The sequence below is a fragment of the Microtus oregoni genome, unplaced genomic scaffold (genome assembly GCF_018167655.1).
Source record: "Microtus oregoni isolate MIOR12 unplaced genomic scaffold, Mior012 000033F_ref0000390, whole genome shotgun sequence".
Taxonomy (NCBI): Eukaryota; Metazoa; Chordata; class Mammalia; order Rodentia; family Cricetidae; genus Microtus; species Microtus oregoni.
Window position 1 is genome coordinate 24,217,832 of NW_024543092.1, and position 72,089 is coordinate 24,289,920.

Sequence of the window (72,089 nt, forward strand, 5' to 3'; positions counted from 1 at the left end):
AGGACAGAATAGATGAGCTAAGCCATGACCACTGCTTCCAGGCCCCAGCTCCAAACCAAGTGTCTGCAGAGGAACTGAAGCAGGAATGCCTCTCTCCTTTTCTGACTCATATTGTGGTAGCACTAATAGGAATGAAGGTAGTCTAAAGAGATGCTTGTGCTCTCCCTATGGCTGTCAGATTACTGACACAAGGGACCTAAGAAATTAGACTTTCCTCGGGAATCTCTGACTGGGAGAAGGGTAGTCAGAGAAGCCTGGGGTCAGCGCAGACAGAGCTTTCCTGCCAGGAAAGATTTCACACTCTTCTGATAACCTGTCAGGCTATGCTGCAAGCAGAAGCAAACCATGATAGGTGGGACCACACCTTCAGGGCTGCTTAGCTGTGCAGGGCTCTTCTGTTTAAACCCAGAGCCTCTGAATTCTCCAGATAGGATTTTGAAGTTATACATTGTAGTCTGAATCTTCACATCAAATATAGCTCCTGTAACCCATGATTACTTCTTTTTTTAATTGTCCAATGGAGAATAGAATCTAAGCCTGGCTTGTCTATACCCAGGCTTTGATTCCAACATCTTTCTTGTTTCTTTTGCTTCTCCTCAAGAAGTTAAGGGCCAAGGTGGAGAATCTGGATGACAGTGAGAGGCCTGTTCCAGGCTCCTTCCTTCAGAGAACAGTGCTGTCCTGATTCTTAGGTCAGTCTAGGGGTTCACCTGCTCACATTGGGGGCCCACTAAGTGGCATGCACACACCTCAGTTCCTCTATCATTCTACAGCTCCTGGGGTCACTTCCACACCAAGCAGGGTAGCCCATGCCTACATCAACGCTCTGCTCCAAGCAAAGGCAGGGCCCAGTCACAAAGCTGCCTTGGAAAATGGAGAATTGCACATTATGGTTATGTGGTTATAATAGTTCTAGCTATAAGATCTCTACTCATGGATATGGACAAACATGAGGTCATACTTGTCCAGCCACCAGAATGTGACCCTCTTGGGGCATTCTCAGCTCAGCAGCAGCCCCCAGGTCCAGGCCTCACTATCTTCTCCCCATCAGCACAGCTATTTTCTAAAGTACATTAACTCTCAGGGGAACTCATTTGAGCTTTAAAATAGAATTCCTTCGGAAACATACACCCAAGATGTTTTGATTAGAATCTGGGTGTTTGTTAAACTCTTCAGCATCCCGTGCAGAGGCTTTCATGGGGAGTTTGCCTTGTGCAGCAGCAACCTTATGGCCCATGCTCTGTGGCTCACAGTTACCTCATTTTCATGGTCCCTTGGATGCTATTACTTAGAGGTTTTTCATAGCTGTGGGTGAGTCTCTCACCACCTCAAGGTGGTGCCCAGTGTCTGCCCCGTCCCAGGTGATGCCCAGCGTGTGCCCCGTCCCAGGTCTATAATGGTCACTCTCTCTTCTTTCATACTCTCATGTCCTTGCCACCTACTACTTTAAAACATCTAAATAAAGAGTTTATCTTATTACTGTTGGTTTCAGTCAGTCCTCACAGAACTCCCTGTCTTACTTTGGTTTCTATTGCTGTGGTGAGACAAAATGTGAGTTAGGGAGAAAAGGGAATATTTGACTTAGACTTACACAATGTAATCTTTCATCAAAGAAAGTCAGGACACAAACTCAAACAGGGCAGGAACTGCTGCAGAGGCCATAGAGGAGCTCTGCCTACTGGCTTGCTTCCCGTGGCTTGCTCAGCTTGCTTTCTTGTATAAACCAAAGTCACCAGTCCAGGAATGCCACCACCCACAATGGGCTGAACCCTCCTGCACAAATAACTACTAAAGAAAATGCCCTACAAGCTTCCCTATTCCCCCATTTTGTGGAGGCAATTTCTTTTCATTTTTAATTGATTTTTTTATAGAGCTCTAGATTTTTTTCTCTGCTCCCCTCCTGCCTCTCCCTTCCCCTTCAACCTTCTCCCATGGCCCCTATGCTCCCAATTTACTCAGGAGATCTTGTCTTTCTTCTCCTTCCTGTATATATTAGATCCATGTATGCCTCTCTTGGGGTCCTCATTGTTGTCTAGGTTTTCTGTGATTGTGATTTGTAGGCTGGTTTTCCTTGCTTTGTGTTTAAAAACCACCTATGAGCAAGTATATGTGATAATTGTCTTTCTGTGTCTGGGTTACCTCACTCAAAATAATGTCTTCTAGCTCCATCCATTTTCCTGAAAATTTCAAGATGTCATTATTTTTTTTCTGCTGTATAGGTAGTACTCTATTGTGTAAATGTCCCACATTTTCCTTATCTATTCTTTAGTCGAGGGGCATTTAGGTTGTTTCCAGGTTCTGGCTATGACAAACAAAGCTGCTATGAACATAGTTGAGCACATGTCCTTGTGGCACAATTGAGCATCCTTTGGATATATACCCAAAAGTGGTATGACTGGGTCTTGAGGAAGGTCGTTTCCTAAATTTCTGAGAAATCTCCACATTGACATCCAAAGGGGCTGTACCAGCTTGAATTCCTACCAGAAGTGTTCCCTTTACCCCACAACCTGTCCAGCATAAGTTGTCATCAGTGTTTTTGATCGTGGCCATTCTTACAGGTGTAAGATGTGATGTGGGAGTGATTTCTTTCTAATCTGTTGCTTTCATTGGTTAATTAATAAAGAAACTGCCTAGGCCCATTTGATAGGCCAACCCTTAGGTGGGTGGAGTAAACAGAACAGAATGCTGGGAGAAAGAAGCTGAGTCAGGGAGTCGCCATGATTCTCCCACCCAACACAGCCGCAGGTTAAGATCTTCCCTGGTAAGCCACCTCGTGGGCTACACAGATTATTAGAAATGGGTTAGATCAATATGTAAGAGCTAGCCAATAAGAGGCTGGAACTAATGGGCCAAGCAGTGTTTAAAAGAATACAGTTTCCATGTAATTATTTCTGGGCATAAGGAAGCCATGCGGGCGGCTGCGTGCCGGGGATGCAGCCCCACCACTCCTATCACTACAAAGATGGAATCTCAGAGTTGTTTTGACTTGCATTTCTCTGATGACTAAGAATGTTGAGCATTTCCTTAAGTGTCTTTTAGCCATTTTATATTTCTCTGTTGAGAGTTCTCTGTTTAGGTCTGTACTCCATTTTTTTTATTGGATTATGTGTTCTTTGGTGACCAATTTCTTGAGTTCTTTGCATATTTTAGAGATCAGTCCTCTGATGTGGGGTTGGTGAAGATCTTTTCCCATTCTGTAGGCTGTCGTTTTGTCTTGCTGACTGTGTCCTTTGCTTTATAGAAGCTTTTCAGTTTCAGGAGGTCCCATTTATTAATTGTTTCTCTCAGTGTCTGTGCTACTGGGGTTGTATTTAAGAAGTGGTCTCCTGTGCCAATGTGTTCGAGTATACTTCCCACTTTCTCTTTTATAAGGTTCAGTGTGGCTGGCTTTATGTTGAGGTCTTTGATCCATTTGGACTTGAGTTTTGTGCATAGTGATAGATAGGAATCTATTTTCGTTCTTCTACATGTTGATATCCAGGTATGCTAGCACCATTTGTTAAATATGCTTCCTTTTTTCCATTTGATATTTTTTGCTTCTTTGTCAAAAATCAGGTCTTCAAAGTTGTGTGGATTAATATCTGGGTCATTGGTCTGCTCCTTTCACTCAATGACTCTTGCTTATATCAAATTAACATAAAACTAGCCAGTGCACCCCTACTAAACAAAAGGTTATTCTTTTTCTGTAATAGATAAGGATATAGCACTCATGATATGTGAGTATCTTCACTGGGAATACACAGCCAGACTAGGCCAAGGCAGTCTTGTGAATGTGGGCAGAATGCCTGTGCAGCTTCCCTGACCAAGAAGTCTGTAGTTTCCTCAAAGGTATGATCAATAGCACACTTCCATGCAAGGGACAATAATTGAAAACTAATGTTTGCTATCAGCTTATATACCAGAGCATTTCAGACTGCTCCAGTTAAACCGTACAGCTTAAACAGCAAAGTCCTTGTGAGTATGCTGAGCCTCAGTCCTCACTTCACAAGAGAAGGCTAAATGATATAGCTAAATAGGTGACTTGTCCGAACACATGCCTTCCCCAAAGGTCAGGAGCCTACACACACGTCATACCTACACACCCACTCATGGCACTGCACTGCATACCCTACACTCCCACTCACTGCGCTGCACTGCATACCCTACACACCCACTCACTGCGCTGCATACCCTACACACCCACTCACTGCGCTGCACTGCATACCCTACACACCCACTCACTGCGCTGCAATGCATACCCTACACACCCACTCACTGTGCTGCACTGCATACCATACACACCCACACAGCACACTGCCCTGACACCTGTCTAATGGTGGCCCATTCCTACTCCAGCTCATTTGTGTGTACAGTGAGAACATCAGAACCCACAGAAATGATTTGAACTGTGCATGTATATATAGCATCAATCCCAATAGTGAGCACAAGCTGATTCATTAAATCCAGATCTATATACCTGTTCCGCACGTAGAAAGTGCACAAAGATGTGCGCTTTTCCTGAGCGCAGACTGCACATACCACGCCCTGTGGATTCTTAGAAGAATCTGCTCCAGAACTGTAGTCTTTTCACATCGCAAGGAGCTGCCTTCTCCTCCACCTCCACAGTTTCTACCTGCTCCTGTCAGCAAATTCCAATACCTGTTCATAGAGCATGGAGTTTAGATCCGATCCTCTGGCTTTCTGAGCCAAGGCATGTTGAAAGTGTCTCTTCATTGGAATCCCAGTGCTAAAATAATTCTTCTCATAACACACCATGTGTCTGGAGTAAAGAGGCCATCATATGACTCAAAGGACATCTAAACATGGAAACCTGAGCTCAGCCTGTACCTGGTGGGGTCCTGACACTGCTACCAGCGACACACGGTGCTTCTGAGGAGCAAGGTGAGGATGGCTACCTAATCTCGGTGCCAACCTGTGCTCCAAGGCCTCTCAGAACATTGTCTGGAATGAGAAGGGTCAGAGGCGAGCCTCTCTACACCTGTGTTGGACAGCTGCAGCAGAAGGTAAGAGGTGTCTGAGGTAGGCACTTGTGGGCTGGCAGCATAGGCATCTTGGCAAAAATACCAGAAGGAGTTTCCCGGCTACTGTCCTCACAACTTTGGCAGCAAGTTCTCTTCTCAGAACAGTATGCTTTGCCAGGAATATTTCCTGGGAGCAGCGCAGCACCCAGTCTTAGGGAGGCAGCTGGCATGGCCTACAGTACTCCCAGTTCTTTCAGCTACCTCACTGGCACTGGGATGTTAGCTCTGAAAAACATGGGTGAGGAGCATGGGCCATACACATGTCTCATGTGCGCTTTCATTTCTCAACTCCCAATGTCTGGGTCACCAGGTCCATTTCACTGTTGATTACTGAGCCATTGATTCAGAACTAGCAAAGTAACCCTGACGGCCCTAAATGGGTGCTTGCAAACCCAGTGACCATCCTCCTCATGGGACTGGAAAGACTAGAAACCCAGAGCAAACAGGAAAAGGCAGTCTGAGGTTCCAAAACCTCCCATAGCCATGGAAGGTTCCAAAATCTCCCATCTCCACAGAAGAGTTTCCTCCATCCCTGGTAGTCACATACTTGGGGAACAAGATGTCTGTTACAACACAGAGTCCTTCATTGCACCTAGAGTTAACACTGTGGGGTCCCAGTCACTTAACAACCACAGCTGACAGTTTTAGTTTCTAGAATTATGGCATTCACCCTTAGGCTGTGCAGCCTGTAGACACGGCAGCATGTGGGAGAAGCAGAAGAGAGATTTGTAGGTTATTCTCTCATATAAACGACCAGATCCCAGGGACCCTCATCATACCTGGTCACGTCCTAGACACACAAGCGTCAGTCCTGAGGACAGTGGCTTTGATGTGCCTGGGGCCACAGGGGAGGGGAGAATGCTGTCAGAAAGCTTGTATTTGTCCATAGCTGATCAAACAGAGTAACAAAATGTACAAATGAGCAACTGAACAATGTTTCATATTCAGGCTGGCTTCTCATCACGGTTTAATCCTTCTCTGTACCTTCTCTGTTTTTTGAATCAAACATTCATTAAGCATCCTTCCATATTACCCAAATGACCAGCCAAGATCAAATCCCACCCCTTACCGCTGTGGTTCTGAGCTTTTCAAAGTCTTGTTTATGGATGTATGCGTGTCCAACATTTCTCTCTATACTTATGGGTGCAAGTCCACCAGCTCTATTTGATCAATCCAGGGGCTTCACTCCGATCATGTCACCACAGAGAGTGTGAACCCTCATCACTCACGGTCAGACCCACTACTACAGGCAAAGACACCCACTCTGTCTGTTTCTGACCCCCACCTATTTCTCTTCTACCTCTGTTTGTCTCTTGTGTCTCCATTTGCGTAATGCTACCATCATGTCCATAAACCTTGCCAAATCTCCCATGCTGCAGGGCTGTGGTCTCCCCTTCCCTGTACCAGACCATGCTTTGCCATGTGCTGTCTGCTCTTTGCTCCTTCTTCTGCATGGAATCAGTAGGGTAAGGGGAGCCTAGCTTTTCACTGAGAGGTTCTGTTCCTGTCTGACAAGGGGAACCAGCAGCCAGGGTCATGTGCATACCAGGGCCTTCAGCGGAAAGAGGACCTGTGTCAAAGACAACTGCTTTGAGCCTTGAACCTTCGTGCATACTAGGAAATCTTGCAGCCAGAAGACACCACTTCTTCCAGTTCCAAGGAACAAAATGCCAGTCGTTCTCCCTAGGTAAAATGCCCAGACCCTTTCCAGAAGGAATCCCGCTAATTCTTTTTAAAGAAGGGAAAGAGATTCACTGATAGAAACCTTTTTATAATTTATTTGCTGTTGTTAATCTTCAGTAGAAAAACGAAGCTCTAGCTAAACGTAGGGTTTCAGTGGTGAAAATTTGACCCAATAAACAAATAAATAAATATTTACAGTCTTTGGCAAAAACAATGTTTCATTAACGTATATGAGAAGCTTTTGTTCTTTTTAAACTACATAAATAATTTACAAAAATAATATGGCACACTGAACGTATTCACATCTTCCCCACCACCTTGTACCATTCAACCAAATGCCCAAGGGAAAGCCTAAATGTTCTCCACACCCTCACAGTTAGAAGTCTCGTGTTGGCCTTGGAAATACAGTTCCACAGAAAGCAAAGAGTGCAGGGTAACAAAACACAGAGGAAACTCACCCTCAAAGACACCAGCACAAATAACTGTGTTAAGATGAACTGTGGAAGCTCAGAATCTAAGCATGGATTCTTTCTATCTGACTTAGAAATGTGACTGCCTTTCCCAAAAAAGGGATCATACTCTACCCACCCCAAAGAGAAACAAGATGTACCTCCACTGAACTCATGTGGAGTGAGAGAGACCATACTTCCTGCTGGGAGATCATGCAACTTAAAGCAAGACAATAAAACCATCCTAGCATGTCTGTTGTGTTGTGACTGATTAATGGGTGTGTCTGCGGGGAGGAGAATGTTTTCTTCAGTATTAAGATAAAAAGAACCTATATACAACCAATAGATAACAGTAAAATGAATTGAATTAAAATCATTGGTAACTGTGTGTATTAGGGTTCTATTTTATCATGACATGGAGCTTTGTATTTCAACCAGCAGATATTTTGGTAAGTGGATCGTTATATCATTATATCCTTGTCATATGCTTATTTCTAGAAATTACACTACATATTTGTTGCTTTGCATATTTAAAATAAGTTATTGATGAATGGAGCTACATTCCAAATTCATTTAATAAATATTAACACAACAGTTGTACCTGGAACCTTAATGAAATATCTTACCAAATTAGACAAAAGCAACTTTTGTATCATTCCAAAGTCTAGACTAGGAGTAGGGTACCAAAATGCATTTGCAAATTTATCTCCTAGTCTGTTTCCTAGTAGTAGGAACAGGAAAGGATGCCCAGTCAGAGATCCTAGCAGTCAGTGAGCAGAGAGAGCTCCATGACTTCCAGCCAAGGAGGCTCTCCACAAAGCCCAGGAGGTGCTTGCCTCTGAAAGCTCTGAGTAATCCTGAAAGATTCCTTTTTGTAGTAATACACCTTTTTTTGTCTTCATCAAGTCAGTTGTTATCTGTGAACCAAGAGGAATAAAAGGGGATTTTCATCTAATTTTCCAATCAGTGTCTACGTTCTGATTAGTCAGTGTTTAATATCACTGGACAAGGGGCCACAGTCATGTGACTGTCTTCTGACCTTTTCCTTACTGCAGCCACACTCACCTGATCTTTCTTTAGAATTGCCCTTACAGGATTGGTGTGTTGCTGAACAGCACAAATCCAAGAACAGTGACAACATTAAGCACTGAAAGTAGGTGAGCAATAGTTTTCATGCTTAATTTATGAGAATGACTTATACACAATATTCCCTTCAACTCCATATACACATAAATACTGCAAGTAATTACATTTTACATGTAAACGTCATTCTGTTTAAACAGATAGGAAAAGACAATGCAACAACACACTAAGTTTCCACTCCGTGGTGAGTCTCATTTCTCATCAAACTGTTTTCCAGCAGCGGGCCAGATGCTCATCTTGCAGTTCCCTTGATGTTTGTCATTTGAAGGCACTTGGACTTGGTGCTGATGCAGGAGGTGAAGATCCACTCAGTTAAGGTCAAGAAACAGAAAATGCTGAAAGAGAGAAAAGCTGCAAGTACCAAGATGGACCGACGTGTCTCGTAAACAGTGTTTGTAGCACATTGATGGAATGCAGCCTTTCTCTCTAGACATCTGGAAGAGAAGGAGCAATGGGATTAGGAAGGAATGACCAGGGGTATTTTATTATGTACCTTTATTTGTTCATCTCATACCTGTAGCCCAGGTTGTCCTAGAACTTGGTATGTGACTCAAACTGGCCTCAAGTGAAGCAATCGTCCTGCCTCAGGCTCCCGTGCATCTGTTTACCGATAGCTTCAACTATCATCGTATTAATAGGTATATGTAAAGCTGATGGGTAGGACAGACTGTTAGCTGTGTGGATGGATGAGTAGATGGGAGATGAGCGGATGGATGGGATGATGGAAAGATGGATGCATGTTTGGAGAGGAAAAATAGATGTTTTGAAGGATGGGGACATAGATGGATAGATTAATGAGTAGATACATTAAAAAAGAAATATCTTCAATGGAATCTTATCATAAGAAAAGGACCTTCGGTAGAAGGAGAAGGAATATGGTCTTGTCTTTACTTCTCTTTTATTTGTGTATTATTTTCAAGGTGTGAGCACTGAGAAATATTCCTGAACTTTCCTGATCTGCTCTGTAGGCCTGTCAGTACACTAGACTGGAGTCAAGTTTGTTTTCAGGCTTATCTTTTGGTTCAGATAAATACATTTCTAGCAGTATAACTAAGAATTAGACTCCTTCCTTCCCTCACTTCTTCCTTCTATCTCTCTTCCCCTCCTCCATTCTCCTTTTCCTTCTTCCTTTCCTTTCTTCTTGCAATTTTCAGTAAAGATAATATTCTAAAATGCCCCTAGGAACTCAGAGAGTATGGAAACAGGAAGCTACAGTATCAGCATAGTGGCAGATGACCTGTGAACTATCAGAAAGTATTTGTCTTACCAAAGACCTTCAGATTCAATATAAGAAAAAAAAACAACAACAACAACAAAAAAAAAAAACAGAGAGAGCAGGGGGATGTAAGTTGCCTAAACTACATCTTTGCTACAAGGGCAGAAACTGTAAGTCATCATTCATTTCCATGGAATGAAGCCTCTGTAGACAGAAAAGTGGATGTCAGTCCCACCCCGGTCCTGTGGGACCATTCCCTGATGAGAACCTGCACTCACCTCTGCATTCATACTTGAGGTCCGAGAAGTAGACCATTTCTTGGGAGAAGACAAACAGGCCGAGCCTTCCACCAGCATAGGTTTTATCATAGATTGGTCCTGAATCAGCCATGACCTGCTTTCCTTCATGCACCAAGACTCTAAGGTAAGAAAGTGAAGGATAAAAGAGAACTTGAACTTGGCAGCACATTCTCTGGAGAGGCTAGTGGTTGGTTCTGGATGGCAGCTGTTGATCAAGAGGAGTTTGGTCTCCCTGCTTGGTGCTAAAGATGAAAGCATGACCTTGTGTATGCTGACCAAGAGTTCTCTGCTCTACCACTAACTGAGCTGACCCAGACCAACCCAGAGGATCTATAGCCCCATACTCTCCTCAGGGTTTTAGCAACTGGGCTGAGCTTACTTTCCTTGTGGGAACACCGAGTCCTATCAGGAAGCAGGGGCTGAAGAGACCATTTCTTCTCACAGGCAAAGCTGTTGTACCCTTTGTCCTTTGTGTATGTGTATGAGAGGGGGGGGGGGGGAGAGAGAGAGAGAGAGAGAGAGAGAGAGAGAAAGAGAGAGAAAGAGAGAGAGTGAGAGAGAGAGACTAATCACCCAGGTTTGCATTAGGTTGCCTTTAAGAGCCAAGGCAGTGTGCAGAGTGAGTGAAGGCTGTTTCCTGATTGCCTATAGGAGATGGGTGCCTGTTTCTCTTCCTTAGAGACAGGAAGATGGTGGCTGCCTGTATCTCTTCCTTAGAGACAGGCTTTCTCCTTGGCTTTCATTTTTTTGAAGATCCCTAATCTCATCTTTGTCCCATTGGAAGAGCTGTCTGAAAGTAGCGACAGGACTCTATCTTCCTAGCCCAGAGTGTAAAGTGATGTCACAGAATTCCCTAATGGAGCACATGACAATGGGATCCCCTTTGCAGGGACATCACACCCTGCACACGAGTTTACACCTCACCTTCCCAGACCCTCAAGTATCTGCAAACACCAGACAGCCAACAGGTCTCTGGCTCATTGGCAGAACATTTGCTTATCATGTACAAAGTTCTGGATTTCATCCAGATGGATGTGGAGTGGGCTTCACACCACCCAACAAGTATCTTAAGACACAGATTTCTTTCAAGATTTTAAAGTAACTGATGTGTAGTAAGAATGCATGATAGATGAGAAAAGACATTTAAAACTAAGGAATCCGGAGAAGAATTTAAAAGAGTTCTTTATGGCACAGTTATCTATTTATAATCTCCAATGGGAAGGAAGACAAAGAAGGTAGATTATCCCTTCAATGGGAAAACAATCTGTCTGTCCAATGGGAAGCAGACTACCCATCAATTATAAAAGCCATCTAGCCATCCAATGGAAAAAGCAGACTGGTTATTTACAAGAAAGGAAGATTAGCTCACCCAATGGGAAGAAAGTCCTGAGGGACCTACCACTAAAGAGAAATGTACAACTGCCCTTACCTCATGTAGCCTGTCTTGGGCCTGTGAATCAGGTGCCACCTGTAGGCAGTGTAGTCTTTCCAGCCAATGTTTTTGGGGTCGTGCCATAGCGTGCGCACCTGTAGAACAGCATTGTTGTTGAAGGATGAGATACATGCCTCTCTACCATTCTTCTCTCCCCTACAACTGGACTGTGAAAAGCAATGCCCTACTTGCTTCACTACTCCTCTTGTATATTCTGTTTTATGCACTATATCTTCAAACACTGTATATCATCTGCCCTACTGTGCACACCTGTGGGGCACTACAGGCTGCTCCGAAATCCACTGCATAGTGTGCTGAAGCTAGCACTAAGAGCACGAACACTTGGCCCAGACAGGTATGGATCTGAATTCAGATCTTCTTTTCTTGGGTGTGACACTATGAACAGAACACTCACACTTTCGAGTCCTGTCTCTATAAGAGAATGAACATGTGTTCAGTCTTGTCAGCTTTGTTGACAGGAAGACTGGGCATTCTGTGTTTAATGAAGTAGGCATTCAATGTCAACTATTAAAATGATTTCTACTTGATTAAAAATGAGCCGAGAACATCATTTAAAATTAAAGAGTGCGAAGGGTCTATACGGAAGAGGTCATCAACTGCTCAGTCCCTTACCTGGCCTTCTGTGTTTCCTGTGTGCCACAGGGCATTCCTCAGATGTTCACCGGTGCCAGTTGTGGAGTTCACCACTTTGAGGGACACACCAGAGTAGCCGTAAGCACGACTGGGCTTGTCTTCCCAATAGGTCTGGGTGACCTGTTTCCACATCACCACGTAGAAGCGGCTGCTTGACTGATAGCCGAAGACGAAGCCAGCGTAGTCATCATCCCGGTCAGTGTTGACATAGAATGTGCCACTGAAGTCCACAGACCCAAACTCATCAAAACCTGGATACGGAGGAAATAGGCATGGTTTGGAGGCCCAGGGAAAAGCTCTTCAGGGACCCCTCAGGGGCCCATGTCACAGAAACGTGGGTCTAAAGAGCTTAGATTGGCTCTGCCCCATGCTCATCACTGAGAGATTAGCAAAAGCTACAGGACTTGTGACCCAACCAATAGCCTGCTGGGCTCCAGAACACAGGCTCCACTGTGTTGTATACCATTTCAGAGAGTCCATAATATAAACTAGCTTATTGAACACCAACTCCATAGACCTGAAGGGCAAACCTGCTCTTTCCCAGAGCCCCTTCCCAGGTTTTTAAGGGAGGCTGTTCTACATACCAAGACAGGGTAAGACTACCAGGAAAATTATCCTGAATCCTGTCCACATGGCCTCACTTGGCCACTCAACAGCATCACCTCACTTGGGATCTCAGACTCACCTACAGCAATGCCAGGGTCCGAGTTTGCCGTTTGCACCAGCTCTTTGCCTTGGTGACGAATCACCCAGTTGGGATCAATTTGAGTGGTTCCCTTGGGATCCAGAGGGACCATCTGGAAGTTCCTGAAGTCTGTCTCAGTGATAGCATTGTTCTCAGGGCACACGTCATCAATATCTGGGACGTTGTCATTGTCAAAGTCATCTTTACAAATATCACCTCGGCCGTCACCTGTGGATAAGAAAGAAACAGACACAGGGGCAAAGGTGAGTGCTTTGCACTTGTTTCTCATAAGCAGAGACCTCTGGGTCCCTAAGGTCTGTGGCTGAGCATCCTGCAGGTATCTATGGATTGAGAACCAACTGCCTCCTTAAGCACTGAGTTTGTAAAGCAAATAATCCCAGAGGTGCTTTTTAAAACATCATCACAGCAAACCCTGAAGCCAACAATAGCACGGCAAGGCCCTTGCAAGAGCTTTGCTCCCTCTCACTCAGAGGAGGCTGTTTGTCTCTCACTGTTGTTCTTAATAACTGGAGCCATTTTAATTTATTTGGCATTTAAAATAGAACCTTTGCAGCACACATGACTTTCCCTAGGGAGATTGGGCCCAGAGAGGTTGGTCTGCAAAGGTGGATAGGTCATGTGTGTGACCTCACAGCTGCCCCACCGTTGGCCACAGTGAGATGCCCACAGGCAGAGGCAGTGGGGTAAACAGGCATGCTGCTGTGACCTCTTATTTCAAAAGGAAGAAAAGAAACCGTATTTGGTATCAAGATTGATATCTTCATTCCCCCACTCTTCAAACTAATTTCCAGTTCTGTATCCACTGCCACATCCTCCCCTGTCATGTGACACACATAATTAGGTGTACAGGCATTTCCTTTTCTTGAGACAGGGAGGGAGGGTGTCTGTAGGGCTTACCTCAAGGATGACTTTGAACTTCTGGTCCTCCTACTTCTACCTCCTGAGTTATAGGTACTCACCGATATGCTTTGTATATATAGTACTGAGTTTCATGTATGCTAGGCAAGTTCTCTATCAATTAAGCAGCATCCCTAGTCTCAGTGATGGCGTCTTAAAAGTATTAAAAATGTCAGCCTAAGTATGTCAACCTCTCCTCCTTCCCAATCCCCTTCCTGATGAGCCCAGATCTCACCCACCCCACCCCTGCTTGCACTGGTGTCTGTATCAAGCTGGAAACTTTCTGCTAAAAGCTGTTTCCCATGCAGGGAGGATCCTGGAGCTGCCCTTGGGCCTGGGCCAGGCCTTTCTCACGTGCTTCTGAGTCAGATTGGCTCAACACCCCAGGGCTCCTGGTCTCCATTTGTTCAGGATAAGTGTCTTCCAAATAGAGCTTGGATCATTCTAGCCATTGGGAGGGAGTTCATGGCCAGCCAACCAGCAAGCAAAGCTGTGTGCTTTGTTATTTAGGATTGTAGTGACTTCCTCCAGAACTTGCACAGTTACAGACCAGCGGTTTACACAAGAACTTCCACTTCAACTTGCCCTATTTTAGTTACTAGATTCAAAACAATAAATCCCCCCATTCTGTCACAGGCTGCATACGTGAACCTTATTTCTTTCTAAGTGACTCCCAAAGGTTTTCAGAAGTACGGAATTATTGAGAGGGTTCCTCATCATGGCACGTACAAGCACACTTCTCCTCTGTCATTGGTAGAATATTAAACACACCAGAAGAAGCTGAAACTGCCAAGTATACTGGACAGAAAACCAGCCATCCCTGTGGCCAGCAAGCTAAGACAGCCATCCTTCTGACTTTTAAAGTGGCTTGTAAACAGAGAAGCAGGTCTACCTCTGTAGGACTGCTCACGCAGTTTGCAACACACGCATGAGCTGAGGAAGGCCCCTACCATCTGAGTCTTCCTGGTCTGGGTTGAAGACAAGCCTGCAGTTGTCCCTGTCATCTGGAATACCATCGTTGTCATCATCAGGGTCGCAAGCATCACCCTTGCCGTCATTGTCGTGGTCAGCCTGATTGGAGTTGGAGATGTATGGGCAGTTGTCCTGGTTGTTCTGGTGGCCATCATCATCGATGTCCTCATTGTTGTCACACTGATCTCCAACAAGGTCATTGTCCATATCCGTCTGTAGGGCAGAGCAGGAAGTGAACACCAAGAGTATCCCTGAGGAAGTCATTGAAGGCTAGGTGCCAGATCAGAGACCCACCCCATTGGGTTATAGGACAGTACTGGGGGCAGGGTGCAAAAATGGGGTGTTTTGGCTTGCTTACACAGAACAGAGCCTGAAATCCCAGACCCTTGGGTTCAGATTCTCCTTCCTGTACCCCATCCTATCAGGGACTTATAGTTAACTGCCGTGCAACTGTCACTGGTATCATTTCCCCCTGCATTTGTTGCTGTACGCTCTGCAAACCGTATTTCTAGGTCACATTCTCCTTGTCCCTTCCAACAGCCAGCCTGGAAATGTAGCTGGTTCTGAGTTTGCCTCAGAGTAACCATGGAGACAAATATCCCCCCAGACAGTGACGGGAAGCCACTTGGCCTATGGCCACCTAGATACAACATGCTTAGGTGTGGGCTCGGTAAGAGGTTCCAGCTGAGATTATAGAAAAATCTATGCTGTCATCTTGGCAGAGCAGATGAGAACCACACAGAAACATCTTTCTGAAACTGTTTGAGCATATGGCACACCCTGTCCTGAGATGCCAGTCGACCTCAAAGACTAATCTCAAGGCAGCAGCTGAGGCTCACAGAGCCCCGTTTAGAGATATTCCATCACCTGATCTGGGTTGTGCATCAGGGGGCAGTTGTCACAATGGTCGCCCACGCCATCCCCGTCCGTGTCTCTCTGGTCAGTGTTGTAGACATAGGGGCAGTTGTCTCTCTCATTGAAAACATCTGTGGACAGAAGAGAAAAGTAGTAACACCCTGAGTCTAGAGAAGACACGTCATTTTCCCATCATAAGATACAGACAAATTTTCACTGAGAAAAAATGGCAAAAATGTAAAGATTATTAGATTCAGGGAAGAGTACATGGTAGAGTTTCCATTAAAATTCAACTTTCCAGTGAGATGATGTCTCAAACACACACACACACACACACACACACACAGAGAGAGAGAGAGAGAGAGAGAGAGAGAGAGAGAGAGAGAGAGACATTCTCTTAGCCTAAAATATAGCTAGTGTTGTAATTCTCTGGGGTGATGCTGTTCAACCAGAGGAGGGTGAGTGTGGCTTGTCTCTGCGCTTGCTGCCTTGGCCACCCCACTTAGAGCTCAGAATGTCTGTGCTAATGGCAGGCTCTGGGTGATGCCTTCTCATCCACACACAGCAGGAGAGAAGCCGTGGTGGAGATAGAGTGGCCAGAGTCTTAGAAATCTGGAAATAGATAACACAGTCCACCAATACTGGAGAAACAATAATAATCTTAAAAAGATACGGTGGTAAAGTGAAGGGTCATAACTAGCAAATGAGAAAGAAGGGACCCTGGACACTGGCCTTGCCTCACAAGCAAGGGGAGGACATCTAGGGAGGAACTGAAGGCAAACGGACAGGGTCTAAGAACCTGAGACTCTAGTCAGCGTAACAGATGCATTAACCGACATCAAGACAGAAGGAAGAACCTGCTGACCGCACTGAGCTCTGAGAAGGCAGAGTGGCTCAGACTGTCCTGAGGGTGAGGCTGGATGTAGAAGCTCACTGGAAAGTTCTACAAGAACTCAAGCTTTAAGATGGCTCCAAATAAGAGGGTAGAGTGAGTCAAAGTGGATGAAGAAACTCGAGGCTGGGAAAGGATGAGGAGGGTGAGACTCAGGGCACATGGAGAAGCTGAGCCGAGCAATGCTCCGAGTGTCTCCTGCCTCTACAGCGACACTGTGAGATAGGAGTGCAGATTCCTGGGGCCATACAGCAGTTCCCTGGGCTCTTTCATGGGGCCACGGAGTCTCAGGGTAAAATGTCAGCCCACAGTGATGCCAGAGCTCTCGGGGGACATACATTTCACCCTACCTGTCTAGGGAGCCAGATTCTGTACTCAGACCTAACCAATAAATACCACTGAAAAGGGATGGAAGTGAGACAACAGCTCTCCTCAGACCTTTCTCAGAGCAGGGTGAGGCATAAGTGCAGGTCTTATATGTTTTAGATGGAGCATTCACTGTAGAAGATTCTGGAAAAAGAATATGGAGAAGCAGTTGTGGAACTAGCATCAAGGGAAGAGGATGCGGGAAATTGTGGTTTTCTGAGAATGGGCCTGAGGCTTGTGGGAGAAGGCAAGCTATTTAAGAAATCAATTTTATACAGTAGCAATAAAGTTGAGCTCTTGCAACAAGTTCAGAATTGTGAATGCAGTCGCTCTGGTGTACATAGAGGGCTGTTATCAGGACCTACAAAGATGCCAAAATCCAGATGCAAACATCACACCATTATACAGAATGGTGTGATGTTTGCAAGCAATCTAGATACAACCTTTTGTTTAAGGATAAGATAAAGATCTAGCAGGTAGTAAGAATGGGTAAAAGTGCTTGCAAGACAAGCCTGACAACCCAAGTTCAATCCTCAGAACTCAACATCAAAACAAAACAGACAAACAAAAATCAGATGCAGCTGAGCATCAGTGAACATTGTAATCCCAGCACCTCAAGGGCAAGATGAGCAGAAGACTCAGAAACATCACCTGACTGTTACCAGAGGAGCTTATCTGGAGTTGAGTGAAACAGAAACCAGACAGATCCTGTCTCAAGGAGGTGGAAAGAGAGAACCAACCCGTGAAAGTTGTTTTCTGACTCCCAAAGGCACAGGGCAGCACCCTCCCCCTCCGCATACCCTCGGACGCACATAAATAAACTTTAAGTCTGTACACGCTCATTAGATGTGATCTCTTAGTCAACGCTCCATGGTTAGCTGATTTGTGGCTGTGAACCTGCGTACACAAGGTGCTGACTCACTTATGACCACGGACCCTTATCTGAGTCACTAAGATAAGCAGAGCTACTGACCGTCCCCGTCAATGTCCACAGAGCAGGCGTCCCCTTCACCGTTGTTGTCGGTGTCGATCTGTGCTGGGTTGTGCACATAGGGACAATTGTCACAGCGGTCTCCAACCTCATCCTTGTCGTAGTCCAGTTGACGGGGATTAAAGAGGAGCTGGCAATTATCCTAAAAACACCAGAAAAAGACATAAGGAAGAGCACAGGACATATACCAGATGACCATAAGTCAGTTCAGTACTTAGGGGACAAGCAACAAGGAAGCAAAGGAAGCCAGCCAGTTAGCCCTCCCTCCGTGGGCACCTTTTCAACATCATGTGACTTTGCGGTTACATACACAGTTGGCCTGTCCCGTAAGTGTTAAGCTCTCCTATTGCAAAGGGGTCATTTCATCTGTTTTCACAGGGAAGTCAAATGGACGCGATAGTGGGTGACTGGACGGATGGATGGGTGAGGCATGGAGAGCCCCGGATTTCCCCACAGAGAACCCATCCTCAGGGAGCTGCGGGAGTCACATGTTAAACCTTCTGCTTGTAACACTCATCGCTTGCCTCAAGCACAGCTCAGCAGAAGGAAAGGAAGCTAATAAGGTCTTTGATGCAATTAAAGAAAGTGACGTCACTGAGTTTTACACTAGCCAATCAGCATTTGCGGAGACAACTTTCTCTACCAGTAGCCTCTGGGAACTATTCACAAATATGTGTCAGTAGACAAGCCTTGGGGACACTGTTGGTGCAGGGGCCTAGTCTCTTCCAACAGCTGAGTGAGAGCAGCTGAGTGTCTGTCTGAGAGCAGCTGAGTGTCTGAGAGAGAGCAGCACCCGTCCTACCTTCTCATCGCTCACGCCATCATTGTCATCGTCCTCATCACAAGCATCTCCGATCCCATCCTTATCAAAATCCTCCTGCCCAGAATTTGGCAGTTTGGGGCAGTTGTCCTGTAATTCGGAGAGGAATAATCACCATGAAAGCATTCCAAAGTGGCTTTCTTTCCAAAACAGGGAAAACAAAGCAAGACTCATGAAGCTAAGGATATAAATATCTGATACAAGTCCTCAGATAAACGCAGGACGGAGGCCAGAGCCAGCTGGCCTGGACGTGTGCTGTTCTTTTAAGTCCTACCCTGGGAATTATGTGGCTTCTGCACACGAACAGACAAAAGGAGCCCTGTTCTGAGCCCAGGACCTCCAGGAAGGGATCAGACACCTGGGAGAAGAAAGGAGGGTGAAGGGTGCCTGCCCAGGGGAGGCAGAATAGCTAATGCTTGGAGTCCAGTTCCTTCCCACAGCCGTAGCCAATGAACCAGGTGCCTTAGTGTCTATGCACGCTCTGCCCTCAGTGGCCGGCAGGCCTCAAAGGAAGAAGCCTCCTCGTATATGGGTCAAGCTTTGCAATTCCTGCATTGAACAGATGCTTAGAAGAAGGCAAGGCAAACTCCATTCCAGCTTGCCACAGTTGATGAACGTGTGACAGCTGCGTCCACTGTTATGTTACCTGAACCTGAGCCATGGACCCAACTGAGGGACTAAGGGAGAGTGGTGCAGGGAAGTGCAGTGTTGGCTTCAACCACATCGTGCCTTTGTGTGTGTGTGTGTGTGTGTGTGTGTATACATACATGGTGTGTGTATGCATGTGTGTTTGTGTATGTGTGCACATGCATTATGTGTGTCTGTGTCTGTGACAGGTCCTCTATGAAATGATTATATTGCTGCTTAAGATTCTGCAAATGTTTTACAAACAAATCACCATGGTACCACAGACTGGAGGAAACACACTGTGTGTTCTGAGATTCATTTCAGTGTGTGTGTGTATATGTGTGTGTGTGTGTGTGTAAATCTCTGCCTTGTTTCTGTGAGTCTTGCTTTGTAGCCAATTCTTTCCATCTTTACTCAGTGTTATAAAGGAAGAAATTCCTGCACTATGACTTTGTCACTTTAAACATAAAAGGAGAGTTTATGCATATAATTAAGTTTTTAAATGACTCTTCAATGAGAAGCCTTGCAGCACCTACACTTGTGAAGTTACAGAGGCCCAACCTGTACTAACCTCTCATGTGCTTGATTAAACTCTGACTCCCCAAACAGGCCTATACCCTGGCACGCGTGTGTCTTTGTAAAGAAAGACATTTGATGGCATCTTGCCAAGTGATCCCGAGCAGGATAACTTGTTGGGGTCATTTCAGCCTCACACTCTGGGGATAGGCATGGACTCATCAAGTCCACTCACTGCTGATGGGCCTAGGAATCAGCAACGAGCACCATGAGTGTGTGCTGCTTTCCCTAACTATCCCTGGAATGAAAAGAAAATGAAGGGAGAGATCTCTGTGTTCAGTGTTTGAGGTGGACCCCTGTGCACTCCATACATCAGACCCAAGCTCTCTTCATGCCTGCAGTTGTAGGAGCACATGTAGGGCTAACACGGCCCAGTCTCAGAGCAGGAGGTTCATGTGGGGTAGTAGTTTCTCACTGTTTAGATCATTGCTCCCAGATTGGCCCAGTCTTTCCTGGCAGTGACCCACTGAAGAGAGACTGAGGGTAGACCTTTACACTGGCTGAAGAGGACTGAGGGGCAGACTCTTCACTGATGAAGAGGATGGGGAGCAGACCCTACACCAATGAAGAGCCATTAAGGCATGGAGTCCTGGCACCTACTTAAGGGAGGACTAAAGCACACAGTCCTAGCCCTTGGCCTGAGATGATGTCAGTCTCACCTTGATGCAATGGTAGGTGGCATTGGTGGCACACACCAGGTTGTTGTTGGGCCAGCCATCCAGGTCTGAGTCCTCCCCACAGATGAGCCCGTCGCCGGCATAGCCAGTCTGGCACTCACATTTGTACATTGGGTCACTGAAGTGGCCCAAGTAGATACACTCTGCATGCTTGTGGCAGTTGTGAGTCTTGTCCTTGCACGGGTTTTCTGGCTCACAAACCTGCAAAGCAGAGAGTAGTAAGAGCTACAAAGAGGGCGCACGAGGAAAGAAGGTGACGATGGGTACCCCTGATAATGGCAAGAGTCTTATTGTGAGGGACATGGAGAGTAGGGCATCATGCTGGGTTCTTGTTTTTTATTTTTAATTAATTTATTTATTTATTAAAGATTTCTGCCTCCTCCCCGCCACCGCCTCCCATTTTCCTCCCCCTCCCCCAATCAAGTACCCCTCCCTCATCAGCTCGAAGAGCAATCAGGGTTCCCTGACATGTGGGAAGTCCAAGGACAATCCACCTCCATCCAGGTCTAGTAAAGTGAGCATCCAAACTGCCTAGGCTCCCCCAAAGCCAGTACGTGCAGTAGGATCAAAAACCCATTGCCATTGTTCTTGAGTTCTCAGTAGTCCTCATTGTCCACTATGTTCAGCAAGTCCGGTTTTATCCCATGCTTTTTCAGAACCAGGCCAGCTGGTTCTTAAAGTACTGATTTGGATCTCTCTGGGAGAAGACTTGAGTATTTTATAGTGGTTATCTGAGCCAGATAAATATCATTTCTGAGCTTACCATGTGATACTGTTCATCATGGCTTTGCTAAGAATCTGTATCAGTGTAGTGGCTTCAGGAAGTGAAGTCTCTTTGGAGGTGTATAGTTGTTAGGATCCTGCCACTTCAGCATGTCAATGCTGAGTCTCTCTCTCTCTCTCTCTCTCTCTCTCTCTCTCTCTTTCTCTGGCTTCTACCAGGTGATGACAGCACAGACACCTGAACTAGATGCCTGGTCTTCAGTCTGAGATTTCCAGTCTCCAAAATTGTGATAAACCGTGTTTTTCCTTTATCCATACCCTACCCTGGGCATTCTGTTATAGCATCCCAGAGGTGACCAAGGTGTCACTGCTGCCCAGAAGTTCATAGGCCCTTTGCATGAAGACATGTATTCCACATGTCAGTAGGAGAGGCCCCGGATGAACAGAGAGGCTTTCATAAGATAAACTCTATCTCTGTCCATCTCTCAGCGATGTTGCCCCTTCTCTTCCCTATCCCATCTCCACTTGCCTAGACTTGTCTGACTTTTTAAAGCCTTTAGAAACACAGGCAAGGCCAGCAGCACTTACTTGTTTCTCTGTCCGTGCAGCCTCCAGGCCAACCCCGAAGGGCTGGCTCCCCTTGTAGCGTGGGGGACAAGGCAGACAGTGGAAGCCAGGGTCGGTATTGACACAGCGGGAAGCTTTGTTGGTTGAGAAGCATATATCTGTGACCACAGCACACTGTGAAGACAAACAGAAGTCAGCCTTTCTCATTATCTCCACAGGATACCCTGCCGCCCAAGGTGAAGGTACTAACCTCATCCAGGTCCTCACAGTGGGTGCCATTACCCAGGAAGCCCACTGGGCAGGAACCACAGGACCAAGACCCATCAGGGAAGCTGTTGCACTTGGCTCCAGGAAAACATGGGTTGGATAAGCATCCATCTGCATGGAGGATGGGGAACAGGGACATGACCAGATACCACACACATTTGTACATGTGGGCACACACACACACACATACATACATACATAAACATAAACATACAAGTATATATGCCTTGTTACCTATCAGTGGGGCAGCTCCTTTCACACACACACACACACACACACACACACACACACACACACAGACAAGCCCTATGCCCTATGACTCACCAATGGGGCAGCTTCTCTTATTGCACATTTGATGTTCCTTCACATCCCCCACACAGTCCTTCCCACCGTACTGGGGTTCTGGGCTGTTGCAAACACGTGTCCGTTCACGGATCCCTCCAGCACAGGTGACTGTGCAGGCCGACCAAGGGGACCAGGGGCTCCAACGCCCATCAACTGTAGAGAGAACCAGAAAAGGTAGCTGAGAGGAGCATGGAGGGCTGGATGTGTTACCTGTGCTGGCAAGAGCAGAGGGAAGATGAAGTTGATATCCTGGCTATTCCAACATAGTTGAAGAAGCCAGTGTGTGAGTGAAAAGGGAGGGGCTGGCCACACTCAGGATTGATATACAATTGCTGATCGATTGTTTTGCCTCTGAAAGAAAATCCTTCTAATCTTTCACAGCCAGAAGCCTTAGTTTCCTTACAGAGCCAGGCCTCCGGGGTAGGAAATACTTTGTGGGATGGATTCTTATTGCACTGGGCAGATAGGCAGTGAAGATCTGGGTGGATAACCTGTTGTGTGGAAGCAAACCTCCCGCATCCACACACTGCAGAAGTCCAGCCTCCCTGGGGAGGTCCTGGTATCCTAAGCTATGAATTCCATAAGCTGGAACTTGCTGTGATCCGGACAGCCCTGTCCCGAGACCTGTCCTGCTGATTTCCTGCTCCAGATCCAGGTTGACAGTGCTGGCTTATTTTTCTGCAGATGACAATCCACGCTCACCTGATTGACCTGTGCCTGGTACAGAGACATCAAGCTAACTAGGGGGTCAGGGTGGTGTTGTAGGAGCTGCGGGCCTCTTTTCACAGCCCGGCTCCTAGCCACCGGCTAGCTTTGCCCAAAATAACAACACACAAATTGTATTCTTTTAAACACTGCTTGGCCCATTGTATCTAGCCTCTTCTAGGCTAACTCTCGCACCTGGACTAGCCCATTTCTAATAATCTGTGTAGCCCACGGGGTGGCTTACCGGGAAAGATTCAGCATGTCTGACCTGGAGGCTTGCTTCATCGCGTCTGCCCGGGAGAGGGAAGCATGGCGTCTCTCTGAGCTCACTTCCTCTTCCTCCCAGCATTCTGTTCTGTTTACTCCTCCCACCTATGTTTTAACCTATCAGGGCCAAGCAGTTTCTTTATTTTTTAACCAATGACCTTCCTCCATCAGGGTGGGGACCCGGTGATGGGCTCTGTCCTCAGAGCAGGAGCAGCCACACCCCCACTGCTCAGACTCTGCTGGCTTTTGGTTTAGTGGCCAGCAACCGTCTCACCCCTCCCCATATCCCCGACTTACTTGGGCAGGGTGTGCCCTGGCAGGCCTTGGTCTCCCGGCCACTGCCCTTGCAGTTCTTGCCACCCATCTGGGGCACTGGGGAGTTGCAGAGACGTATGCGAGTGACATTGCCAACACCACAAGTCACGGAGCACGAAGACCAGGGTGACCAGTGACTCCAGCCACCATTCTGCCGGACTGACATCAGAAGCACAAAGAGATCATTGTCCCAGGCTGTGACCTGGGGCCAGGCGATCCCCAAATCTGTCCTCCCAGCTAGTCTGTTTCCACTAAAGAGGGCAGGCCAAAGAGCACCACCGTCACCCAGAAGAAAGCGCCTCTCGTGGTAAAACCCTTCCCTTGGGCCATGGCCTCCAGACATCAGCAAACAGCTGCTGCTGGCACACCCACACGCAGAGCCATCCACCCTACCCTGGAGCACGGCACGGGCACACTCACTTCTTGTGTCGCATTTGCCCAGGCTGCATGCCCTCGTCTGAATGGAGGGGCCCAGGCAGGTGTTGCTGGTGACATCACAAGACCGGCCTCTCTGCTGGGTCCCAGAGCCACAGGTGACAGAACACTCTGTCCACTCTGCCCACGGAGACCAGCCCTCCTCATTTTCTGAAGCTAAGGGAGAAAGCACACATGTCCCTGAGGATGGGTTCTCCCTCTTCACACACCGTGGGGAAGTCAGGCACTGCAACCATGTGGGGCTGCTTTGGATACTTTGTAACAGGAAGGGGCTGTCCAGAAGAAAATTCCATGGGCATAGACCCACCACCTGGGAAAAGGGTTTGAGTTCCTTCAGAAGGCAGAGTCCAGCACAGGGACAAGAACACCGAATGAGTGTTAAGGAGAGAGTGGTCTAGATGTGTTTAGGGAAGTTGATCCACAGAGCCAAGGAGACGGCTCCCACAGAAAATGTCTACAGGGAGCGTTTTCAAAGCCTCCAAGAGGTCATTTCTACATAGCTTTGTTGGCTCATATAAGGTAACGGCATGTCAACCATTGGTTGAGATTACAGCTTGCATAATTTATTTCCAAACACTCGAAAGAAAATTCAATAAAAAGATAATTTTCTTGAAGAAAATTTTCACAGGCACATGGTGCGGTGGGGCCTGAGTTAAAGGTAAAGTACACAGTAGGTCTCTTAGTAGGGGTCTCTTACAGGGGTCTCTTGGCAGGAGTCTCTTGGCAGGGGTCTCTTACAGGGGTCTTTTAGAAGTCCCTCTGGGGACGAAGGAAGGAAAGAGCAGCAGCAAGGTCGACACTGAGCACAGGCAGCCAGAGCAGCCAGTGTGTCTGCTGTACTCTTGCCCTCACTGACACAGGGGAAGCAGCCTCAGGCGCCCAGTACTGTGGCAGTAGCATTGCTGTGTTGAGCAAGTAGCTGGGATTCTAGACACACACCAGAAGGGAAGACCAGGATAAAACCTAAGCAGAGGAATCCAGAACACTCGGGGATGATGCCTGGGTCTGAAGCACAGGGAAGCCACAGGTGAGCATCACCGAGGGGCCAGATCCAGAGAACAGGCACAGGGACCCACAGACCATAGGGGCTTCTGAGTGAGTTGTGGAGCTGAGTCTAGCAAGGACAGCGCAGGCTCTTCTAGGGTTCATCGGAGCCTCCAGGACTCCATGAAACCAGCCCTGCTCTGTCTTTACAGTGTCAGACTTCACAGAACTGGCTCCGCCATAGTCCAGTTCTGTGTAACTTGGACCATATCTCTGTAACTTGAGTGCACCACTGAGTAACCGTCTCTGGGTTCTGTGTTTATTTACTGGACCGTGGGTTTCACAGCAACTGCCCAATCTTCACTCAGCCCAGATCAAGCTGCGGCTTCTGATCACAGCGGCTACTGACACAGGGCCTTGTTCTTGGCCTGGGCATGGGACTTTGGTCCCTGCAGTATCGCTAGGGGCCTCCTTGTCTGGGACGGGCCAGAATGGGACAGCTGCAGACATTTAATTTTTAGAGTTCTTCAAGGCTTCCTGGCCACTGGCTAGTGGTTAAAGGAGGGCCTCAATCACGCCTCTTCTCTTTCCCCACTGCCTGCCTCTAGGAACACAAACCTCACCCTCCTCCGCTCAAACCATAAAACAAATAAACAGATGCAACCACTAGGACTCGCTACATGCTCACTACCGGAGACTTACAGTGAGAACAGGACGGGCAGCACTCGCCTTCCACGAAAGATGGGTTGGCGCAAGTCGCCGGCAAGCAAGTGATTTGGTGGCACACTGTTTTAAATTTCTGAAAGAACAGAAAAATATTTGGGAAACAATTATGTAATGTAATAGACATTGTCACGGGATCTGGATGAGGAAAAATCAGCAAGAAAAATAGGAGTTTTTCTGTCTACAAATCCTACTTCAGATATAGGGCTTGAGCAGACCCAAGGGGACTCTGAGCACTGACACTGTATCCTCCCGCCATGAGCAGAGAGATGACGGCATCAGCATTTGAGCCCTCTGGGTGGGAAAGAAGAAGAATGAGTGACTAGTCCCAGATCTCCCGACATCTGAGGTCAACACACGGACAGGGATTAATGAGAAGAAACTAGAACATTTGTATTTTCTCAATCATGACCAGGCTTCCCAGATATCTCCGTGAGCGCTGGGGCCCTGTCAGAGATGAATGGGGTCAAGCCACACACTAGCGAGGCGCTGATACAGCTGGATTCTCACTGTTTCTCATCATGTGGCAATGCTGGACACACCACCCCACCCTCAGGCTTGTGGTTTCTTTATGCACAGCAAAATGAGGTCAATTTAAGTTACATTTGTGTTCGCTTCCATGTCTAAGGCTCTCGTGGTGAGCCTCCCATGTATCTAAACATTTTCTGTACGTGTGTGTGAGCAAGTCATTGGCAGCCCTTAGGATCTGCATGTGTCAATTTGAACACGCCCACCCTGTGCAGGGCGTTTCTGCCCCCAGAAGAACCAATCTTCCAAACTCACCTTGCATGTGCACGTGGTACAGCTGTCTACCACCCAGGTTTCGTTTTCTGCAAAGATTCGGCCCTCCTGCACGCAAGCTGACATGTTCCTGGTCTTCATAGGGCCTCCGATGAGCTCCAAGAGGAATTGGTTGTCATTAGACTGAAAACAGAGGCGAGAGTTAGGAGAAGAATTCAAGGTTCTCTTCCATCGAGCTTAGGTCAAGCCTTGAAACCTCCAGGTGTAGATGGAACATTGCCCTGGGATACTAGGGTCAGGTAAAGGCAGATGGGACTGCAATCCACATGAACTTCTGCAACAAAGACCGTATCACAGAACTCAGCTACACACACGTCTCAGCCTCGCTGCCTTTTCCCTGCTCACAGCTAATACCCAACACACAGATATGCAGAAGCGCTGCCTGCTCAACTCCTCAAAAACCACCATTGTGCACAGTGGGCAGAGCTCAGGGAAGGAGAAAGAGGCCAGTTTATGAATTCACTCATCTTCCTTTCGTTCAGCAGATAGGATGAGAAAGATGTGCAATGAGCTGATAGCAAGGGAGAAGACGGCCACAAGACCAGCCACCTGGACATTATACCAGGGAAAGGGGGAAGAAGACGGCCACAAGACAAATCTGCACAAAATGCCACTAAACATGTATGTATTTGCTTTGGCCATCTCAGAACTCTGTAGGTTCACCCAAGGTGCAATGTCTGAACTTGGAAGTCAGATGGGTGTCACGAACCCTCTACAGCAAATACAGAAACACCACCTCTGTGGCTTTGTACAGCTTCAGGGCTCACACGTTTCCTTGACCTCTGATTTCACATTCAGTAACATTGGACCTGGACTACATTACAGTTGTAGGGAAGCTGCCAGACCCTGTGCTCAGCCCCTGTCTCTTCTGAGCTCTGTAGCCAGGTCTTCTGTCAAGTCAGCCAGGACCATCACTGTGCACTGAGTACTTCCTGGCACAGTAATGAATTAAGGGATACCACCCAGGGACCCTCACTAAGAGGCAAACAGAAACAGGAGAAGCTTCTGCCCAAAAGACAGCCCCACAGGGCACTCTGCACAGGCCTTGTCATGGGACTTTCTCCCTGAGCCATAGTGGAGGCTTGCAGGAAGTGTGTGTGTGATGGTCTCCCTGCCCTCTCTTCTTCTCATGATATTATGGGTGTCAGGGAGCTGCAGCCAGGAGAGACTACAGCTCTCACCTCCCTCTTCAAAGCCTCAAGATGCCCGCTCTGGTGTGTGCAATTCTGTCCCCTGCTTCCACCCACTTTGGGACACACATGTTTGACCTTAAATACAATAAGGCTGAGACATTCCTCAAGCCTGTAGACTATTCCTCTCAAAACTCTGCCCTTCTCCTAAAATATCTTCCTCTGCACGGACGTCTTTTATTCTCTGGGAGACGTATTTCCCAGAAACACAGCTTTAATGTGAGGAACTTGTGTCCCCTGACTGTGTTGTTATTTGCAATGTTTCTTGCATTTCGGGTTTTCTTCCCACCAACTTTGTGGTAGACCAGGTCCTGAAGGGTCTAACCTGAATGGCCTCTTAATACCATTTTCTAATCATAGATTCTCCAAAACAGTGAAGAATTAGTCCTCAGAGGCTGACTGGATGGCTGCTGGGAGGGCTTCCCTGACAGGCTACCATCTGTTCCCCCTACCCTCGCTCTGCCACCTCCCGTGTGCTCACCACTGTCTCCAGGTTCTTGCTCAACTGGTTCACCATGACGTGCAATCCAGACAGCTCGTTCATCATGTTGCTCAGCTCCTCACAGGAGTGTGCGCACACTTCCTGTGTCTTGTCCACACCCTGGACCACCAGTTCTGTGGTGATGTGGGGACTCAGGTGGAGTGTCTCTGTGTACTCATTGATGGTGTTGACTTCAGCTACGTGAGAGAAAGCACGGTCAGCAGAGCACAGGCTGTAAGATGGCAGACTGACCACTGTCCACTGGCATCCATTGATGTGGTCAGACTGTCCACTGTCCAGTGGCACCCACTTTGTGGTCAGACTGACCAGTGTACACTGGCATCCACTGGTGTGGTCAGACTGTCCACTGGCACCCACTTTGTGGTCAGACTGACCACTGTCCACTGGCACCCACTGGTGTGGTCAGACTGACCACTGTACACTGGCACCCACTCATGTGATCAGTGAAGCACAGCTCCTGAGGTGTCACCTCTGCAGCTATAAACCAGCACCCTTGAAACTCTATGCTTTCTTGGAGTGGCCACTTGCTAGACTGTATCCATCAACACAAGAACATTGGGTGGCGACTACGAAGTGGAACAGGTTCCTAGGCCTGTAAGATTCCCCAGTGGGGCAGCGGTCCAGGAACAGAGAAGGGCAAAGCAGAGCAATGGGAGACAAGTAATTTGTAGTCCCATTTCAACCTGCAAACCCATTCTTGGGGCTTTCTTTCAGAATAAAAGCATACAGAAATATACACTTCTAGGAAAAACTGTTTTCTTTCCACACAGTATCTTCTGCTGCCCAGTGGCTCCTTGGAGTGCGGGTAGGCTCTCACAGCCTTGGCCCAATCACAGGGAGTCTGCCTGGACCACGCATTCACAGACTCCTTTAATTCTCAAGTTGCTTTGAGACAAGTCCAAAAACAGAGTCATCCTCAGTGCATCCAGAGCCAAGGGCTCCAGAGAGGAGAGAGCCCCGGAGAGAAAAGAAGGAAGGGATGACAGGCATTCACTCACAGCTGAGTGTTTATTACTTGGGCTCAAAACCTTGTTGCAATCCTCATGTCTGCTGGAAGCCTCTTATATGTAGTGTGCTACTAACCATAAAAAGTCATGCTAAAATAAGTACTTGTATAAGTAGACAGGGACACTCTTAAATAGATTTTGAGTAGATTTTTTTCAGCATTTATTTTCATTTATGTTTTAAAAATCTTTAGTTCATTTGAGATATTTACTTTTCATATCTCAGAATTAATCAAAATCAGCCAAGTTGTGCTTTTGCACCCCCTGCCTCTGCCCTGGATGGGTTCCAGCGGATGACAGACGGATGTTTGAGCCAGTCTGTTCCTGTCAGATCTACACCAGTGTCTGCAGCTGTGAAGTCTGAATGACTCAGCCTCGAAACAGACATTCTTATCTTCACAAACATCAAAGAAGTCACACTCTGAGACCAGGCTCATGAGTTTGTTTTCCCAGTGACTGCAATAGTCAAGTGTGACATGACCAGGGAGGAGAATGGCGGTCTCTGCCAGACCCAAGCTCTGAGGGGAGAACTCACAGTGGGTTCTGACATACGGATAAAAGTACATGAATCCAATGAGTCCATCCTCACTCCCCATCTTCAGAGAACAGATGTGGACTTCTGTGTAAGTCTATTTTATTAAGAAGGGCTCAGAACTTCTGGAAAGACCTAAGTGTTTGCTTTTCATAGTTCTACGTATTGCTGACTTGTAACTCAGAGTGTAAAATAATCCTGTTGAAGGAACCTACAGGTTAGAATGTGTTCAGAAGCCATAAGAGGGGTGAATGGTCTTGATCATGGACTGGATTACCTTCCTAGAACCTCCCGAAAATGGATTGTTATTCTTGAAATCTATTCAGAATTAATCCTTAACAGTTGTCATTTTTCAAGGGCTGAGAAGTCTAAGCTGGCCAGCGCAGTTGCCCACTTGACCCTAATTCCCAGCAGGACACTCACACGTGGCCCAGCAGCAACCCACCAGGAAAGAAGAGAAGCTCCTAGGAGAGAGCTCACCTACCTCCCTGGCTCTGTTGGCAGCCTTTCTTTCTTAGAATGTCTTCTACAGAATCTGCAAACACGAGATGGACATTCTGGAGCAGGCCCTGGGGAGAGACAGAGGAACAGAACTTCAGCTAAACCATGAGCTTGATGGAAGCAGATGACACCTTAACAAACACAGAACAGAAGATTCCAAAAGCACCAAGTCACCTCTGCTTTATCCACTAGGCCAGAAGTCTTTTTATATCAGTGACCCTATTCCTGCTACTTTGAAAATGCTACTACACACACACATACACACACATCACATGCATACATGCATGCATGCTGTGCACAAAGGTTTAGGATAAAAACATTTCTAACTAGGAGAAAATTAACCCTAGAGAAGAATGAGGGAGGCCTAGGGATAGGCAAATTTTGTCCCCTGTATGTTCCCACAGACATGCTGGGCTATTTCTGCACATGGACCTGGAATGCTGTGTCCTTGTTTGCAATTCAAGTCTCAGAAACACGTACTTGTTCAGAAAAAGTGGCCTCTGGGTCACACCAGGAGAAGGGAGTTAATGTAACATGAATGGGCCAGTCAGACAGCTATAGCAGCACCGGACAGAGCCTGCACATCTAGGTCAAATAACTAAGCTTTGACACACATTCCTTTCACAGATAAGTGCAGGCCTGCAAGAGCGCACTGCTCAAACGTCCCTTAATCTGTGGTGAGAGAGGAAAGGGTACACCCATCAGAAGATACAGCATAGGCACCGTACATCTGAGCATGTGTGATATGTGTGAATGTGTATGCAGTGTGTGCCGGTGTGTAGAGTGCACACACATGTGGTTTGTCCAAGGCAAGATTACACCTTTCCAACACAAAGGCTACACTGAGTTGCCCCACGCCATGAGCTCCCCTCACAGCTCTGTCATATGGCTGCCGTGCGGCACACGCACCCTGAAGTGACTCTCTCGGGATGCACCTTTGGCCACATACATCCTGCTTCTGTCTGCTTCCAGCTGCTCATAGAACGGTTCTTCCAGGGTGACGCTGTCAATCAGATCGCAGCCCACATATAGGCTATAGGTATCACTGGCCACCTGCACGGTCACATTCCTCCACTGGGAGTCAGCCAAGCCCACATCCTCCAGGGAGTTGGTGTGTTGGATGCCTTCGACCCAGTAATTGAGGTCCAAGGTATCCCCTGGGCCATTGGACACAATCTCAAACTGCCTCTGGGAGGTGCCGGGGCCTTCCAATACCAGGAGTGTGCCCCGGGATTTGCGGTCCTGCTTCAGCTGGGCTGTGAGGAAGAAGCCCTCCTTTGTCCTTGCAAGCTTGACAATTCTGCTGAGATCGTCTGTCCTCACTGGGGGAATGTAATCAAAGCGTACAAAACGGTAAGCGGGTACCCCAGGGTCAGGCCCTCGAAACTGTTTGGCACCGATGGTCTTCCGGTTAATGTTGCTGATGCTGAACAGGTCAAACGAAGTATCTTCGCTCTGGTCACCAGCTGCCGAAGAGAACCACAGAGGCACAGTTACAGGCTGAAAGGAGGCTTTCCAGGATGTGGGCTGGAGAACCACAAGCTCACAGGGGCTTCTCCCCATGACAAGATGCAAAGCTTTATGTGTGCATCTCCATCTCCCCCACCACTGGCTGAGCCATAGGAGGCTACCCGCAGCACTGTGGTATGGCTTTGTCAAGGGCTACAGTGTAGAAAGTGTTCTGTGTCTTCCCAGAACCCACAACATGGCTTCTTTCATAAATGTCAGCACTGTGACATCTGCCCAAATCTCCCTCCAGACCAGGCCTCTGAATTCCACCCCCCATCCCTGTTGTTCTTTGTCCCAGATTTGGGCTGAGCACAGCCATCCCCTCCTTTATGTGGCTGGGGAAGAAAGAAGTTTAAAAAGTAGACCTTTGGCTTTTGGTTGTGGGATTTAAGGGTCCACTAAATCCTATCTTGCATTCTTGGAATGGCATTCTGCCTTAAACAGATGGTGTAGACCTCTTTTCATTTCTGTAGAAATACCTTCAATGAATAATAGCTAGTGTGCACTGTGGGCCAGGATCTGAGACAGCAATGGACCGCGTGACTCTCAGTGAGGGGTCTGAACTCACTGTCCAGCTGCCAATGAGAAAAGTCACCAGATCTTAGCAAAATTAGAGCAGGCTCAATAATTCAAATGGATATGCTGACGAGAAAGTTAAAACAAAACATAGCTTCTCATCAGGTGCCCAGAAACTGAAAAGAAAATAAATCACTGCTTATAGAGGCACAAATATTATCATTTTAAATAAAAATATTAGCAGCAACACAATTAAAATAATTAGAACTGGTGACTATTGCCACTAAAAATGGCAGCCCAAGTTGTATAATAATTAGAACTGGTGACTATTGCCACTAAAAATGGCAGCCCAAGTTATATAAATGATAATAATGCATAAAGACCCAGCTATGTGAAGCAAGTACCTCAGTTTCTAAAAGACCATCTCTCCATGCTATACAGACTCAAAAGTAAGAGCATTTTTTTATTGACAAACATAGAAAGAAAACTTCACATGCAAGATGCAGACTCCAAGACTCTTGCTGGTCTTAGCTGGTCAGTGCAGCTAAGCCACACTGCAAACAGAGACAAGGGTTATGTCCCTTCTCACCATAAGCTCTTGGCCCCAAGCCCAGAGCCAGCAGGGCCATTGCCCAGAGCATCCTGTCTCCACCCGTGACACTCAGAAGAGAAGCAGTCTCGCCGGTGATGAGCGCACAGCTGCAGCCTGAGTGTCACTGAGAAATCTGCACACGTGACCTTTGAGGAAAAAAAAAACAGTTTTCACACAAAAATCAGAAGCAAATGTATCTGTGGGAAGCAAAACTTTAGACAAGAAGCTTCCTTTCCAACTAGGTTCTTCTAACTGCTGCTAGCACTCATCCCCTACTTCTCCCTGACATCGAGGAGAGGGGATTCTGAGCACTCGTGCTGAGTGGTCACCATAACAACTTAGGGTTCCTGCGGCTGAGACTATGCTCCCTGCCCTTTGGAGGAGTAAATGGGGGCTGCACCAAAGCATTGCTCCCCCTGAGGAACTCTGATACAGACTGAAGTCCAGGTCCTGTGGGGTGAAGACTCTGGACAGGCATTCTATGTCAATGTCCAGGAAAAACCCGTTATGCTGCCTTAATTAAACACAACCAATACTAACTGCCATACGAAGTTACGAATAAACTCAGTGCATTTTCTTAGGACAAGCAGAAAATTTTACTTGGAGGGTTTTACCCCACTGTGCTAGTCTCCTGCAGGCCTGTTTTTCCATTCTCAGGGATTCTGAGTTGGCTCACTGGACTTTGGATTGGAGGAAGTCAGGAGGCCTGGCTTGAAGCCCAGCCCCACTGCTCCTGCTCTGTTAACTCCTTATGGGCTTCCCTGGGCCCGGGTGTCAGCTCCCCATCCAAGAGGAAGGAGTATGGGGTGATGGCCCTGGCTCTGTTCCCTGTCTACCCTGCTCTAAGGAAATGGAACCATACACTGAGTCCCTCATCTGTTAGGTGGCTAAAACGGCCTAGTTTCTCATTGATAAAAACACCTAAGCAGTCCCCTCTCCAGAGCACTTTGGAAGGCTGGAAGCAGTGAAAGTCTCCTCTCCAGAGGAAGGTGATGTGGCAGGATCCTCAGCCTTTGAGAGTGTGGTCCTGATGCCCACAGCACTGCCCAGTGTTCATCTACTAAGCTCTAGATCATGGTGCAGGAGGCAGCTGAGCACACCATCCCACCTGAGCCCTTAACATCAGCTTGTCCATCCAGACAATCCTCCCATCCTCTGACTTGGTGTCCTTGTCTGTGGCTCGATAAATTCACTCTTAAAATATCTATCTGGGGTGTTGGAGAGAGACCCTATGCAAATGAATATCCAGTGAGTTCTTTGAGACACAGCAAACATGCCTTCAGTGGGTCCATAGCTTGGGGGGCTCTTAACACTGTGTCCCGAGGCAGTTTTTTTCTGGAAATTGAAGAACAAGGTAGACCCTGTCAGACACTTAGAACAGAACCAAGACCTCGGAGAAAGTTGAGAATCTCAACTGAGTCCCTCTCTGAAGGCTGCAGCCTGGCCTACCCTTGAATCCCTAATCAGGTGTGTGCCCCAGGACATCTGATTCTGCCCCCAAATTTCACCTTATCCCAAAGACAGCTGCAGGATGCCAGCTCTGCAAAGGAGAACTCCATCTCAGAATGACGGTTGGCCTGCTTCCATGCACGCACAAGCGGAGTCCCTTAAACTGTGCTTTGGTAAAATCCACCGCAATCAGGAGTGCCACAGAAAGCCAGCATAAGCTCCCATCTCATCGTGCTGCCTTCCCCAAATCAAAATGGGACAAAGGAGTGGAGAGTGTCTGGAACTGGAACAAGCATCCTGGCAGCCAACGCAACTGCATCCCAGCTCCATGGCACTAGGCGCCCCCTGAGCCGGAGCCTCTTCCCCGACCACAAGTCCACACTGCAATGGGTAGACTTTCATAAAGGCTTTCTGCAATGGGGTATCATTACAAACTTACATGGGTCTCACCCAAGTTTACCTCTCAGGAGCAAAGTGCCTTTGCTGGGTGATCTCTATGCCCCTCAACACCTATTGCTCTGCCTGCTTCCCTCCTTCCTCCCTCCCCACCAGACCGCCCTCCTTCAGTTGCCTCAGCCTACCAGCAAATTACCCAAGCAGCAACCCAAACGCAGTTCCCTTCAGAGCCCCCAGCCCACGGCACTGCACATTATAAAGACAGCTACACTTGGTTCAGCTGCTAATAATGTTTAGAGTTAGGATCGCTATAATCCGCTGATTATTTTCACATTCTCAAGGGATCTTTCGACATTCCTTTCTCTGCCCCTCCTCCATATCAAACTTCAGTGTAGAAACCTCTTATTTTAAAGTAGAATATGTCAGGGCTTTCCCCAGCATCCTAGGAATAAAGCCAGCCAGACCCTCATATCCCTGGGATCCTGCTGTGGGAGACCCTGGGGCCAAGACAGCAGCACCGCCTGTTCCTGGTTGGTCTCTAACTGTGCAGGGCAAACCTAGGGTGAGAAAACCACGCTGCTAAGCATGGGAGGACATAGCTGCACTTTTCCCCTCCAGCCTCCTGGAAACCACAAGCCTGTTCTGAAAAATCACAACCCAATGAAATGTCTTAGAAATAAAAAGGTACCTTGTGTGTTTGAAAATGAATGATGACCGATGTCAGTGTTCTAAGTCTGTCTTGAGGAGTGACCTGGCCAGGGAGGCTGTAGACAGCAGAGGCTTTCGCTGCCTCCAGGCGGTGACTGGCTCCTTTATACGCCCTTTCTCCAAGAGGCCTGTCAATCAGACACACGCGGAGGCACGTTTAATTCATTCTTTAGAAGGAGTGTCATAATTCCTCCTCTGCTCTCACCATTTGCTCCGAGTACCTGGGGTCCCAGGCCAAATCCAGCCCCTCTGAGCTGAAGCCCCTCCTACATGTCCACCCAGGCTTTCCAGACAGGGGCCAGGGGAGGAGTTAGACAAGAGGGGAAGGCAGGGACTCACTTTTCCTGTCTTCTCTCAGGAAATAAAAAGCTATAAATAAAACCAGCGAGATTGGCTGGGACTCCCCATTTTGCCGAGCAGGGGAAAAAAAAAGCCAATTCTATGTTTCAATGTGTTTCAAATTATCCAGTGTGATACTGGTCTTTCTAAACCAAGTGAATGACAACCTGAAAAACAGGGAGAGACCATAAGTTCACCATTGTGCTGGGGAAGTTACTCTATTCAAAGACTTGGTTTGTGTCATATGCAAAAAGAATTTACTAGAAAATTCATTTGTCTCTGACCCTGGGAAGTAGCCCTGCTTCTGGGAGAACAGACCTTAATCTAAACTCATTTCCACTGTTCAGCCAGGGCCCTGCGACTCTATGACCAAGTCTCTCTGAGAGAACTCAGTCCTCAGGCAAGTTTTGTTGGGACAGCTAGCTTGCCCAAGAATGGGAAACTTGTAGTCAGAAGTACTCTTTGCAGTTAATAAGATAGGGTGGGGGCAGGTTAGGGGCTCTGCGAAAATATAGGGACAGGAGCTGATGCTCCTTCTACACCCTGCAAGCCCGAGAGGACAGATGATGAGTACGGGGAGAATAAGGCCAGTGCCTGGGTGGATGACAGCTAGGTGGGAGCAGGGTCACCTGAGGAAGACAGTCCGCAGGGAAGCTGGGGACAGGTGGTTCCTCCAGAGCCCAAAGCAGATGGTAGAGCCGTGGCATCTCCCACAACCATTGCTTGGCTTCATTCTCTGCAGACGACACTAGTTGCCTGAGCATTGATCTGAGCTGACGCACGATGATGTCAGGTCTCATTCAAAGAACAGGGGAGAGAAATGAAATGGGGGATGTGCTTAGCCACCTTCTGTTCTTGGTTGGGTATTTAACTGAAGTATCCCGGCACTCACTGTGCTACATCCCCTTAGTCTGGGACCAAAGTGGGCAGGGAGCCTGCAGACAGCACCCCAGGAGAAAGCACTGCTGGGTGAGGGCAGCTGTGAGACACAGAGACAGGAGGGAGAGGAGGCTGCAATTGGAAAAGCCATTTTTTCTTATGAAGACTCTTCCTGCATCACTCCCTAAGAAATATCAGTTTCTACCTGGGCAGGGATAGCACACACTTTTGATCCCAGCACTTGGGAGGCAGGGGCAGGTGGATCTCTGTGAGTCTGAGGCCACCCCAATCTACAGAGCGAGTTCCAAGGTAAACAAGGCTACATAGAGGAGACCCTGTTTTGAAAAACAAAAACAAAACAAGAAAAAGGAAGAGGAGGAAGAGGAGGGACGAAGGAGAAGGAGACAGGATGGAGAGAGAGAGAGAGAGAGAGAGAGAGAGAGAGAGAGAGAAGGAACAGTTTCTGGACCAACAACATCATTCAGGAATAACACTTGCTACAAAGCCGCACAACTTGACTTGGATCCTTTGAACCTACGTGGTGGAAGAAGAAAGCCGACTCCCACAACCTGTCCTCCCACTTCCACTCACAAGCTGTGATCCATGTGTGCACACTCCCAAACACGTACACATACCTCAAACATACAAATCAATTAATAAATTTAGTAAACATCTAGAAAAGGTGTTCGTTCCTAACTCACAAATAGACAAGCTTGGCCTCTAACAGTACGTGTGTCTTCTCTGAAGGAGGTTGCATTGCTTTGAGTCAATTAATTAATGACCAATATCTTGATTTTTAACTAAAATCATTAGATTAAAATTTATATTACGATTCAAAGCTGAAAGGAAAATGTCACTGGGCTCCCTGAATTGCAGTGCCTAACTGCCCTATTGCTGTTCAGATCCACACCCTCTATGGTAGCTCTTACAAGGAGAAGCATGGGGGTCAGGGTGTGGGAATGGCATGCACTCTCTACAGCATCCTCAGTCAGCAGGGATCCATGCTGCTGCCAATGTGTAGAAAGATGCCCCCTTTGAAATGTCCCATAAAGAAAACCAAGAAGGGTCAATGGAAGAGGGGACATGAGTTGGCAGTGTACATTGTAGGAGTGGAACACGGGGAAAGCCAGAAACAGCCCAGGCAGACAGATGGTGAAGTAGAATCAGTGTTAAAATGACTCCCGTGATAGAGATTGCTGAGGGCTGTGGGTCAGTGTAGCCATGACAACATGAATCTTCCAGACAAGAAGTCATGGAGCTAGTGACATTGCTCTCATGGCCCTACCTAGCACACAGGGGTTTTTCTCAGGTATCTTACTTCTCAGTGTCCTCGTTGGGGGTGTGATGTACACACAGAGCATGGAGAAAGACAATGGAACAGCGGCGGGTTCTCAGGTGTGTGGAGACTTCTGGGAAACATGCAGAGCAAGGAAGGGCCATGTGACAGGAAGGTCTGAGGGATCATGCCCATGGAATCCGCGGATGCCAATTTACTGGAGCTAAGGTCTGCATCTAGGAGGAAAGTAAGACGTGGTCACTTTAAAGGAGGTCATCTCTCACCTACTACATTTGCCCCATTGGAAGAGAAAAATTTTAACCCAGTGAAAGAAGGATACAGTGAGAGAGACCTAGCCATTCCTGGATGGCACCAGCAAGAGCTGGGCACGGTAAAGCACAGCGGAATGCTGCCAGGGTAGCCAGTTCTGTGCTGCGCGTTCATCAGGTCTGTAAGCACACCGCTAATGCTCCCTGTGAGTAACTGAAACTGCCACACGTGACCACTGACAGACCCCTTCCCTGCCACACGTGACCACTGACAGACCCCTTCCCTGCCACATGTGACCACTGACAGACCCCTTCCCTGCCACATGTGACCACTGACAGACCCCTTCCCTGCCACACGTGACCACTGACAGATCCCTTCCCTGCCACACATGACCACTGACAGACCCCTTCCCTGCCACACGTGACCACTGACAGACCCCTTCCCTGTGCCCTGCAGCTTTGGGCTGAGAACTGTCAGCCAAGTAGCCTGTTTTCCGACAACCGGCCAGACTGTCCACACTGCAAGTTGGTGAGTTTATACACTTTACCGTCACTCTAAGGATCCTCGGACAGTCTCAGAGGATCAATCCAAACATGGCTGAAGACACATGTCAGCCATGACCACTCCAGAAAGCCTACGGCAACAAACTCTAGATGATCGTGTAGTTACATTCATCCAGGCCAGAGGAAAACACTTCCCCTGGGGGCCCAACAGAAGGGCTGTGATTGGCACAACCCTATCTTTCATTTGCATAAAGAGCTGTGCTGTGGCTGATCCAAGTGTCCTTGTCACACCCCTTGCTGTTTACATAAGTGGGTTCACTTTTCAAGTCAACGGGAGGACACTTTGCTATCTCACTCCTGGGACTGAAACATCGGGCCCAATAAAATCCTTCTTCCAATGGTCTTGTCTTTGCGTACTTCTGATTCCGTCACAAACGGAGCCGCCCCCTCTGGTAACACAAAGAAGAGATCTCGGGAAAGCAGCAACAACAACAGTGGCGGACCCAACCATAGCGCACATGGCAGCAAGGAAGAGGCTCACAAGAGTCCCAGAGAGTGGCTGGGACACAGCTTGCATGACCAGAGATGTCAGAGGACAGTGAACGTATGAACAGCATTGGTAAGGAGCCTGGAACCCCATTCCTAGAAGGAGTCCTAGTCTTAAAGCCAAGGGTCCTGATGTCCAATGCTCAGTCAGGAACTGTGACAGCTGATGCTATTAAGAACCATGGAGCATGGTAGAGAAGGCTTGATAGCTGTGACATTAGATCGTTCAAATTGCTTCTCCTATCACGGCTGCAAAGGACCAAAGACGACACCAGCTGACCAGGGCCCGGTTACTATAACCAAAGCCTAGGGCAACAGGACTGCAACCTGAGTACCTAGAACTCTATGTCTCTGACTGTAGAACAAGGAGCATCAGTTTCTGGTTCTCAAGACTATAAATCTCATGTCTGTCATCTTCTGGTTGGTGCCTGGCATAGTCATACCATGACTTCAGACTCCTGGCCTCCAGAACGGTGGGACAATTTTTATCATTTAACCCTCACCTGAGGGATTCTCTGCTGGTTGACAGGCATGCTGCCTGACTGACAGACACACTGCCTGACAGACACCTTGCCTCAGTACTACAAATACTGTTTAAAACTACACAACCAGCAAATAGGAATTCCTAGCACAGAGGACAATTCTCATTGACCTACACCATCTTAGTTCAGCTCCAGAAGGAGAAGCAGAGTAGCCAACAATGACGACTTAACAGCGGGGGCAAAGAACAGGGCAGTGGGTGGGAAGAGGTTGGAGGAGGGCCTCCACACAGCCCTGCTGTGATCTCTTCCTAAAGCAGGACAAAGGCCCAGAGCAATGCAAGACAGAAGGCCTTGGTCATGAAGCAAGAGGTCCTGGCAGGCTGACAAGATGAACTGATCTAATCAGGCAAACTCTGCCCCAGAGTCGAAGGTCAGTGTGATCTCCACAGACAACAAACCCTGTGGGCATGGGCATCAGACGCCCACATGTGGCTGAATTGCGATCCAGCAGAAGGAAGAGGCAAGGGCAGCCCTTTGCAGAGCAGCGGGGCTATCGGAGAGCAAACCAGGAACCAAAAGTAAAATAGTAGATAGGGTTATGGGCATAATGTCCTCCCAGATCCTGAGACGAGGCAGAGCACTATCAGGAGACAGGCTGACCCAGCGATCAGCGGAGGTTCCTTCTGAATGGCCATGTGGCACAGAGCATGAAGACACTTGCATGAATGGGATAAGACAGCCTACTTTCCACCTGGAACCCACCAGGCTTAAAGGAAGACAGGCAGCTGAGCTCAGCATCATGGCTTCAGAAGCCTTCAGCAGAGACATTTCCTCCACGTGCCCAAGCACACCATCAGTGTTGCCCAGTGGGAGTTAGGCTGAGACCGGAGCCACTGTGGGCAGAAGGGGCCAAGCCCTAGGATTCCAGAAAGAGGGTCAGAAACCCAGAATTTCTCATATTGGGTCCTGATCACCGTCTGTTGTTCAGGGTCACATTTCCAGAGAGTCATTCTGGATCTACAAATTAGAGCAAGGTGAAGTTTAGGCCGGGAGTGGTGAGAGTGTACTTGAAGAGCAAGAGATGGCCTGTGGTGATAGGGACCTGGAAGAGGACAGGGAATGTGGCCCCAAGGGCACCTCACCTGTTTACCTGCTGGTGCAGGGTCCCTCGGAAGCTGGGGTGCAGTGCCCGAATGGCATAGTGGGAAAAATGGATTTGTTTCTCATAGTATGTTAAGGCTTATATGGGACTAGGCTTCTTCTTGGTGGTCTCATCTATGACACTTCTGCCGGGGGCACTGGCTGATGCTGGAAGCCATCTCTAGGGTTGGAATGGGTAATGGTCTGCTTTGAGTATATGCGGCGTAGACAAGGTCACACAGGAACAGAAGAGGGACGGGGAGAGGACATCAGAGCTGTGTGCATTACAAAGGGCCATGAGGAGTCGCTTTAAGCAAGTCAACACCAATGATCAGGACCAGGTCAGTATCTGGTCCACACCACTCCTGAAGGAGTTTTCTAGCTCCAGAATCAAAATTAGGTGAGACCGAGATTTTCAAACCTGAAGATAGGGAATGCAGACTACATGGTAGGAAAAATAGGGGTCTAAAACCTAACACATAGGGTGAGAGGAAACAGCTCCACATAGGTTCAGAAACCCCACATGCTGTCAGGCCATCCCAGACAGGAAATGCAGAGGGAGCTTGGCTGATAGCTACATCGTCATGGCTACATGACTGTGCTTGGTGACATCTGCCACTCTGGGAAGACATTCTCAGATCCTGTATGAAGGAGGAATTATTCCCTGGTGGAGGGAGAAAAGAGAGAGACAGTAGAGTGAGCTGTCTGTAAGAGAACATGTGTAGGTGTCCGTGACAGGGTCCAAGAAATTCTCTGCTGCCAAAGACTGCAGAACCACAGGAGATGGAGCCAGTGTCTCACCCGGGTGTGATGGCACAACCTCTAGTCCCAGCAGCCTAGAGAAGGAAGCAGAGAGAATAGGGGCTTGATGCCAGTCTCGGGACCTTAGCAAGACCATATCTCAGAAAGGACAAAACATGTCAGATAGGATGCTTGTCTAAGGAGATGAGCGGATGAGCCTTTTCCATTTGCTGCAACATCCTGAGGTCAGTTTATAGGATAGATCTGAGTGCCCACTCTGGGGAACTAGGGACTTTGATTGCTGTGGCTCAGGGCATTTGGGCACAAGACACAGATAGATAGATAGATAGATAGATAGATAGATAGATAGATAGATAGATAGATGTGGGCCCTGAAGGTCAAAGACACCGTGGTACACTCATCTGGAGACTCAGTATTTTGGAATAGTATCTTCTTTGAGTTCAATGTTGTAGAGCCTAAACTATTTTTAATAAAAGAATGAACAAAAAGATTTACAAATGAATAAGCAGAATGGCCTCTTGTTTCTGAATGAGCACTGACTCAGTAAAGTGCGGATAGTGCCAAAGGGAGAGAGATTAACTGCTCAGCGCTTGGCCTGAGGACCCTAGGGTCCCAGGCCAAGAAGGGTCAAGTCAGTGGGCGCCAGAGATAATGTCGCCTTCTTTCCTTCGCAATGAGGAGGTGTCAAGGGCCGGAGACAACCTCCATCTGCTGACACTGTGTCTCGGGGATGCCCCCACAGGTCCTGGCACTCAAAGGTCTTTGGACAATAAGCCCAAAAGCTGCTAGGCTACAGAGCCACAGCCCCAGACATCTGTTTCCTCTTAGTGTGTCCTCAGCTTTGTGAGTAAGCAGCAGGCTCCTGTCCCTCCTCTGGGAGGGAGTTACGGGAACCCACTCTCCTCTAATAAGTAGCAAAGACCGGGAATCCAGCGTGAGCACCCCAAGGTTGGTAGCAAAAGGAAGAAAACTCTCCCCAAAAGGCTCCCGGGATGGGTTCAGGCTAGGGTTGCCCATTCTCCCTATGAATCAAATTCCAGAACATTCTCTGCTTGCATCAGAGTAAAGGAGACCCCTCCTATGGGAGAGAAGCAATATTATGTGAGATGAGAAGAGAAGAGAAGAGAAGAGAACTTTCCTCTTTATGGTCAGTCCATAAGACAGCTTGCCATGCTATGACACCAAACTCTGCCTTTGCTTCCAGGGCAATGGGTACACTAAGAAAGAATTCTCAGTAAGGTGAAGAGGATTAGGCCTATGAGCTATTAGGTGCTTATAAGAGCCACCAAAGCGAGCTCGCAATACTCTGTCCCCAGCCATTGTGTGTGGGCCTAGCTGGCTCTATGCAGGTTCCCAGTCAAGGGAACCACACAGAAATTGTGCACTAGTTCTAGTGACCATTGAAGCCAGCTCAGAATTTCCCAGCATGCAGAGAGGTGATTGAGACATACTTCTAGAACTTGGGTGCTGATCCTCAGGTGAGGGGTTTTGAGTCAGAAAATTCGGTATTGTCTGAGACTTATCGGCATTTCTTTTCAAATCATTTAAAACTGAGGGGAGTTAGGGAAGGGGAGAGAGAGAGAAAGAGAGAGGGAGAGGGAGAGAGGGAGGAAGGGAGAGGGAGAGAGAGAGAGAGAGACAGACCTGCCCAGGGACAGACTGCAGAGTAACCTGCAGCTCAGGCATGGGACTTCTCCCTGGCAGGGTCACATCAGCCTTTGTGTGGACTCAGCTGTCCTGAAGGATATAACCACCACTCTCCTGTCTTCACACTTCACACGTCCTTGCCCTACCTGTGGTTTAAGCATCATACCAGATGCTAATCACCTATTTAGCTTTGGACTCATCTGTCCAAATGCAAAACTCCTGCCCCCAGCAGCTTCCTGCCCAAGACCAAAGGCAGATGCACCCAAGCTTTTTGTCCCAGGGAACCCAAGAAGTTTGCCACTCTGAGGTCTCTGAGGACCAGGGGACAGTCCTTGTTCTTCCCCAGATTCTTGGCACATGTGCAAAAGCCTGTGGAGCAGCCAATTGGCCATCTTCCCCTGAAACCTCTACTTAAAAAGTAACTGTAGGGACACTTATAAGCCATCTCCTGCCAGAAGTTTCCAGTCACTTCAAGCATACAGTCTAACCACTTATTAGACATTTAAATTTTTATTATTTATAAACTCTATTATACATATTTGTGAATAAATAAAGATATCACATTTTATATAAACTAAGAAAGTCAAGCAGCCTTCTTGAACCAACGTGTGCTAACCTGATCTATGTGGACCAGCCTGGGACAGCATAGACACCTCCCAGGATACTCTGGGTTCCCAAGTGCCTACCATCCCTGGAAATGTAAGGAATGGTATATGTAAAAAAAAGGCCACAGAAAACATCACAGAGAACCTTGGAGATATCATGGCTGAGAACAAATGCCATGGTGCACCTCTAAGACAGACGCGTGAGTCCCCAGTTGTGAGACTCTTTTGAGCATCCTTTCTCCTACCCCAGAGTAGGCACTTAGTCACGATAACTAACATACAAAGACGCCTGAGAAACTAACAGCTACTGTCCCTCGGGTCTTCTGAGTCACCATGAAGGGAATCCAAGGTAAAGAGTAAAAATCTGAAGACCGCATTTGGAAACGTCTGCTCTCTAAAATTCTGAGACGGCAGTCGGTCACTGACCCCTCTGAAAACCTTTCCATTAGCCTGTGTTGACTGTGTGAGGCACCAGGTTTCAGGTCCATCCTAATGAATTATGTACATCAAGCATATCCACTACTGTATCCTTCCTTGTCTGTCCCCTGTGTGCCTCTTCCTCTTCCCAAATAGTTCCCTTTGGTACTTCCATGTCCTATGTGTGTCTACATGGGTGTGTGTGCAAGTGCGTGTGCCCATACCTAATCTAGGTTCCACCTATAAAGGAAAATATGATATTATTCATTTCTCTGTCTCTGGCGGAAAGATTTTCCCCAATATGATCATCTCTAGTTCCAGTCACAGTCCTGAACATCAGGAATCAAAATCTAAGCATCCACAAGCTCAAAATCCAAAATCTGCCCTTATCAATGAAGTGAAAATCCCAGAGACTCAAGCAAGGCCTGGAGGAAACAGCCTGTGTCCTCTGTTAGGACCTAGCTCTTCTCTGTCAACAACTGGATGGTCTCTCTTGACTGCCGGCTCCTCCAGCACTAACCACCACTCTTGAGTCAAGCCACTGTGTGACAATGATCATACAACAGTGATCACACCTGGGGCCATAGCTGAGCGGGTACAAGCAGAGGAAGCTGGAACAGAGCAGATGGAGATTGTGGATGTGGCCTGGTGGAGACAGAGGGCAGGAACTCTCAGAAATACAGTTTGCAGGAATCAGACTTCTGTGAGCTTGCAGAGTATACAAAGAAGCTAGGGTTGCAAGGGAGGCTGGGCAGTTACTCAGTGATGTCAGCACTGTGCTGGGAGAGGCCTGGATCAGGATTATACCCTGTGCAGAAGAGTAATGATCAGAGAAGGCGTGTGTGGAGGGGACAAAAACACAAGGCTCACAAAGAGCCTCTAGTTCAACAGAACAGGAAAGTCGGATCCTGTAGAATCGGGACGCACAAAGTGGTCTCAGGAGAGGGAGGCAGAGAGGCTGTGGAACCACAGCTGCCACTGCACTTGACCAGGACAAATTCAAACATGAGAGTGCACTGGACCCTGGACCACTTGCATGTCTAGAGAGCGTCTAGAGTTGGGACAAGACAAGGAAGGAAGACGGAACGCAACAAAGGTAAAGTGCAAGATAGACATGGGGTGTTCCCAGCATTTGAACACTACAGTGGAACTGTAGGAGCTTTCTTTACTCCCAGAAGGCAGGACCCATATAGCCTGAACTGTGTAACATGAGGGTGCTATCTCTAACTGCTAGTGCCTCAGGGAGGTACCCACACCATCTCAGCTCTGAGCAAATTGTCTCTGCTCATTCTCACAGTGTAGTTTGCCCAGGGAGCTGGAGTTCAGTTGCCCAGAACTGAAACATTGTCTGGTATTTACTAGTGCATTTGTTTCCCCAAATCCTGCCTGCTGATACACCATAGAAAGGGGACTCCAGGGTGTCTGCCCAGAGGTTGGCAGGGGGACACTGTGTCAACATGACCAGATTCCTTATTGCTTCTGTTGCACCATGAGCACAGTGGCTCGGTGCTGTGAGATGTCCCTGGCTTGCTGGACCTCAGTGTGCTGTCCTGGTGATGTCCCTGTACAGGGTACATCTGGGGCTGAATCACTCACCACATTGTCCCGAGAGAATGTGCACATGGCATCCGGGGTTTCACAAGCAGATTCATGTGACTGACATTTGCACAATGTTTTTGTGATTAGGCAGGAATTCGCACATGGAGACCAAGCGGAAGGGCCCAGCCAATGGCCTCGGCATCCCGCTCACTTGCTGTGTGCATGCGTGGGCACGTCACATTGTTACTGTGAGACCCACGAGCCAGTGGAGAAGGCGGAATTCCAACAACTACGAAATATCCCAGCCAGGGCGACAGATGTGAGCCTGATCTTCCACATTAAGCAAGTGCCACCTTTAACAAATCATAACTATGGAAGAGTTTAATCTTCTTTCTTTTAGTCACCGGGGTTCACTAAGACCAAGTTTTACCAGATGTGATGAGCCACACGACCTCATAAGGACATCGGGGTTACTGTGTTCTCACCTCAATTCTGGATTCTTTCAAAACGAGCTTAGTTAATCGGATAGGTAGTCAGGTCTCTCTAGAAAGGTAGAACCAATGAGGTATGTAGGTGTATGAGGAGATGGAAGTGTGTCTGGGGATAGACTGAACTTTAAAAACTGACTGACAGGTCCTAAGATCTGATTGGATAAGCAGAGAACTAGGAGGGACAACAGGCTCTCCCCAGAGGCCGGCAGAAGCTCCCCAAACCAAAGAGACCACTTAACCATTTGTGTGTTCATTCGGTCAAGAGATTGGATAGAGCTCACTGCACTGGGGAACGCCATGGCTTCCATGATCACAGAGCGGAGCATCTACTTACCCAACCACTGAGCATCTGGGCACCCCGTGGCCATCAACTTGACATATAAAATAAGCCATCACAACTGGTGGGCAAAGATTAAAACCCATGCTTCCGAAGGAGGAAGCAAGGTGGTAACTGTGTTTAATGGATGCTCAGTAGACACAGGTCAGGAAGAGGCCATGAAAACAATGCCCACATCTGTGATTGATCATTCCTCATAGTGTAACCTTGAAACTCCCAGGGATGGGAAAGACCAAAATGAGCCAATAGTAAAGCTCATTTAAACAGTATCCTTTGGTCCTGGAGGTATTTCTTATCATATTTATTCAGTTACGATGTAATAGAAACTGAAACATGGAAAATGTTTGATTTTTTTGACCATAGCTTTACAAAGTATTCTCTTTAATGAGATCAGAAGATGAGAAAAAACTACCACGGGGACATCAGAGAGGCCCATGGTTTCCATCGGATTGACGGTCACCGCTTCTGCTTTAGACTCTCTCGAGACTGCCCAGATCCTCAGATGCACAGGGGACCACTGCTCCTGAGTAGACTTTGTCACATCATCTCCATGACTACAGGACAAGGACACAGAGCACGTCTGCACCAGCACAGAAACATCAGATTCCTAGAGTAAGCCTGGAATCTAGGACCATGCAATCTCCTCTCTGCATTCCCAGGTTAGGCCCTGAGTGATGTGGTTGAGGGAAGGATGACTCCCTGACCTGTGTCAATGAGAACAGTATGGTTGTGTATTGAGTACTGTGGAGTGTAACAGAGTAATAGAACCGTCTGTGGCTCCACCATCTGGGGCTTTACTGTCCATAGTCCCTCATCACATTCCGGTCTAGTTGTGTTCTGAAACTGAGTGACAGATGGAGCATACCCAGGCTCCATCCTGCATCTCCTACAGTTGGCCAAGAAAGATCTAGAGAGAGAACCTCCGCTGGAGCAGGCACACCAGGAGGCTCATCTGCTCAGAAGCTGGGAGTTTACAGCCACAGCGGACTCCAGAGTAAGTAGCTGAAGTCAGAAAAGAAGTTCAAGTTTGGAGACTTTTGTAGATGTGAGAGCAAGAAGTTGGAAGCAAAAGCTGTGACTCAGCTCCTCCGTCAAGCAAGATGTATCATGTGCTCAGAGATGGGCAGCCTTCCCCTCTCCAAACCAGGCCCGTCATGCTATTCCAAGGCCTTTGGACTTTCTTCTCAACAGTGAGCCAAAGCTGCCTATGAAATGGGGCAACAAAGTGTCAAACCCAAATTCGACTCTGCAGGCCTGTTGGTGCCTACCCACACACACCTGCATGGGGCTTGCTGGCACCCGAGTGCGTTATCGGGCCTTTTCCTCTTCCTTTGCGGCACCGTGATGATAGATAGCCACTCTTTTATCAGATGTTCCTCTTCCATTCATAGGGACACCACCCCATACCCAAGGCAAGGGCAGACCAGTCCTAACTAGACTCCTCCCGAGAAGCTGTTGGGAAGTTAGTGGGCCATATGCCCAGCCCTGGAGTCCCAAGCTGGCCAGGAAAAAGTGTCTGGAAGCTGCCTTGCAGTCTCGCGCCTGCTAGCGAGAGCCACTTTTCCCACAGAAGCTGTCCGAGAAGCTATCAATTTTTTGTCACAAAGAGGAGAAACCGAGGGGCTCCTTTCCAACTCAGAGGAAATTCGAAATAACCAAGTAACCAAAAATAAAATCTACATGAAATATATGGAAAAGCCAGATGATATGAGGCCACAATGTTTCCGATTCCAGACTTTAAGGACAAAGGAGTAGGAGGAGAAAGGCTGAGCTGAGTCCCCCACTCTCTGACCCAGACCTGAGGACAGTATCCTGATGTGAGGAGTCTAGGCTGCTCTGTGCTGAGTCAGCACATAGAAGCTCCTGGAGAGAGGGTGCAAGAGTTCACAAGGCAGAGCTGTAAAGACCAACACCCAGGGTGGAGAAAACTACCATTAATTGCAGAAACACCCTGCCCCGACCCTTTGGTACTCACCAGAGCATCCATGTAGAAACTGATCCAGAGCTTAGGTGACACCAGGTACCCACTTTTCCCACCACTATAACAGGTGTTTCTGGAAGTAGACTTGGAAAACTCTGGCCTCTGCCACTGAGAGAAATAGTCCCAAACTGCATTGTGCTCTACTTCACTTACTAAATTTTAGAAGAAAAGAATAGAAAACATCGAACTATTTCAGTAGTTTTCCTGGACCAAAAGCTAGATTAGGAATATTATAGGAGTTGAGATACTTGGTGTTTCAAGGAGTGGTGACCCACACGTTTAATTACAGCACTCAGGAGGCAGAGGCAGGCACATCTCTATGAGTTAAAGGTTGACCTACTCTACAAAATGAGTTCCAGGACATCCAGAGCTACACAGTGAGAACTATCTCAAAAACAAACCAACAAAAGAATGTTTGGTGCAAGGTAAATTCCCAATATGTTGTTATCTGACCAGAGCTCCCCTGGGACGTCTGGTGAAGGAAACAAGAACCCACAAGTTGGAGAACATTCAACACAGCAATGTTGGCCCACCCTGATGCACATGTTCAAACTCTAGACCAAACCTCCAGCATGAAGTCACGTGTGTGACACAGGAGATACATGTGTGCAGATTAGATGCTGCAGAAGAAAGTCAGGCAATTAAAATATCGAGTCTCCACAGGAAACAGAGAAGCAGAACTGCTTGGTAAGCACACCGTTAATCAATTATCTGTCAGATAATGAATTCGCTTCAGCACACCTAATCTGACGGCAACTGGAGTCCCACAGAAGTGGGCTGCTCAGTCAGCATGGCAGGGATGATTCTCTCACCCCAGTGGAGCACACTGACAGAACCGAATGAGGGCTGTCCACAGTGACATCAGGAAAACTCAACTGGTGTGTGGTGTAGAACGGCCCAGAGCACACACACAAAAAAAAAAAAAAAAAACAGAGAACAAGAAAACACAATATAGGAAGGACTGGGGATGAAAGAATCAGTCTATGCCAGGTGGTGCACACCTTTAATCCCAGCACTTGGGAGGCAGAGGCCGGTGGGTCTTAGTGAGTTCAAGGGCAGCCTGGTCTACAGAGAGATAGTCAGGGCTGTTTCACAAAGGAACTCTGTCTTGAAGAACCAAAACAAACAAACAAATAAACAAAAATAAAAAAAAACCAATCTTTATAAATGAGAACGTGAGACCCCATTTTCCAAAAATAAAGGCCGTCCAGTCTCTTATATCTAGCAGAAAGATTTATTTCTTAAATCCAAAAGAAAAACACAGACATTTTCAGATGTCTGTAGGCAGAAGAACCTTCCCTAGCAGATATGTGTGTGACAGAGTAAAGGTTTCTCCATTTCGCCTCAGTTTGAGCCGTCTTTGGTTTAACACAAACTGACCCTCCCTTTCCTACCTACACTCAAATAGGGGAAATTAAGAGAGGGAAACAGAATCAGAGGTTGTCTGGCCACTTTAAGGACATCGGTACCTTCCTATAGGTGACATCATACTCGGTGAGATAACAGTAAATCCCAAGGCACAGAGCAAAGTCTGGGGCTGTGGGAATCATCCCCGCCCAGGGTTGTGCCAGGAATTCTAGTCTAGTGGAAAGAACGGAGCTCTCAGGCTGGAAGGCCAGAGCTCCTGTGGAAAGCAGGGTCACCCATGTAGGAAACCGAATGGGCTCTACAAAGAGTGTTGGTAAGTCCAGACACATGAGATCCTTAGGGATAACTCAGACAAAATATATGCTCTCTAAACACTGCATGGTCACTCTGATGACTAAAGGCAGGGGTGTGCTAGACCAGCAATGACGGCACTCCTGGGTCAGAAGGTTAGTGTCCTCCAGATGCCGATATGTTGCTGCCCATCTGAGTCCCAACAATGAACCATCTTTCCACTTCTGACCATTCAGGTTGTCCTCTTGCTGGCTTGACTTCAGAATTCCCTGGCTTTTGCCCCACCAAAAGGCTTCTGAAGGGCCTGTTCACATTACACTCTAAACATAAGCCTCACTCAACGCCAGGGGTACATTTAGAATTTCTCTCAAAATGAAAAAAAATAATCACTTGAATAGCATACATTTTTAGAAGTATGACTAATTTAAATTTGTTTAAATTTTTTTATTTTTGTTTTGTTTTGTTTTTTGTTTTTTATTGAGAAAAGGAACAAAAAAGTTTCCCCCTCCTCCCAGCCTCCCATTTCCCTCCCCCTCCTCCCACCCTTCTCCCCCTCCCCCCACTCCTCTCCCCCTCCCCCCACTCCTCTCCCCCTCCCTCTCCAGTCCAAAGAGCAGTCAGGGTTCCCTGCCCTGTGGAAAGTCCAAGGTCATCCCCCCTCCGTCCATGTCTAGGAAGGTGAACATCCAAACTGGCTGGGCTCCCACAAAGCCAGAACATGAAGTAGGATCAAAACCCCGTGAATTTAGATATCCAGTTTGATTAGAAATATGTACCCCTTTCTACGGATTTTTGAAAAGGACCCTCAGTTCATGCTGGTGACTGTGCACTTGGACACATCCTCCTGCAGACATAGAGAGGAGCAGAGATGCCGTCGTCCTCCCCGAGGCAGCCATCAAACCTGTTGAAACAATGCTGATGAAAGATTGGAGTTGAAATTCAATACCAAGTTCTAGCCAGCCCACTGCAGCCTTTACTTTTTTTCCTAATGTTTATTTCAATCACCTTTCTCTGTACTTCTGGTTTTTGGCTGGGCCTGGAAGTAAGTGGCCAAAATGCCAAGAGGGGAGAAAAAGGCCTGTCTCTTCCTGGCTTCAACAAAGGCGCAGGTGAACACTAAGGTCTACTTCTCTGGCAGCTCATGCGCTTCTTTTTGTGTAGGGCAAACCGTCAAGGCAGCTTCCATGGATGCCCACATCCACTGCTTCTAATTTTAGTGATTATTTTTCAGAAAGTCTGCTACCACCAGCAGTCAATTGAATATTGGGGGCTGGACACCCAGGCCAGATTCCAACACTTGAAACTCCACCTCTGCCGGCCTCTCGGAGACAGATGGATGAGGAAGACAGCTTCCAAAAACAACCAAAAGTTTTCTCTCATAAATAGGAGGGAAAACAAGACTGGACAAGGCTTAAACTTTATGACTCTCTCCACGGCTGCATTTTAGGGCACCATGGGGAATTCCATGAAGTCAAGTAGCCACGCATCTGGAGAGTCCAGCAAGGCGGACGTTCAGGCCTCAGCATCCAAACATGCTGAACTCTGAACTGAGAATGTGAGGGGCTCAGAAATGTCCGCACAGAAAACACCTGTTCTTGCAAATCAGATAAACAGCATACCGGAGAATACGTAAATTAAATAGCTTCCCACTGATGGGAAGGACGGTGAAGAACCCTGCACGTGCAGCTTTTTATCACTCACAGGCATGCATTCATTAACCTCTCTGCTCCTCTCATCCCGAAGCCTGGACATTCGCCTCAGGGAGACATGGTTAAAAGTGCCCTTGGAGGAAACCACCCTTAGGGTTTAATCTTAGAAAAGTCAGTAGTGAGCTACACATCACACTATCCTGTAAGCTAAGTACATTAGACTGGTTCCTCTCACCCACCATCCATTGTCAACATTGTGATAAAAAGTTCAGTGAGCAGAACAGACTCTTGTTTACCTGGGACTCTCAAGAGAGAGAGAGACAGAACCAGGCCTGTGTTTACAACAATGGATTCCTTTTTTTGCTGTGAGTGAAACTGACAGACAGAGGCCCACCTAATGTTTGCAAAGTGGAATAGCTCCTCCTCTTTCCTCTCATTAAATGTTGTGTTGTCCACTGCTCGGCTTGGTTGGCCCGACATGCATATAGACTCAACTCCAAACTATGGTTCGCGGTCCAGGATGGCTGTAAGCACTGCCAGAAACCAGCAGGAGGGTGTGTGGGAGCAGAGGACAAGTCCCCCTCCTTATGAGAACTGTTTGGAAGTCAACACCATGTTTTCACTTATGTCTTGGAATGAGATTCCCTTAGCAAGATCACAAGTGCCTGTGGAGGTAGCTGGGAGATGCTGGCTTCCCTTAGACTCTTCACCCACAAACTCAGGGGCTCTCACACACATTTCCCTGTGGAACCCAGTCTGAGATCTCCTTAACAGACATTGACTACCCTAGGACAACAGGAAAACATGCCCTCATTGCTCCCCAGTTCTCAGCCCTGTTGAGTCCCATACGGCCTCCTCCTCTAACCACTAATCCAGAGTATTGTCTCTGCTCAGTGGCCAGCAGCCTCTCTGGCTCTATGGAATACCACCTCCCTTCCATTTAAAACAAGCCACATTGCATATAGCATCTGCATAGAGACAGGAAGGATCACCTCCCTGTCCAGAGACCCTGTATCCTGTCACCACATCACATTACATCTTTTGTAATATAAGGTGACAGGGACAAGTTCCAGGAAATAGACGGTGGAAACTTAGGCTGTTTGGGTGACCATGTCAACTGAAATCACGTGGGGACAGAATTCCTGAAGATTAGAGAGAAGATAGCAAGCAGATCACATGGAGTTTCTTGTGGGAACTTATTCCTCCAATAGCCTTGGGGTACCAGCCTTAGGGTGTGGCTTCTTGTCAGCAGAGGTGACTGCTTAAGAGGTGAGAAAGGGAGGTTGCGCCCTGGGTAGTGAAGACCGGGACAGGTGGCCTGACATGGTGTGTGGTCAGTCCCCAGCTCTGCAACTGATATGTCTTGTCCTGTGTCTGTGAGTCTGTTTCCCCATAGCTCTCCAGTTAAAATGTATATGTGTGTATGTATGTATATGTATACACATGTGTGTGATATGTATATATATATATATGTGTGTGTGTGTGTGTATGTTTCATATTACATGCTTCCTTAGGGAAAGAAAGGAGGAAGGGGGCCTCTTTTGAGGATACAATAGATGTCGCCTTGATACCCAGAGCTTCCTGTATCCCCAGCAAGCTGTCTTTCACAGTGAGTGCCTGGCTTCCTTTAGGGGGATATGGAGGTGAGGGGTCTTGATATATAAGGGTCTGTATTAAAATACCCAGTACCCACAAAAGCGGCCAGACCTGACAGCATATGCCTATAATTCCAGTGTTTATGATAACAAAGACAGATGATCCCTGGGGCTCACCCATCAGCTGATCTAGCTAAATCAATGAACTCCAGGTTTAGGGAGAGATGCGGTCTCACAGAACAAACATGGGACCGTGTTAGTTATGGTTTCTATCTCTGTAAAGAGACACCCATGACCATGACAGCTCTTATAAAGGAAAACATTTCACTGGACTTAGCTTACAGTATCAGAGGCATAGTTCATTATCATCATGGTGGGACATGGTGTGAAGGCAGACATGGTGCTGGAGAAGGAGCTGAAAGTCCTACATCCAGATCTGCAGGCAATAGGAAATGAACTGTGTGTCACACTGGCCATAGCTTGAGCATAGGAGACCTCAAAACTCATCCACCACAGTGACACACAACCTCCAACAAGGTCACACCTCCTAATAGTGCCACTCCTTATGGGGGTCATTTTCTTTCAAACCACTATAGGGACATTGATCTTAGGACATCTACATACATGAGCATCCATGTGAACACACAGAGCACCCATGTTAATACACGTATGTACATATGTGTACACCATACACTCACACTAAAAGAACCAGAGTTCACAATAAAAGTCAATGAGAGTGCAGAGGACACATCTCTAGCTGGAGACACAGAGTGGACTCACCAATAATGCCATCTACATTCCCGAAGAAGGAAAACTATTGCCTCTGGTATAGCCAATGAAGGTTCCTAGGAACATCACAAAGGAGGAAATGTTATAAACCTCCAACTTACTGTATCCTCCTGTTCAGGTCCCATAGAGCTCTAATGTCCCATATCCAACCCCCATGGAATCCTAAGGTCCCTCTCCCAGGTCTCCGAGACCTCAGTTACTCAGAGTGTGGGCAGTGTCCTCTTTGGGATGTCCATAGCATGGGCAGGGAACATGCTGACCAAGGACAGATGGAGATTGTGCTTATGTACACTTGAGAGACACCTCCTTGAGAAGGAGTCACAGATGCAGAGAGGAGGGGACAACATGGGCCATGGCACTAGAAAGGCAACTAGAGCCACAGCTGCCTCCTGCACTCTGGGTTGCAGATCAGAGGGCTGGAAGACACCGCCATTTCTCAAGTGTCTAAAAGCCTCTGCCTATTGTTTCTATAGATGATGGAGGCAGGTGCTGAAGACATGCCCAGAGGCTGTCCCCTCTCAGGTAGCATCCTTCCTAGGTGGGCCATCAGCTTCCATTTTCCCTGCTTCCCTACCTCCCTGCCCGCAGCCCACAGCTCCCTTTATCCACCAGGGTGGCCATTTCCTAATCCACACATCAACACAAGAGGCAGAAGTGAGGGCCAGCTTGAGTCTCTCCCTGGCTGAGCCACAGCATCCTGAGAGCCAATAACCGTGGAGCACATCTTCACACTCCCTGTGTGCCAAAAGTTTAAAAACAAATGTGTTTATTCCCCGTGAATTTGCTTATGAGCTCTATGTCTCAAGCTTTCCTTGGGCTGAGGGTACTTACTGTCCAACCACAGAAAGATTAAAATCCTTGACTGCCGTAAAACATGTCATGTTTTTAATGTGCTGTGTAAACGTCATTTCTCGTTTTGTGAATGAAATAGAAGTGCTTGTTTGTTTGTTTGTTTGTTTCTCTTGTTTGTGAGCAGAGGACACAAGAAACAGCAGCTCCTGTTCTCTGAAGACATTATATCCAGCCAGGCAGAGCCCAGCTACCTTTGATCCACACATTTATCGACTCCAAGGAATACGGTCCCAAACACAAACCCATCAGAGGAAACATGCATTTGCCTGTGAGATGCAGATGCCACACTTGTGAACCCAGGAAACAAGCAAGCCTGACCAAAGCCCAGGGCAGCAAGGTATGAGATTGGCCCACAGCACAGCTCACACGCATGTTGTGGGATTTCGAACCCTTTAGCCAATGGTTTTTGGGGAGTACCAACCCTACAGCAGGGTCTTGTCTGCGGACTTGACAATTTATAAGCTTATGGAGAGGGTCTGGCCCTCTCTTGCTCCTGCACTCTCTTTGGTGGTTGGAGCAGAGCAGGTGCCTTGCCCTTGACCCCTGGACAGAATGACTGGACAAAGGCAGCTGGGCCAGCGGTGGTGTCTAAACTGTTCTGTATCAGTGAGTGTTTACCCCTATTTTATACCTAAATAAATTCTTGAGAACCCTTAACAGACTCTCGTGGCCTTCTCGCTACATACACATGAACTACAGAGACCACAACTCCTGTGTCTACACAAAGATCTGAGACTCGGAGTCCAGGTGATGGCTGCAAGGCAGGGTAAGCATGAGTAGAAGGCAGCTGAGTGGATGACCACGGGGGACAAGAAGAGTGACTTGCAGGTCACCACAGACGTGCACAGCCCATAGGGAGGTCAAAATCCTACCCTTCCGCTATCTTCAACAGAGTTCCTGCCCTGCCCCCTTTTAAGAATAGCTTGAGCAGACAGCAAAGAGGAAAATCTTTGTCAGTTCAGGGCTAACAAGCTTTAAACAAAGCAAAACAAGAGGGAAGTGAAAAGGATTTCCACAGTGTGTCTTGTTGGTTCTTCAGTCTCTCCTGGGAGAAATGGCTCCTCTCTTCTGTCTTCAAGATTTCTGCATATTGCCTTTATAGCTGTTTCTGTTGGGGCTCAAGCCCCAGAAGCCTGGCTCCCAGCTGCAACCTCCTCTGTGTTTAGTTTTTATCAGAGCCTGATTCACCTGCTTGGTTTCGCTCTGAGTCCTGTAGCCACTGATTCCGCTGCTCAGTGCCTCTGTGGGAGCAGAATGGCTGCTGAAGAATGAACTCATGGCCTCATCTTCACAAAACCTCCTTCATTTTTCACAGCATTTCCCTTCTTCGTGTAGAGAGTTTACCTCAAAAAGCCTGCCTAAAAATAGCCTGTTCGTGTTGCTCTAGGTGTCCCATAATTAGACTGTCACAAAGCGTGGTCATGGGTGAGACTGGTTCTCACTAGTCATTAATATTTATAGAGACCTCAGCCCTGGATCCCCTCCCTGATGAGGACAGTCACTCTGGAAATGGCTTCTGATAGTCTGGGCTTTCCTAGGTTTGGGGCACCTGGCACCAAGCCATTGCCCAGTGATGTACAACACAGCATGGACCATGAGCTCACGCAGGGCCCCAGGGACTGTGTGAGCCGCTACACCATTGTGCAATTGCCTAGAGGAGGATGAGCTCCCCACTTGGGAAATGGGGGCGGCTCTCCCTACACAAGGTGACTCACACAGCCTTTCATCTTCTTGACAGCAGCGTTTTGTCTGTAGCTGTCTCAAAATATTCTCTCCATTTCATCATAGCTAATATTTTATAGACTTGTGTTCTTCAACAAATAATTAAAACCACCCATATCCTCTCTGGGTAGGAGCAGCCTGGGAAGGATATAATGGGACATTTCCGGCCATTACACATGGCTATTGTATACGCTCAAATATTTTATATTACTCATTTGACGTCTGAGCGTGACATTTAAACTATTAAAGGGGAGATTATTACCAAACAATTATAAAAAGAAACAATTAGAACATTCAAAGGAGTTGCCCATACAAACACGCTACAAATATAACTGAATCAGATGGTTCTAATTGATTCCTTTCGGGATGACAACTAGAAATAGGTGACTGGGTTCGGACGTTTGCCCAAAGAACACTCTGGTCCCATGAATTTTCTGAAGCTTGAATGATTTCTATACTCACTGCTGCTAAGGTGGAGTTTTCTGACAGAAGGGAAGATTCCCATAATTCCGCACATTTACAAACATTTCTTCAACACGGATATATTTCATAATGGCCTAGAAATATGTAATTGTAAGACTAATAAATAACTTGGAGGGCCAAAGGTAGAGATTATACTTGGCATTTTGAATGAAGCAGGTTGAGATATAATATACATATTCTGGAGATCCCGAAATTTCAGTTGTACATTCCACAAATATTTCACCACCCCAAAGATTCTCAGGCTTCTGTTGCAGTCCGACCACTCTCAGTCAGGGGCCAGGGAACAAGGATTTCTGTGTCTCTACCAACCACTCTCTCCTTTCTGAAACATCACATACACTGCGTTATGGAATGTGAAATTTTGTTATTTTTAATATTAAATCTTTTTCATATATAGTTAAAATAAACAACACATATTTAAGATGTATAATTTGATCGGTATTTAGCCTTCCAACTGTGAAGCCACCTCTGAGATGATGGGCAAAACCATCACCTCCCCTCTTAAGGAGCCCTTCCGTCTGTCTCTTGCCATGGGTCCTTAGGAAATGGCTCCTCTGCTTCCTGCCACTATAGACCAGCTCATTTTATATAGGTGAAATCATGACTGCATGATACTCTGTCTGGCTTTGCTGTACACAGATGATGGAGGAAGGTCATTGGTTAAAAAATAAAGAAACTGCTTGGCTCTCATAGGTTAGAACATAGGTGGGTGGAGTAAACAGAACAGAATGCTGGGAGGAAGAGGAAGTGAGCTCAGACTCGATAGCTCTCCTCTCTGGGGCAGACGCGATGAAGCTCTGACCCAGGATGGACATAGGCTAGAATCTTCCTGGTAAGCGCACCTTGGGGTGCTACACACATTATTAGAAATGGGCTAGTCCAGGTGCAAGAGTTAGCTGAGAAGAGGCTAGATATAATGGGCCAAGCAGTGTTTAAAAGAATACAATTTGTGTGTTGTTATTTCGGGGTATAAGCTAGCCAAGCGGCCAGGAGCTGGGCTGTGGGAAGAGGCCCGCATCTCCCACAACACACAGAGAAGACTGGGATCATCCATGCTGCTCTGTGGAGTATTAACCCTGCTTTGACAGCTGTGCAGCAACCCTCCATGTGGCATTCCACACAGTTCACCCATTAACCTTTGAATAAAAAGTCACATCTTCCTCAATTCCTGGCTCTTGAAGATCAAGCTTCTGCTAGCATTCGCGTCCACACCTCTGCCAAGGCACATGCTCACATCTCCCTTGGGAAAACGCTGACTGGTGGGAACAACCCATCATTGTGCAGGCTTGTTTGACTCTCTCAAGAAACTCCCGGGCTGTTTCCAGCAGCGCTCATTGCACATGTCCATTAAGTGTGGATGAGTGATCTGTGACCACACCTTGGGGTCACTACTCACCGTGACCACCGTGGGGAGCACTGTCTCAGCCAGCATGTCCCTAGGTTAATGACAGAGAGTGCTATAGTCTTGTCACCTGTCCACCTCACTGGGCAGAGTGTCTCTTAGATAGATAGCTACCCTTAATTGGTCTGCTTGGCTTGTACTGTTCCGCTTTGGATGTGTTCTTTATCTGTGGGTACAAGTTCTTGCTCAAATAGGCTATGCAAATATGTTCTGCCCAAGGGCCACTTATCATTCAGACCTTGGAAAACAAGATGCTCTTAGCCTAATTAGAAACAAACCTTGTTGATTCTTTCGGAGGAGATACCATGCTCAGGAAGCTTGCCGAGGCAGGTGCTCTGAGTGCCACTTGGAGATTGGCTTTGGAGGCCTCAGGAGCCATGACCTGGTGAGACAAGTCCATGACAACTTTGATGAATTGCTGGAAGCTGAGCATCAGCCGGCCGAGAAGAGACCCCTGGGATATAGGCCTTGGGTGGGATTCACACTTCCATGGTTTTACCTCCCAGAAGTCAAGCAGCTGCCCATATTAAAGGCCAAGAAAGTTTCTGGCAAAGAGAGAAGAAAACTAACTATATTGAAACACGTAGGGAAATCTCTGCAGCGAGATCTCCTGTCGCAGGAAAGGACTGGAGAGAACCTGTTCCCACACATGAGAAGATACATACCTGGCCCAGCCCCTGGGGCCACTATGGCTAGGTGCACTTGAGAAGGCCACAGTCCAGGAACCCACCAAAAATAACCCCACAGCCACACCCATCCACAGGTCTAATAGGGACCCAGAACAAATTCAATTCATCACAGCTTAGAGTCATAAGACCCAGACTGTACAAGCACAGAGTTCTTGGAAAACCAGACACTAGGAAGGTGGTCAGTTCCCTAGAACTTCCAGTTTTAGGAGTCATTAATACATCCTAACTTACCACAAGATGGCCCACTGAAATCTCATGTTTCTTTTCTATTATGAGAGGCTTTAAATAAACAAACTGAAAGTTGCAAGGCATACCAACAGCAAGAAGTGGCCTGTCCAAGGACAAGAGACTTGCTTGCCAGACAGCTGCAAGGAAATCCTGGAAGCATCAGATAATGGCCTGAAAATGTCCTTGATTAATAGTGCAAGGGACTAAGAAAAAGCAGGAAAGAAAAATCAAGAAAAGAAGGGTGATCCAAGAAGAGCCAGACATTTCAGGAAAGTTTAAAAAAAGCTGCCAGGAGTTCACCAGGAGACTGAACTTGACTTGCTCATGGAAAGAAATCTGATAAGAAATTATGAAAGCAAATGAAATCAGGGCAGAACAGAATGTCGAATGAATTAAGGCAATTTAACGGGTCTGAGAGATGTTTAATTAGGGCACAATAAGAAGAAAAGTAAAAGAATGGGAGCAGAAAAAGATGTTTGAAGTAAAAATCTGCCAGACATAATGACAGCAACAAGTCACAGGCCAAAAACCAAAAAATATGAATATGATTAACACAGACTCAAGGTATATCATAAGCCAAACAGCAAAGCTCAGAGGAAATCAGGGCAACTAATCTGTGGGAACAAGAATAAAGCATTGGCATAGAATTCCCCTGGAAGTCTGACAAATCAGAAAAGTAGAGTGAAATATTTAACATAGTGCAAAATTACACTTCAATATTAAGGGGCCATAAATAAAAACTAAAGGAGTTCATTACCAACCCACACTAGAGACGTGCAAAACCCTTAGCAGCAAAGGGAAGCAGCAGAAGACAGAAGCTTGTATCTAACGGAGAGAACATTGCAGACACCGAAGCATGGGGACAGAAAGCCTGTACTTTTGTACTTCTAATTGATCTAGAAGAATAATTTCTTTAAAGATGTGATCCTTGCCACGTGTCCACAACACATGGATATGTGATAAGAGCAGGAAAATATCCCAAAGGCAGGAGGGAGACAGTGGGGAGCCTAGCTGCAGGTCCGGCTTCTGGGAAGTAGTATTCGAAGCCACTGTAAATAGGGCTGAAGTCCAGATTTCTTTCTCAGTGTGTTCATTATTGGCATAAAAAATTTCCTGATTAATGTATCTTGATTTACTATCCTGTTACTTGGTTTAAAGTGTTCAGACCTAGGAGTTTTCTGGAGGAGTCTGTAGTCTCTTAAGTATCAGATCAAATCATCTACAATAAAGGGAAAACTTCGTCTTCCTTCTCTATGTCCTTTATTTCTTTTGTCTTGTTTGCTACATTAGTAGAAGGGTTGTGAACGGACAAGTTTATTTATTTCCTGACTCAGCAGAAATGCTTTCATTTTTCCTATCTAGTGAATGCTAGCTATAGGTTTGTTAGATCCAGGCCTTGCTAACTTGGCATGTGTTCCTTCTGCTCAAGACAGTCATCATGAAGCAGTGTTGAACTCAGAACGTGTTCTGGCTTAGTAGCCTCCTTCTCATACATGGTCTGTCGTGGAGAACCCTCCCCAGAATGTAAAGAAATGTATGCTTTCTGCTTTCACTGGTTTTGAATATCCTGGAGATAGCTGTTGGTTACATTTGATCTACGGACTTAAAAAAAAAAAAACCTTAATTTTTGTTTCTTTTTGTATCATTCTCTTATTTTATTTTATTTATATAGGAGGATTTTGTTTTGTTTTGAGGCAGGGTCTCATTATGTAACTCCCACTGGCCTGGAGATTAGGATCCTTCTACCTCAGATTCCTGAGTGCTTCCCTCACAGGTTTGAACTGCCATTATGGACTGAAACCTCATTGATTGATTGATTGATTGAACTGCTTGATGCATCTATTGATGAGACCTAGTTACTGTGCCAGACTTTCAGTCTTTCATGTAGAGTTTTATTATAAACTTAGATGATCCATTCTTCAGGGCATCTTTTTAGTGGATTGTTCCCTTGGCTACCTTTTCTTCTTCTGATTAATTTTGTCTTGAGATCCGCTTTGCTATGTATTCTTATCGGAGCCCGCTCGTTCATTTCCAGCCACCCAGACTCAGAATAACCACACAGAAACTGTATTAAATACAATAGTGATTGTCCTATTGGCTCTAGCTTCTTATTGGCTAGTTCTTACATGTTAAATTAACCACTTTCTATTATTTTATATTTTGCCATGAGACTTGTGGTTTATCAGCAAGGTTCCAGCGCGTCTGTCTCCAGCTGGCAGTTACATAGCATCTTACTGACTCCGCCTACTCTTTGCTTCTCTATCCCTGGGAATTCCTGCCTTGCCCTGTTCTGCCCTATCACAGGCCAAAGCAGCTTCTTCAATCATTAACCAATAAAAGCAACACATATACAGAAGGACTTCCCACATCAATGTATAAATACTCTGATCTTCTTTCCAATTCCATTTTATTGCCTAGCTTTTCCTGAAGAAAAATAAATGAACATTTATTTACCTCAGACGATAGACCAAAGTCAACCCCATTCCTAATGAGTTTATTGCAGTTGCTTACTGAATAAGGGATTTCTTAAAGGTATATTAGTGACTCAGAGATGCCTGTATCACTGAGAGTTTCACCCAGCATGGGTATGACTCATGAAAGTTGGATTCCTGGAGCTCTCTGTCCATTTTGTAGACAGCTTTACTGGAAAATCTCTTCTCCCCTTGCAATTGCTTGCTGTTTATATAACCTTACATAAGTGCCTAGGGACTCATAATTTTCTAAAATTCCTGAATCTCATAAGCTTTATGAGCTTCCTGAATATTGTGAGTTTCCCTTTTTTCCTGAGTCTTATGATCCTCCGATTAACAGGGAATATTTCAATTTGGAGGAAACAGCTACACAGTATGTTTGCTTCAACTGTCATTGTTCATCCTTCTACTTTTAGTTTGTATGCATCTTTGCCTGTGAAGTGTGTTTCTTGAAGTCAACGAACAATGGAATCTTGGTTTTCAATTCAAAAAACAAGTCTGTGTCTTTTAATTGTAATGTTAAGTCCATTTATATTAAGAGTTTTTGTTGAGAGGTGGCATCAATCCCAAAGAATTTGCTGTTGTTCTTAATTTCCTGTTTGGCCCAAAAGCTTTTCTTCTTTTATATTTAGATATCCTTAACTCCTTTCAATGGTGCCTTATAATTCATCTAAACTTTAGTTATTTGATAAATCTATTCTGATATACTTACTATTTTGTTGCTGTGGTCACTATAAACCTTTTCGGAACTAAATTTTCAGGTTTCTCATCATTAAGGTATACAGATATAAATTTGTATATTTTTACTTTCCCTGCAACCTAGCTAAACTTGCATTTAAACGCTAATAATATTTTATCTGATTCTTTATGATTTTCTATCTTTGAGTCATGTATTCTACATGGAGACTGTAGTTTTTAATTTATAATCTGGATTTTATTTATATTACTTCTCTGATTAGAACCTACAATTAGGGTGGATATTCGCTCTGACCTTAGAGTGAAAACATCCAGTATTTTACTGACTACACTGTCCATGATGAAGATTTTTAAATAGGGCTTCCATCTAGTGTATAAGAAACTTCTTTATATTTATAGTCTTGGAAAACTTAATCATCATTCATATCAAAATAGAAACTTTGAATTTCAATAGACATATATTTAAAGAAAGGTACCATAGAGACAAAAATAGGTATGAGAAGAAGTAGAATTTTTGAAAGCAGAATTTTGATAACCTTGATCCCTTCATTTTTATTTTCCTTCTGTCCTACACCAGGTAGCTCTCCTGATATAAGATAGAAATTGTGAATTTTTCTTTTAACAACACGCTTGGATTTAGAGGAGAAGAGAGCCAAAGGGCAACTCCAAGGCCAGCTTTAATCTTTACCTGGACTGGGACTGCAGAGAGACCATTTGCATTACATGTCTGTAGAGAACAGCAGAAACAAACACTTGGGAAGATATATGAAATTTTACCCTGTTGGAAATGTGATATACCAATAGGCAGAGTTATTCTTTTTTTTGAGACATTTTTTCTGAATGATTTATTCTTTTTCTTCAGTTGTCTCATTCGTCCAGTGATTTTCACATTCCTTAGCTGGATACCTTCATTCTCCTGAAAAGGCATAAATAAGATTCTTCCCCAACCCTAATTTTTGAAAAATTCTCTTTTGGCAAGTTATATTTGATCAAATTAAAAGCATTTGTTAGTTCTGTAGGTTAGTTCAGATTAAAAGGCCATGATGATTAATGAACTATCATTTATTCTAATTAAGAGTCTTGTTCAAATCAAATATTTATCAATTTGATGATATCCATATCTTTTCTTTTCCTGTAGAAACAAAAGCAAAACTCTTTCTCTAATGTAACACATGTCCTGGTTTTCATTCTAAGGTCAGTACATTTTTAAAGTATATTGGCTGATTTAATTCCATAGTTTTTTTTTTACTATCAAATATCTCTCAGCAGCTGCTGTTCCTTTCTCATTAGCATTTAGAAAATTTAAAGTTAATAAAGCATTATGTCATCTTTTTCTTGGGGATATTTATCATCCTTTTCTGTTTATTAATATATATTTTAGAGTTCAATTTGAACTTTCTATAACTGCCTGGCCTGTAGGATTGTGTGGTATACCTGTAATATGCTTTATATAATAATAAACAAAAAAACTGTTTCATTTTCTTAGAGACATATGCTGGAGCATTGTCTGTCTTTATTTGTGCAGGTATACCCATGATGGCCATAACTTCTAGCAAATGTGTGATTACTGAATCAGCCTTTTCCAAACTCAAAGCCATTGACCTTTGAAAACCTGAATATCAATGGTGTGGTATACATATTTCAGTTTTCAAATTCTACAAGTTTCATGATCCCAGAAATTACCTTCTGGGAAGGATCCAATCATATTCAAATATTCCAAAAGAGAGTCAGTATTTATGTGTATACCACAGTACAAATGAGAGATGGCTCACTGCCTGCTCTTCCAAAGGTCCTGAGTTAAATTCCCAGCAACCACATGGTGGCTCACAACCATGTGTAATGAGATTTAGTGCTCCTTTGAGGAAGAGACCTGGTCTGTCATCCTCAACAATTTAGATAATGAAACCTAATATGGACAAGTTCAGCAGAACTGCCGTATACGGGCTGCCCATGCAGGCTTCAGCATTGCCAGGGCAAACATTTCAATTAAAATTTTCAAATTTGCAGCACCTCAGACTTGAAAGGCACAGAACTTCACTGTGCTGTGCATAGTTCTGTCTGTCTTCTGACTCTCAGCGTGGCATTTATCGGGCTCTGAAATTTGCTGCTTTGTATTATTAAAAAGAATTCATTAAATCCTTGTTACATACTTTATCAAACCTCCTCCTGACAAACGTTAGTGTTATTTCCTTGAATTTTATTCTAAACAATACTGTGATGAATATTTTTAAGCATGTCAGCTTGCAGACAATACATATACTCAACAACATATCTATTGTCTTGGTTTCTGTGGGGTATATGTAATAGAATGGCTATACTGTGGGAGAAGCTTGTTTAACTTCATAAGAAACTAACAGACTCCTTTCATTGTGGTCACACATGCCCATACTCTCGCCAGACGTATCTGATTCCCCAGCGCCGCAGGGCTCTATTGTTTCAGCTAGTCCAGTGGGTACCCACTGACACCTGGTTGACTGTAATTTACATTTATCCCACAACAATCTCTGTAGAGTTCCTTTCCATGGTCTTGCATTTGCTTTGATGCAGTATCTGCTGGAGTCATCGTTCATTCAAACACCTGGTTCATTACAGGATGAATCTCTTTACTTGTCTTTTCTGTTATGATTGGATTGCCTTTACCTTCTTTGCATGCTAAACAAATGCTGAGTGTCTCATGGATGCTGCTGTTTATTTTGTAGTGTACCTTGGCAGCGCTGCAGTCTTCCCTACATTACACCATTTTGTTCCAGCAGAACAATCTCCTGGTTGAATTCAGAACTCAAGTACTTTCCAGATTATTGTAATCAATGGTTCACAGTGTCAAGTCTGTGAGACTAGCCTCATTCCTTGGTCAGACCAAGCAGGAGAGGATCTGTATGCCGTTATTAACAGGTTCCCCTTGCCAGCTCCTTCTTCTGGATCTCAACCTTGCCCTGTGAACTACAGCACACTCCATCAGGAAAACGGTGGTCTATAGCACTTTCTGGGTAACAGTTGAGAGAATATTTTGTTATATCATATAATACCAAGGTAACAGTATTTTGACCTTTAAACATATGGTTTATGTTCAGCTTTAGAATGGGAGACTAGGCATTATGTCCAGCTCCATCTTAACCCCTTTCAGTTAGAGATGGAGAAGCTGATTTGTCATCATTTGTTGGATTATTAGCCTACGCACTAGAATGGCCCCATGGCTCCTGCAATATCACCTTGCAGGAGCCTAAGAACCATTACATTTATCTATAAATAGTATAAAATGCTTTCCCTAACTATACATTAAAATTTTTAATTGGATAAAATATCCTCATTATCCCTTGAAATTAATAGTAAATTTGTATGTTCAAATACTCTTTTAGTACCCAGAGTTTCATTTTCATCAGTGTTTTATTATAATAAGGATTAAATTAGAACCCAAATGAGATCCACAAAGTGTGAGTGACTGGAATATCTTTATTTTTAACAGCTTTACTTATTTTGTTTTATTCTATGTGTAACAGTGTTTTGCCTGCACACAAGTCAGTGCCCTCTATATATTCCCTCCCCAGAAACAAGAAGAGGGCACTAAATACCCTGGAATTGAACTCTTGGGCTCCGTGTGGAAGCTAAGAACTGTTAGAGCAGCCAGTGCTTCTAACCACTAAGCCATCTTTCCAGCCTCCTGGCTGGTGGATATCTTAAATCACTTTTATTCCTACATATTTGCCACTAATTTATTTCATTTCTTTTAACTAGTTGGAAAAAATGTTTTAATTATAGCACTTTTCACAGTCTGAAGTCTTGCGGTTGCATCCTAATGGCATATGTCAACATACACAACATCATGTACTCCACAGGCTCATGTGTTTGCATTCTTCTCCAGCTAGATGTGTTATTTTTGAGTGACTGTGGGACATTTAAGACTGCACTCTGTTTAACAGAAGGGTCACTGGGGAAACAGGACATGAAGGGGATGTCTACTCTGGTTCTGAGTTGAGATCCTTCAAGATGGGAATGGGCTATGTTATAACCATGGACTCTGGCATTTCAACTGCTATGCTTTTCCTACCATGATGGACTGTACCCCATGAGCCACGAGCCAGAGTAAATGGCTCCTCTTCAGTCAGTTTGTGAGACATTTGGTCACAGGGACTTGATAGTAATGGACAGAAAATTGCTACTTAGAAGTGGCATTGCTGTGATCAGCCTAACTGGGTGGTTCACAGGCCTTCAGTGTGCTGGAAGAATGTGAAAGTGTTTGGAACAATAGATTGTAGACTAGAGAAGCCCAAGAATTCTGTAAGCCAGAATTCTGTAAGTCCATATGTTGGACACACTTGCTGTAAGCTGAGTTGAAAGGGCCAATCCAGTGGGATTTCAGAATGCAGATGGAAATACAGGTAGTAAAAGCTATGCTACTGAGATTTCATAACAAAGTTGGGAATCTACTGAGAATTGAGATAGAGACCATTTTTATTGTACTCTGGCAAAACATTGAAGTGTTTTTCCATGTCTTTAAAGCCTAAGTAATTTTGAATTTAAAAATAATAGGATAATTAATTTGAAGGAAATTTCAAGACTGTACAATAGTCAGACTATAGCATGGTTGTTAGTAGCTGCTTTTACTCATGTTTATAGTGAACCATCAAAGTAGAAAGATGTGGAAACTGTATAGTTTAGGAGCACAGGCTCATTTGAAGCTGTAGACAAAGTAGTTCCAGGCATGGTAGCTGTAATTACTGAAGAGACTGGTAGAATGGAAGAGAAGAAACCACAGACTTAGCACCAGGATAATCAGAAAGATTCCATAGCAAGACCTGCTCACCAGAGTATAAAATAAAAACACATTTGAAAGGTTCTCATTTAAAAATAGAGAATGCTGCTACAGGGATGTATGCCCAGAGAGGACCGCTTAGTGCAACATTTTCCCTGGATCAGCCCTGCAGGCAATCAGAGACCACTGCATCTATGGTTCAAGGTGGCCAAGCTAAAGATCTAGTGAAAGAATTTGGAATCTTCCACACTCATGTTTTTAAATGTGCAGAATTCGAGAGTTATAGGGTCACTGAAAATTTCAGCAAAGTTCCAGAGAAAACGCAATGAGGTCAGGTAATGTGAGGCAGGGGTAGATTATATTATAGGTGTAAACCTATAAAGATGAAGCCTACCTTGCAGTGGAGACTTTAGGGCTCTAGGGACACAAGATGTTGTCCATTAGGGCATGCTTTGGGAATAGAATGGAGCTGGTCCAAGAGTAAGTCCATGTGTTCTACAGTGGGCTATGAAGATGTGGTTGGTTATACCCATAGAAGTTCATATGGTGCCATCATGACTTCTAGATGCTAGACATGGAGGTACAGGATTGTTTGCTCTATTGAGTATAATTACTGTTTTGGCCTAGCATGATGTGAGATTCCCCTCTGTATGCTATGAATATGTTTTGTTACCATTAGTTATTAAAGAAGCTATTTCAGCCAGTGGCTTAGTAGAGTAAAACCAGATGGGAAATCCCAACAGAGATATACAGAGAAAATAGGCTGAGTCAGGGGGACTCCATGTAGAGAAAGATGCCAACCACCAGCCAGATGTAGTGGCGTAAATGAATGCAGACAGATTGTATAAAAATATACACAGCTTTAATGGTGAAATTAGACTTACAGTACAATGTTCCCGCAGAGAACAGGAAACAGAAGGCCCGGCAGTGTTTAAAAGAAAAAAAAAAGGATAAAGTCTTTGAAGAGACAGAATAAAGTAAAGTGATAGAGTAAAAATAAGCCACGAAAAAATAGAAAATCCACAGAGAGTCTGGATTCTTTGTATTATTGTGTTTTCTTTAAAATTTTTGACTGTAAAGGAGCTAAGTACAGAGAGACATTTCATTATGTGGGCTGCCAAATGGAACCAGAACGGATATCATGAGGGTATGACTTCAGAATTTGGGTCTAAGGATATGATGCTTTGGAAAGGGTCTTCTTTTGTTTTCACAGAGGATGAGACTCTGTGGATTGCGTCTATCCCAATATGGTATGATAGACCACGCCCTCCTGAAAGGTTGCTGTGAACACCCTCAAAAAATTACTTCACTCAACTGCTAACTGAGATGACCCTGGCACACAGATTATACCATTAAAAACCTAATTAATGACGCCCCCATTCAGCAGGAAGCAGTTTGGAGAGAAAAAACTGAGCCCATATTCCCAAATATTGTTTATAAATGTTCTTTTACATTTAAAGGGGGATATGATATAGCTATGAATAATTTACATTGGTATGGATTTTAAGGTCAATTTTGTTATAGGTATATGTATTTCTGATATTGATTAAGGTATTGTGATTGTGTAGTTCATTTAAAATGTAATGTATAATAGGAAATATAGGTTGCTAATGGATAATCATCGATAATAGTAAAGCTTGTAGTCATGTTAGTTAGATTTTCTAGATATATAGAGATATGTTTCAGTTAGATAGGCATTATTCATATCTTTCAAAGAATGCAGAATATGGCAATTAATGTTTTAATAACTTGGGGTTTTTCATGACAATGAGACATGTCTGCTCCTGGCAGCACCAATCTACTTCGAGAGGAAGATGGGCATTGAAGAGGATCCTTATGGAGTTGGATAGTCATTTGGGCAAGAAACTGCTCTTGCCTGGACTGTTGCATAAACTGGACACAAAGAACCCGCAGAGAGAGGACTGCTAAACTTGCCTAAAGGTGAGATGGTCTTTCAGGGTTCCTGCTTCATAAAAGAATTCACGAGACATTCTGCAGGACACAGCAGAAAGTGACTGAACTGCCTTTGTAATTTCCTGTTTCATGGAAATGTCTCTGGATACTATGGGCCTGAAGGCCGAAGATGGATGCCCCAACGGTACAGAGGAACTTTGGGTGACTGTCCAGGGAGCGAGATGTCTCTGTCATTTCTAGAGCTTTGGATTTCTTGTTTGCTTAGGTAATATTATATCCTTCTGGAGTTTTTGATGGAGTTGAAGAATGGTTAGCTATAGTTATAGTTTTCCTTAGTTATGATAAGAGATAAAATAGATATAATTATTGTAACTGTAATTTTTACTTGATAACTGTTTTGTTATATGTAATCTTACTATGTTAAAGTGAAAGTTTTTCTTTTCTGTTTAAACAGAAAAGGGGGAAATGATGGGGGAGAGTCTTCTGTTTTGTGTTAATTTCATTGGTTAAATAAAGAGACTGCCCTGGCCCTTTAAAATTAGGTAGGCAGAGTAAACAGAGCAGAATGCTGGGCGAAAGAAGCTGAGTCAGTGAGTCACCATGATTCTCCCACTCCAGGCAGACGCAGGTTAAGATCATTCCTGGTAAGCCAGCTCGTGAGCTACACAGATTATTAGAAATGTGTTAGGTCAATATGTAAGAGCTAACCAATAAGAGGCTGGAACTAATGGGCCAGGCAGTGTTTAAAAGAATACAGTTTCTATGTAATTATTTCGGGGCATAAGCTAGCCATGCGGGCGGCCGGGTGCCGGGGACACAGCCCACAGCTCCCTATCTCCACAGCCAGAATCTTACTGGTAGGCCACAGCCTCACGGTGATTCATAGATTGATAAAAATAGATTAATTTAAGATGTAAGAGTAACTTAGAAATATGCGTAAGCTATTGGCCAAACAGTATTGTAATTAATATAGTTTCTGTGTAATTATTCGGGTCTGGGCAGCCAGAAAATGAATGAGCAGTCTCCATCAACAGTAATTGTTCCTTGCTATCTTTTCATTTTTTCCTTTCAAATGGGAATGTTCACCATGAGACTGTGTATTGGAAGTATATAAATTGCTTCTGATTGTTCAGGGACTCACACTTAAATGTTGTAATAGGAGGACGGGCTACGTTCCTGGCACCTAGCCACCCACACGGCTAGCTTTACCCGAAATAATTACACGGAAACTGTATTCTTTTAAACACTGCTTGGCCCATTAGTTCCAGCCTCTTATTGGCTAGCTCTTACATATTGATCTAACCCATTTCTAATAATCTGTGTAGCCCATGAGGTGGCTTACCAGGGAAGATCTTAACCTGCGGCTGTGTCAGGTGAGAGAATCATGGCGACTCACTGACTCAGCTTCTTTCTCCCAGCGTTCTGTTCTGTTTACTTCACCCACCTAAGGGTTGGCCTATCAGATGGGCCAAGGCAGTTTCTTTATTAATTAACCAATAAAAGCAACAGATTAGAAAAAATTCACTCCCACATCACTTAAGAGATTGTCTTGACCTTGGAACACTGGGTACTAAATGGAATGTCTTCGTCTAATCTGTCCTAGAAGACACTGGATGCTTGAACAGTGTTGAGCTTTGTAAGACTATGGGAACTGTTGGCATTGCACTGAGTGTACTTTGCATCATGAGGACAGCCATGGGCTAATGGTAGCTACGGTTAGAATGTGAAATACCCCTTAGAGGGTTGTGTGGCTGAACACTGATTCTCACTTGCTGGGGCTGCTTTGAGAGTTTGTGGTGTCTTTGAGACTATGGTCTCGTTAGTAGGAATGGATCACAGAGCGTGAGGAAAGCCTTGAAGGTGAGATCTGATTCTGCTTCCCACTGGGGTTCTCTGCTTCTTGAACCTATAAAACCAAGTCACCTGGAAGAAGAAACCTCAACTGATGATTTGCCTTCATGGGATGAGCCTGTGGATATGCCTTTACTGCTAATTTACTGATTCAGCTCACCTTGAGCACTACATCACTGTAGTGGCTGTCTATAACTGGGATTTATAAACTAGCTGAGTGAGTGAAAGAGTGAGCCTGTAACCAGCCTTGCTGCCTCGAGTTCCTTCCTTGATTTTCTTCAATGATGGGTTGTGACCTGGAACTATCAACAGAGACCACGCTTTCCTCCCCAAGTTGCTTTTGGTCATGGTATTTATCACAATAGAAAGCAAACTAGAATGTTCCACTTTTAATACAACACTCTATAACTTCTCTAATATAGGAGGGCATGTGTGTAGTTCTGTTGCCATTTTCATCCTATTAGTTCTAATTCTGTGTGTCATAGAACCATACCTCAGAACATTGTATTGAGATCATGCTCCCAAAAGAATATATCATTAAAAAAAAACAGGAAAAGTTGTTATTTTAAAATTGTTTATTTATGTGTGTGAATATATGTCATGTGAGTGCCAGAGGCCAGAAAGGAACATTGGGCTCCCTGGATCTGGAGTTAGAAGTGGTTGTGAGCCACCTGACATGGATTCTGGTAGCTGAACTCCAATCCTTTGCAAGAGTAGGAAGAACTCCTAACTGCTAAACCATTTCACTAGCCTCAAAACTGGATTGTTTTTTAGATATATTATGTGACAATATCTGTGTATTTCTTCTCCTTCATTCC

The 72,089-nt window shown here is 45.8% G+C and overlaps 1 protein-coding gene across 2 annotated transcripts; it reads right to left on the reverse strand.

Moving 5' to 3' along the window:
• Positions 1 to 6,779: 6,779 nt before the first annotated feature.
• Thbs2 (thrombospondin 2) lies at positions 6,780 to 35,417 on the reverse strand. 2 transcript variants are annotated; one of them, XM_041680410.1, is made up of 22 exons: positions 35,288 to 35,417; positions 32,752 to 32,900; positions 31,047 to 31,603; positions 30,121 to 30,205; positions 28,080 to 28,276; positions 26,391 to 26,531; positions 25,587 to 25,683; positions 23,886 to 24,056; positions 23,448 to 23,624; positions 22,158 to 22,331; positions 21,817 to 21,944; positions 21,588 to 21,740; positions 20,259 to 20,477; positions 18,379 to 18,486; positions 17,559 to 17,718; positions 15,340 to 15,458; positions 14,451 to 14,685; positions 12,583 to 12,810; positions 11,877 to 12,148; positions 11,241 to 11,338; positions 9,791 to 9,930; positions 6,780 to 8,730 (listed from the first exon to the last, which is right to left on the reverse strand). In XM_041680410.1, the coding sequence occupies exons 2-22, from the start codon at positions 32,801 to 32,803 to the stop codon at positions 8,723 to 8,725; spliced, it is 3,519 nt and encodes a 1,172-aa protein (XP_041536344.1). In that variant the 5' UTR covers positions 32,804 to 32,900; positions 35,288 to 35,417; the 3' UTR covers positions 6,780 to 8,722. The 2 variants fall into 2 exon arrangements, with proteins under 2 accessions (XP_041536344.1, XP_041536345.1); XM_041680411.1 differs by lacking the exon at positions 35,288 to 35,417 and adding an exon at positions 34,263 to 34,336.
• Between the last annotated feature and the right edge of the window lie 36,672 nt (positions 35,418 to 72,089).

Bases quoted from the DNA above. Each gene is read 5' to 3' on its own strand.
- Thbs2 (XM_041680410.1), bottom strand. From the start codon at position 32,803: ATGCTCTGGGCAATGGCCCTGCTGGCTCTGGGCTTGGGGCCAAGAGCT. The intron at 15,459-17,558 runs GTCAGTAGCTCT...TTCTGTCCACAG, and splicing joins TGTGGACATTGACGGGGACG to ATGTTTTCAATGAGAGAGAC. The intron at 14,686-15,339 runs GTGATGGAATAT...TCTGCCCTACAG, and splicing joins TGATGCACAACCCAGATCAG to ACGGATATGGACAATGACCT.